Raw genomic sequence first — 60,948 nt, 5'->3', positions numbered from 1 at the left:
CGCGTCTTTCACGTTGTCATTATGGGGTATCGATTGTAGAATATTGAGGAAAATAATGAATTTAATCTATCTATAATAAGGCTGTAGCATAACAAAAGGTGGAAAAAGTGAGGCGCTGTGAATACTTTCCGGAACCACTGTACACAATGCCTGTGAATCCATACAAACCAGCAATGTGACACGTGTTCACATTGCTGTAAAACCCCAAAATTAGTCAGGGGTCACATCATTAGTTTCAGAGGAGTTTGTTAGAACAAATATCTAAACAAACATCATCAAAATGACAATGAAGCTAAAAGATTTTTAACCATAACATTATTGCATTACTCAGGATTCCCTTAAATAGCATCACTTAAATACATGTATCTTGTGAAAAAAGTCTCTAGAATAGGTAAAATAAAGGCATGAGAGCATAGTTTGTACAGGAATGTACATTTGCTTATACACCCATGACTGCTAAGATCACTGAATTTTGGATGCACAAATGGCTTAGATTGCTGCAGGTCTATACAGCTTAAGAGTATAACATCCACGGCATGTATTGTTTATACTAAAAATGCAAATGGTTGCTTATGTTAGGTAACCTTCAGTAATTACTGTATGTTGGCAAACAAGTTGAGCTAGTTTTATGATTAAACTACTGTATATGTTTAGAATTTTGTGTTCTAATTCTTGATCTCACTTTCCAAATTACATTTTGTGTCAAAGTTGATGTGTTGGAAAAAAATCGGTAAGAAAAAAATCGGTGTGAATTTGTGAAGGGCCAAATTGTGGAGTAAAATATGTACAGTATGTGATTACAGTTACTGCACTGGGCCTTCAGAAGACATTCACATACACTATATGGGCAAATGTTTGAGGACACCTGACCTTAAGATTTGTATTTCTATTTGTTGGTACCTCAAATAATGAAGACTACAGCATGTGGCAGGGCTTTGTAAGAGAAAGATCTGCCACATGCTGTAGTCTTCATTATTTGAGGTACCAACAAATAGAAATACAAATCTTAAGGTCAGGTGTCCTCAAACATTTGCCCATATAGTGTATGTGCCTCAAACATTTGCCCATATAGTGACACAGCCTCATGGTTTAAGATCGAGGCTAAAAACACATTTATTTAGTCAAGCCTTTTATCAGCAGGTTTTTCTTAGATAAAGGAGCAGATCTGGAGGATCATGGGTGTAGTGTTCGGTGAACTTCGGTTTTTGTATGCTGTCGTCCCCTCACTCTCACGCCCTCACTTTTAGGTGTGTTGTTGGTGGTGTGGTGGAACATCTCTTATCCCAGAGATCCCTTATGTCTGTTACACCTTCTGGCTCTTCCTTTTAGTTATGCTGCCACAGAGAGTCTTACCAGAGTCCCCAACTGCACCGTGTGCTTAGCTTTTTTACAACAATAAGGATACCTAATTAGCAATATCTTTCTCTTCCCATTACCCCCTTCTCTCTCTCCATCTCTCTGTCGAGTTAAACATGCTCCTGAGGTATCAATGACCACTGTTCTTGCCCCCTCCTCTCCCCGGATCTGCCCACTCCATCCAGGCCTGCCTCTGGATGGTGTTCTCTTCGACTGAAGGTCACTCTGTGCAGCTTGGGATGGTTCACATCAACGGCCTGGTGATCCATGAAATTACAGAGTAACGCAAGAGCTTTGAGGATGGATTTGGACTGTACTTAATGTTAATACTCTGCTACACTGACTCAGGACTCGAGTTTGCATTTGATCACCATTACTGCACACCTCAACATCTCAACTCTAATAAACAGACATTCACTGCCACCCAGATGAGGATGGGTTCCTTCTTGAGTCTGGTTCCTCTCAAGTTTTCTTCCTTATGCCATCTCGGGGAGTTTTTTCTTGCAAGTCACCACCGGCTTGTTCATTAGGCACAAACTTACACTATAAAGAAATCTTGTTTATCCCTTCTTACCACTTTATCTGTGTAAAGCTGATTTGAGATAATGTCTACTGTTAATTAATTACAAATTAATTACAAAATGATCACAAAGGCTTAAATGTCTCATATTTATTAGAACCGCAGGTATAAAAATATCAGTATCACCAAAAGTAGAAATTTGCATTTGATTAGTTATACATACAAAAACACTTCATGATCGTAACCTAAATAACCTTTTTTTTTTATCCATAAAGGCACATTTGGCAAAGCTAATACAACAATTCATTTCAAAAATATATAAATGATACAATTTTTCTACATCTTGTGTTGTTCATTTCTACCAGTAGCTGAGTTGAGATACATAACATTTTACATGATGTAAATAAATGCATTAAATATATAAGTAAAAGGTGAACGAAGACAGAAGAAGCTACTGGCAGGAGAACGATAACTTAACACTCCTTAAAACACTATTAGCATAAAAATCAGATCAATAAAGCCTGGGGGTTAACGTTATGCTGATTGCATTGCTAAACATATTTAAATAAACCCAGTAATTAAATAAAAAAAACCCATGATCCATATAAACAACCCATAAATATGTGTGAATCTGTGGGAGCACTTTTACTATTACATATTTTTTTAAACAGTAACCGATATGTAAACCAAAGACAAGAATCTCAGGTAAGAATAATCATCTAAATACGCTCATTTGGCAAGTTAGCTTATTCATAAAAAAAATTCTTCTTTTTTGGAATCTGAAAAACAGAGATCCTAGAATCCCAAGCCCTTTTTTTGCACTCTTAGTTAAGGGAGACGAAGTTGGCAGGGAAGATACCCACCTGTCCTTTCAGCTCTCCCTCCCACCAATCATACTGCGAGTCGGTCTTTGTGATGACAGTGATTCGATCTCCCACAGCGAAGCTCAGATCACCAGGCTGCTGCCCAGTGAAGGCATGCATGGCCGAGACTACAAGAGCGCCACCAGATGCTTCGTCTGTAAACAGGGTTAAGATGAGGGAGAGGGGGAGGGAGGGAGAGAGGTGAGTAGAGGACAAGCAGAAAATGATTCATGAAATGACTGTTGACCAAACCCACATCCTATTAATTGATTAATTTGTACTTCTGTCAATATCTGTCTTACACATTCTGCATCCATCCCTTTCTCTCTAATTCATATATAATATATAATATATATAATAATATAATATATACATACTATATATTTTTTTCTAGTGTATATATTTTTTTCTAGTGTGTATATATTATATTATTATTCACCCTATTTTCAAACTTTATAGTTATACTTATATTTTTTATTTACTTTATTTTAATTTATTTTATTTTATTTTTATATTCTATTTTCATGTTTACATGTTGGACAATTTCAAAGAGCATTTCACTACATTTCATACTCTGTATGAATGTTTTAATTGACCTGAAACATTTAAAAATGGGGGGGGGGAAAATAAAAGGACCTGCCCTGACTTATAAAAGCATGTAAAAGCATGTTTTTATTTGATGTGCAGCAGCATGTTTGTCAAATTGAGGCGTAAATGAATGCACACTTATGCATATAAATATAACTTAATTCAAGTAAAGCATTTGACAAATCTGCTGCTGCACATCAAATAAAAACATGATTTTACATGTTTTGCGTGCTTTTTGCAGCACAGATAACCTGAAGTGAGATATAAATGAAGGAAAAATAAAGACTTTGTATATCAAGTCAGAATCTTGACAATCTGCATCGATTTTTACTTCGTAAAAAAAAAGTATTTATTTATTTTTTATTTTTAAACGTTTTAAGGTGTCTGCTATATAATGGGCTGCTATGATCCAACAGCACACTAGAGGGCAGTGTGGCATGACATTTACAGCCCTCTAAGGCAGTAGTAAAATGTAAAAAAGAAAAGTAAATAAGAAATTATATTTTTATAAATTGATGACAACTGGGTTTGAAATCAAAAGATGAATTCAAGACCGTCATTTTCTGATATTTACATCCAGATGTGTTAAACAGCTAGATCTAGAAGTAGGATCTATTGAGAAGATCTTTTAAACAAAAAAAGTCAATGTTTAAAATCTTGCATATGTAATATTCCAGATTCTGCACTTTATCTAGCCCACTATTTAAATGTAAGCAAATGTGTGGTATCCAGAATGCAGCTGCACAACTTGGTTTTAACCATCCAAAGTTCTCTCACACAACCTCTTTGCAATGCTCTGTACACTAAAACTGCCTGCATCCAATTTAATACACCAATGCTTGCCTACAAAGCAAAAAAATGGACCAGAACTCTATTACTTTCAACCAGTACTTCACTCCACACTGCACCATCCTCCCTCTGATCCTCCTGACATGTCCCCAACAAAGGTACAAGTAAGACATGCTTTAAGACTTGTTCTGGCACCTAGGAAGTGGAACGATCTTTTAAGTTTATGCCCAAACAGCTGAGCCACCAGCAGTGTTTATAAAAATGTCTAAAGACCTACATCTACCATAAGTCAGAACTCTGTCTGCCAAGGGTTTATAAAATTCTGATTTACTCCCCATTAATAAAAAGAAAAATGTCATTTTAATCATGCATATGGATGGCCAAATGTTTTACACCAAAATTTATATAAGCCAGGATTTTGAAGTGTTCTTGTGGAGATTTGTGGTCATTCAGCTATTAGGTTGTTAAGACAGCCATGTGCTAATGTAAGGTGAGGAGGCCTGGGGTGCAGTCAGCTATTTAAATCAATAGGGTTGAGGTAATAGTTTCATAGCAGACCACTCAAGATCCTCCACTTCAATCAAAGTAAACCATTTCTTCGTAGAGCTCTCTGGGACTGTTCACTGAGACTTGTCATGCTGGAAAAGGGTTTGGTCTCATAGTTCAAGTGAACAGAAAATTTTATTCTACTGCATCCTAAGACATCCGATACAATTGTGTGCCTCCAGCTTTGTGAAAGAACCACATATGGCTGAAAAGGAAGGTTCCCTAATACTTTTCTCCATATAGTGTGTTATTGTTTTGAATAAAAAAAAAACAGCTCATTCACAGAGACACACATAATCAAAGTCTAATAATTTAACAAATTTTTTTTTTCTTTGAAATATTTCCACCACTTTTTCTTCTTCTTCCGGCTGCCTACCTGTCTCCATACCCCCCTGTCCTCTACATCTTCCTCTTTCAAACCAACTATCTGCATGTCTTCTTTCACCACATCCATAAACCTCCTTTTTGGCCTTTCTCTTTTTCTCTTTCCTGGTGGCTCCATCCTCAGCATTCTCCTACCGATAAACCCCATGTCCCTCCTCCGCACATGTCCAAACCATCTCAATCTCGCCTCCCTCACCTTGTCTTCAAAACATCCTACATGCGCTGTCTCTCTAATAAACTCATTTCTAATCCTGTCCATCACCGTCACTCCCTAACGAAAACCTCACCATCTTCAGCTCTGCTCCCTCCAGCTCCATCTCCTGTCTTTTACTCAGTGGCACTGTCTCTAAAATATTCCAACATCGCAGGTCTCAAGACAGTCCTACACACTTTCACCTTTCACTCTTGCAGATAACCTACTATCACAAATCACTCCTGCTATCACTCTTCTCCACCCACTCCACCCTGCCTGCACTCTTTTCTTCACTTCTCTAACACACTCTATATTACTTTGCACTGTTGACCCCAGGTATCTGAACTCCTCCACCTTCTCCACCTCTTCTCCCTGCAACCACACCACTTTACTGCCCTCCCTCTCATTTACAAACATGTACTCTGTCTTACTCCTATTGACTTTCATTCCCCTTCTCTCCAGCACATACCTCCACCTCTCCAGGCTCTTCTCAACCTATTTCCTACTCTCACCACAAAATCATCCGCAAACATCACCTGTCTGACCTCGTCCATCAACCTGTCCATCACCACTGCAAACAGGAACTGGCTCTGAGCCGATTCTTGATGCAGTCCAACCTCCAAGTTGAACCAGTCTGTCGTTCCTACTGCACACTTCACTGCTGTCACACTGTCCTCATACATGTCCTGCACCACCCTCACATACTTCTCTGACACACCTGACTTCCTCATACAATACCACAACTTCTCTCTCGGCACTCTGTTGTATGCTTTCTCTAAATCCACACAATGCAACTCCTTCTGACCTTCTCTATACTTCTCCATCAACATTCTCAAAGCAAATAATGTGTCTGTGGTGCTCTTCCTCGGCATGAAACCATACTGTTGCTAACAGATGGTCAACCTCTTCTCTAAGCATGGCTTCCACTACTCTTTCCCATGACTTCATGGTGTGACTAATCAACTCAATTTCCCTGTATTTACTGCAGATCTGTACATCTCCCTTCATCTTAAAGATCGGTACCAGATAACTGCTCCATTGATCAGGCATCTTCTCACCTTCCTAAACCCTGCTAAACAATCTTGTTAAAAACTCCACTGCCATCTCTCCTAAACATCTGGTCCAACCGACTTTCCACTCTTCATCCTCCTAATTGCTGCTCTCACTTCCTCCTTACTAATCCTATCCACTTCCTGCTTCACCATCCCCACACCATCCAACCTTCTCTCTCTCTCATTTTTCTTGTTCATCAGCTGCTGAAAATACTCCATCCATCTTCTTAACACACTCTCCTCACTAGTCAACACATTTCCATCTTCATTCTTCATTGCTCTTACTTGCAGCACATCCTTCCCAGCTCGGTCCCTCTGCCTGGCCAATCGGTACAAATCCTTTTCACCTTCCTTAGTGTCCCACTTCTCATACAGCTCCTCATATGCCTTTTCCTTGGCCTTCGCCACATCCCTCTTTACCTGCTGCCGCATCTCCTTGTTTACTTATCACTCTGTAAATCCCAATTCTGTTTTGCCAACCTCTTTCTCCTTACGCTGTCCTGCACTTCCTCATTCCACCATCACGTCTTCCTTTCTATTTCCAGATGTTACACCAAGTACCTTTCTAGGTTTCTCCCTTATCACTTCTGCAGTAGCTGCCCAATCATCCTGCACCTCTTCACCACCACCGAGCCCCTGCCTGACCCCTTTCCTGAATCTCACACTACAGTCTTTCTCTTTCAGTTTCCACTATCTTAATCTTCTCTCAGTCCTCACTCTTCTCCTCTTCTTCTTCACCTCCAAAACCATCCTACAGACCACCATCCGATAATGTTTAGCTGCACTGTTCACTGCCAACACCATACAGTCTCCAATATCTTTCAGGTTGCATCTCCTACATAGAACATAGTCCACATGTGTGCACCTTCCTCCACTCTTATACGTAACCCTATGATCCTCCTTCTTCTTAAAATAAGTGTTCACCACTGCCTTTCCATCCTTTTAGCAAAATCTTCCACCATCTGCCCTTGCACATTCCTCTCCTTAAAGACATACCTACCCATCACCTCCTCATCACCTCTGTTCCCTTTACCTACATGCCCATTAAAATCTGCCACAATCAGCAATCTTTTATTCCTAGTTACACCTTCTATCACTTCATCTAACTCACTCCAGAATTTTTCCTTCTCCTCCATCTCACAACCCACTTGTGGAGCATAAGCACTGATGACATTTATCATCACCCCTTCAACTTCCAGCTTCACAGTCATCACCCTATCAGAAACTCTCTTCACCTCCACTACACTCTTACTGTACTCTTCCTTCAGAATCACCCCTACAGCAATTCTCTTTCCATCTACACCATGATAGAACAGTTTAAACCACCAAAAATGTTCCTGGCCTTACTCCCTTTCCACTTGGTCTCCTGAACACACCACATATCTACCTTTCTCTTCTCCATCATATCAGCTCCCTCTCTCCCTTTACCAATCATAGTACCAACATTTAAAGTACCAACCCAAACCTCCACCCTCCTACACTTCTCCTTTTCCTGCCATCTCTGTAGTCATCTTCCTCTTCTCCTTCTCCTTCTTTGGCCAACAGTAGCCCAATTTCCACCAATACCTGGTTGGCTAACGATACCTGTGGTGGTCGTTGGTAACCCGGGCCTCGACCGATCCGGATATTTGATTTGTCACGTTTTACGCTGGATGCCCTTCCTAAAGCAACCCTTATCATTTATCCAGGCTTGGGACTAGCAGTAAGAGTGCACTGGCTTGTGCAACCATAATGGCTGGGTTGAAATATTTACACCACAAAAACCCCAAAAAGACAAACTATTAAAGGTCCTTCATTTTGTCCCATGTAGATGTTTATTTTAAGCAATATCAGAAACTAATGCTTGTGTCAATTTTGCCAACATTAGTTTATAAAAAAAAAAATAATAAAATTGCTGGCAAATTGTTAAAAAATAAGAAACTTCAAACTCGGAGCCGGTATTTAGGAAAAATTAATTGCTTGACATCAGGTTGGAAGATCGCACTCATTAGTAGCAGAGAGGATAAGAGTGGAACAAGTGGGCAAAAAAAGCAGGACACTAGACACAAGGTACAGTAACATCCAGTTTCTCACTAGTTGCTGACACATGTACTGAAATCCCCTGACTTCTAATCCCTCTGGCAATCCAAACCCAAGACATCCTGGTTTTATTTCTTGGTTTGCTATTTTTAACTAACAAAAAATATTATAAACACCTCTAAACGCTTAGAAAATAACCGTCTAATCGAGACGTCAAAACCTTTAACCACAAGTGCAAGACACAACAAGCCACAAATTCTGAAAGCAAAATAATCTTGATTTTTTTTTCCCCCATCTGTCAGGTTGGAGTGTTTTGGCAGAGCGGTGACATTCGAGTTCTGCAGCTTTCTGCTTGCACATGCAAAAAAATCCAAAAAGTGACAGCTCATGAAAAGAAAGGTTGTTAAGATATATCTCATGTCTACACCAATGAGTCTGATTGGAATTAACTAAAGCTAAGAGCAATCACACAACAGTAGCATGTTTTTTTAAACAACCACACATGCCAATCTGGGGCATTCAGTGGTCCAGGAGAAGCATGAGTGTTACAAATGAAAGATTTGAGCAGAGGCCACAAACATCTCTGGTAATTAAAAAAAAAACCGCAGGAAAACAAATAAAAAGCACCAACACTCCATAAAGGTGTTGTGTTTAAATAAACTATTAAACAGTTGTCTCCATTTTTAAATGAATTAAATGTAGAATGTAGCATATGCATTACACAATCCTGATAGAATGATCAAATGATATAAATATACAGGATATACATCATATATTTATATTACAGGGTCAATCTTTTTTAACCACACTGAATATACTGTAAGTGTTGAAAGTAAGTTTCTGTACACGAAACACAGATCACGATGACGCAACAACTAAAGGAAGAACAATGCAACATCCTATGTGCTGCATATCAAAATAAAGTAATTGCTGACCACTTTTTGGATTCAAATAATCAGAAAACATGACACCCAGATCACCTAATTCCAAACATTAATGCGCTTTCATACTCCGAGTCCTCGGTCATTCCCACCAGGCCTGAGTCATTGTCCAGAAGAAGTCTTCTGCACACGTAAAAGGTGTGGGCATTACGGTTTTGTGGCATGCTCTTCTCAATAAGCCTAACTAATTGTGTCTGAATCAGAGATCAAAATAACACACGAATTAACTACAATTAGATCTAAAGCAATTAAGAAAGTAAAGAGGGGGGAAATGACTGAGACAAGTAAATTGTTCTAAGAATAACAAAGGATCGAGGCTGACATTAGAACAAGAGCTGGATAAAATACACCTAATCATTTGCTCATTCATTCACAACATGGTCTAAAGCGAATGAATGACGACCAACAAGGAGAAACCTATCCGAGGAAAACAGCTGTTTTAAGTAACAACACTGTGCTTACATACTGCTCCAGTAAAATTATGCCTCTATTAAAAATACACAAAGTATTTGTTTTTGAATGTACACTATATCATCATCATCTTTCGGCTGCTCCCTTTAGGGGTTCGCCACAGCGGATCATCCGTCTCCATACTACTCTGTCACTACTCTGTAACTCATGTGCCTCTTTTAAACCAACTACAGTACCTGCATGTCTTCCTTCACCACATCCATAAACCTCCTCCTTGGCCTTTCTCTTTTCCTCCTGCCTGGAAAAAACGTCCTACATGTGCGGTCCCTCTAATAAACTAATTTTTAATGCTGTCTATCCTCATCACTTCCAATGAAAATCTTAACATCTTCAACTTGGCCACTTCCAGCTGCACCTCCCGTCTTTTACTTAATATCAAGGCAGCCTGGCTTCCACTACTCTTTCCTAAAACTTCATGGAGTGACTGATCACCTTTATTCCCCTGCAGTTAATGCAGGTCTGCACATCTCCCCTGTTTATATAAAAAAAAAAAAAAAAAAACCCTCCTCACTCCTCAGACATCTTCGCACCTTCCAGAATCTGGTTAAACAATCTTGTTAAAAACTCCACCTCCATCTCTCCTAAACATCTCCATGCTTCTACCGGTATGTCCTCTGGCTCAACTAACTTTCCAATCTTCATCCTCTTAATCGCTGCTCTCACTTCCTCCTGACTAGTCCTATGCACTTCCTGCTTCACCATCTCCACATCATCCAACCTTCTCTCTCTTATTTTCCTCATTCATCAGCTGCTCAAAATACTCCCTCCATCTTCTTTATACACTCTCCTAACTAGTCAACACATTTCCATTTCTTTTATTGCTCTAACTTGCATTACATCCTTTCCAGCTCTGTCCCTCTGCGTGGCCAATCCTTTTCTCCTTCCTTAGTGTCCAACTTCTCATACAGCTTCTCACATGCCTTTTCCTCGGCTTTCGCCACATCCCTCTTTACCTATTGCCGCATCTCCTTGTACTCCTGCTTATTTTTTTATCACTCGGTCGATCCCAATTCTGTTTTGCCAACCTCTTTCTCCTTATGCTGTCCTGCACTTCCTTATTTCACCATCACGTCTCTTTGTCTTCCTTTCTATTTCCAGATGTCATACCAAGTGCCTTTCTAGCTGTCTCTGGTATCACTTCTGCAGTAGTTGCCCAATCATCCAGCACCTCTTCACCACCACTGAGCCCCCGTCTGACCTCTTCCCTGAATCTCACGACACAGTCTTCCTCCTTCAGTTTCCACCACCTAATACTTCTTTCAGTCCTTCAGTCCTCTCCTCCTCTTCTTCTTCACCTCCAAAACCATCCTACAGACCACCATCCAATGCGGTCTAGCTCCACTGTCCCCTGCCAACAGCATACAGTCTCCAATATCTTTCAGGTTGCATCTCCTGCATAAAATATAATCGACCTATGTACACTTTCCTCCACTCTTATACGTCACCCTATGCTCCTCCTTCTTCTTCAGATATGTATTTACCACTGCCATTTTCATTCCTTATCAAATCTTCCACATTCCTCTCCTTAAAACCATACCTACCCATCACCTCCTCATCCTCTCTGTTCCCTTTACCTACATGCCCCAATCACCAATCTTTCATTCCTAGGTACCCTTCTACCACTTCGTCTAACTCACTCCAGAATTTTTCCTTTTCCTCCATCACACAACCCACTTGTGGATCATAAGCAGTGGTGACATTTATCATCATCCCTTCAACTTCCAGCTTCACGTTCATCATTCTATTAGAAACTCTCTTCACTTCCACTACACTCTTACTGTACTCTTCCTTCAGAATCACCCCTACACCATTTCTCTTTTCATCCACACCATGATAGAACAGTTTAAACCCACCTCTAATGTTCCTGGCCTTACTCCCTTCCACTTGGTCTCCTGAACACACAACATATCTACCTTTCTCCGCTCCATCATATCAGCCTTCTCTCTCCCTTTACTAGTCATAGTACCAACATTTAAAGTACAACTTCTAACCTCCAGTCTAATTTGCGGCATTTAGAAGACTAGTGGTCTGACACTGACACGCTCCTCCATTTCTCTTTTCCCTGCTGTCTCTGTAGATGTCTTCTCCCTCTTGCTTCAGTTCTCAAGCATCGTCATGGAATGAGTCAGTGACCATTTGAAAGAGGAGTTATCTAAGTTGATTGTAAGTATAATACTTGTGACTTGGCTGGAGTTTTGTTTTACTTTTCCCTAATAAAATATTGTGTAATGAAATTGGTTCATTCTTTTTTAATAACTCTGTATATAGACACCTGACCAGCTTTATGTGCTTTTTAAACATCCCATTCCACATTTATTCCCCATTTGCTGCTATAATAACCTCCACTCTTCTGGGAAGATGGTCCACTAAATTTTGGATTTATATTCAACCACAAGGGCGTTAGTAAGGTAAGGTCAGGTACTGATGTGGGGTGAGGAGGTCTGGGGTCTAGTCAGTGTTCCAATTCTTTCCAAATGTGCTCACTACGGTTGAGGTCAGAGCTCTATAACAGGCCACACAAGACCTTCCACTCCAACCCATGTAAACCATATCTTTGTGTGAGCTTGCTTTATGCACAGGGGCATGCTGAAACAGGTCTGGGTCTCTTAAAGGGGAAATTAAAGAAGAAAAATTCAGCACTACCGCATCCAAAGACTCCTAATACAAATGTGCCTCCAACAGTTTTGTGTACTTATCAAAAATAAATGCTGATCTATGATAATATTAATCATTACTGCAATTCAATGTTCCAACCTTCTGCCCATCAAAATCTTTAAAGGACAGTTTTGGATTGTTGCAAACACGCAATTTATGACATAGCATCAACCAAATAGCAACAAACCGAATCCTTTTCTGAAATGTAACAAGAGTTTTAAAATTATTTTAGTAAACATTAAGTAAAGTAAAAGTTTCCCATAATGAAAATATGCTAATAATGTACAGAAAATTTAAAACTTCACTTAAGTACAATAACAAAGTATAACGAATACTTTCAAATAACAAAGTAAACTAACTAATTGATAATCAAATAAATTAAAAGAAAGTTATATACTGCGTACTATCCAGCACTAATTAAAACATTGTCAGTGAACAGTGAATATAATACTGCAGCCTTTCAGTGTGCCAATTCTGTGGTTAAGGTTAGTAATATCTCATGACAAATAAGTAAAATTAATTCCCAAAATAATAATTTAGCCAGTTTTCCAGGGTACAATTTTCTACTTAATTCTGATTGTATTAGTCCGGATCACTCTAATTGAGAACACACTGGAAATGCTAATGATATTCACTGTAAATCTCTAATAATCTATACTCAGCTCTTTCTATTAATAAGCCAAGTGGTGAGATGTTGTATAAAATGACACTATATGCAGTATGGTGCTATGATAATGTCTTTAAATATATCTAGAAATATACATATAACCCAAGCTGTTTTAGATAATGTAATATCTGCATGGAATTTGACTTTTAGGATTGCTTCAGGCACTGCTCCTGGCCATGTTCCTTCTGGGTCAGTGGCCAAGATGTTGGACTTCTAAACAGAAGGTTGCAAATTCAATTCACAGCATTGTCAAGGTAACACTGCTGATCATTTGTATAAAAAATATAAAGTCGATCTGTATAAGGGTCATTGCCAAATGCCATAAAATACAAAATCTGTACAATACACATATTCGTTTATGTATGGGTTCAAATTAGTGGATCTAATCCACAGATCAGTATGTTTTTTTTGTAAGGTGATAGGACCCTTTACAAGGCAATGCATCCACACCATTGCTAGTATTGTTTCATTTTGTTTTATATTGTTTACACATTGCTCCACAGTTCTATTTCTGTAAAAAATATTACTGGTTCTGCGACAAGAAAGCAAAAGCCTAAAATGAAGGTTGCAACCTTATCAAGATAATAAAAGCAGTAAGAATACACCACAAAGCATAGTGCACTTGTTTTCTACAGTAGGTCTGCTTTCCATTTAGGCAACATGTCAGCAGTTAAATATTGTGACATTGGTGTTAATGTGGCAGCATGCTGTCACTGTCTCAGCCCTTCACTCACAGACAGCAATCAGCTATTGGCCGGCAATCTGTGTAATTTTCCCCTGCGTTAATGATACTGTCATCTCGCTGTGGGAAAGAATGCAGACAACTGCTGACATGACAAACAGCATGGAGAAGAGATGGGAAAGCAGCCAGGGCCTGGCTCATCCCCTCAGTTTTAATCCTGAAGTTAGTTGAGTGAAGTCTCTTAAAAACTAGCTCAGACAGGGTTGCTTCACATGTGCTTTCTTATTTAATCCTGTAATTAAAACTGTAAACATAGGGCTTTTATAGCCTATTAAAAACAAATGCATGTATATAACCAGCACAAATCATTCAATGTACCATGATAGGGATGACTCAGGAAATGCTTAATTACTGCTTTTCAATAGAATTTATGTGTTTTTACAGATTTGTGGAATGCTCCTCATCAATAATAAAGCTGTTAGTATTTAAATACAAAAGTATTCAACCATCTAGCTTTCATTACACTGCAGTCTTTGCCAGATGTCTTGTATGATTAGGTAGAAGGAATACCTGTTTCCATGTAGTTAAAGAACACAAAAATAAAGTCCAAAACATTGAAACAATGCATCAGTAATTACACACTATTCACGGACACTAACTTGTCTACATTTAAATTTTCCTGCAGGATATCTTTCATCATATACCAAATCTTTCGGACTATAAGCCGCTACTTTTTTCCCACGTTTTGAGCCCCGCGGCTTAAACAACGAAGCGGCTAATTTATGGATTTTTCCTGGGTTTTTCCCGATTTCACAAACTTCAAGCCAAAAACTGAACCCCATAACATTAGACCAATGAAATTTCCGAACAGGAACGAAAAAACGCACCTCACCTGCGTTCTGAGCTGCACGGCTTCAGGAGAAAAACTTCCACCAGTGTTGATTTTTAAGCGCACAACAATGCCAAAAGATAAACAGTAGAAATAGTTGTGAAAGGAAGGAGGAAGACAGTGAACAATGACTTTCTTGGTAGGCTACTGTTTAGATACAAGCCGTTGTAACGCGAGTCTGGGTCATGGGATACTCACTAACTCCAGTTGCAACAGAAATCATATAAGCACAGATTTCCGAAACTCGTCCTTTTTTATTTTTCTTGGCAACAGCGTTACGGGTTAGTCAAAGAAACTTAAAAATGAGCATCAGAAAATAATAAGGACATATTCCTCGGTCTTGCACACATGCAGTAATACCAGAAATGCGGCAGCAGCCTATTCCCAAAATACCGCTCTGCTCTTAAAGGAGCCACAACATATTTCACCCATTACACCATGTAACAGGTTTATGTTCAAAATAAAAATCTTTGTCAAATTCAGTGGGTGCGGTTTATATATGGGTGTGCTTAATATTCCGGAAATTACGGTATAATTAATACACAAATATTACATTTTATTTATTTTCATTAGATTAAGAGATTTCCTACATTTTGTTTTCAGTATCTATAATATTTTAGTATCATCTTAGACCACTCAAAATAGCCTGTTATTTATAATATAAACACAAAAACATTAGTAATACCTCAGGAAAAATTAATGTTAAGAATTATCGCCATTGTTGGTAAAAACAAAGTGGTTATTATAAATAATTCTGCACCTCAAACTTTGCCTAGTTATGTAGAATCATTTTCTAGGCTGAGGAACAGTTTAATAATTTTAGCAAATTACATTATATTCTGAGCTTACCTGAGCTTTCTGGCCCCCAGCTAGAAATACTAGGATACAGCGTTGGCCTGGTTTCTGTAAAAGAAGCTATGGAGAAAGATTCAAATTATTAGAGCTATTTAAATAAAATGCTAAAATCACAAACAAATCAGTTCGTGCTTCATGATCTAATGATTAAACCAGAAGTTGCTGGAGTGATGGCGGTTTTAGTAGTTTTACTCCTGTTTAAGGCTCTTACCTTCAGCCCTTGAAGAGAAGGAGGAAGCTGATCTCTGGGCTGGGGGTGCTGGTCTACTTGGGGCTATACTCTGTAAGAATAAAGGCACCACTAAGGGGTATGTATACTGTATGTTCTATAAAAATCTACATTTAAAGTTAACATGATTTATCCTGGTTTAATTTTTTTACTTAAAAAAAATCCTGAAATATTAACAGTAGGGTGGGTTCTTTTTTTTTTTTTTTTATATATCCACTGTACCCTTAATGTTTTTTTGTAGAATTCTACAACACAATGCATTTCAGATATTTGATTAAGAATTAAGGATACTTTTAGCATTCAAACAACCTGAACAGGAAACATGGTTTTGACAGGAACACTGACCTTCTTATTAGGATTCATATACTTGCTCTGCCAATCATTAGTGTATTTTTCAGTATAGGCCTCCAAAATAGTATACAGGTCATAGGCTTCTGGAGGTGGCTCCACGTCGCCATTGAGAATGGCAGATGCACGAATATCTTGGCCATAGAACCTTTCGGAAAAAGGGACCATTTTGCCAAAGGAACATAAACAGTGCACAGTAGAATGTAAAATAAACACAAATTATTGATAGTAACAGATAAACAGGACACACTTTCTGTTAGTCTCTTTGCGTTCCATTATGTAGGAGCCAACAAGGGAAACTCCAGCGTAGAGACCACGTGACTTGCAGTAGGAGAAGACGGCTGCCGTGCTGCGGAATGCCACGTCCGCCTCCAAATTCCTGTTAAAGACGTTTAGTCAGATGAGTTTGTCTGTATGCATGCACTGCATGAACCATATTAAAAACAACACACGCACACTATTCTCACCTAATGATTTGCTGTGACCAATGCAGTTCAGTGTTTGAGACTATTATGAACATTTTCTTTTACATTCATTTATATTTCAAATGGCAACAATAATATTAGAAAACAATAGGTACATAAAAAGCATGGTTTCATTTACATCATTTTAAAGAACAAAAAAAATCTAAATTTTCCATGCACAGACAAACTCTGGATTTAATAAAGAATTGAATTAAACTACAGTTTTTTTTTTTATGTAAAATGCTACCTCTCACTATATGTAATTCTAACTAAAATGAAAATAATTGTACCTGCTGTGCTTGCTCATGCTTGCTTAAAGCATGACTCACTGTACATTGATAGGAATTTGTCTCATGAGGCATTTATTCGAAAATCAACGCAACATAACCAAAAATTATATAATAATTTGTGCTTTTTGAACATCTCATTCGACATTCAGCCCTACTCACTGTTACAATAACCTGGAGGTTGATCAAAATATGCTATAATGCAAACGTGTCGCTAAAGAAAAATACCTGTTGCAGGGAAGTCCCACAGATTAGCCAAAGTTTTCATATGTAGGCGGTAGGTAATGCTATTTATCAGTCAACAAGATTCAGTGACAGGAAAACCATTGTACTAGATTCTACCATCTACTTTTGCATTTATAGTAATAAATCATTCACAATCCAAAAATATGAAAAAACTAACACCACACAGACCAAGAGTCATAAAGAAAATGATTAAGTTACTGCTGCTAAAGGTGGTTTTGCATATGAGTGCTTGAATCATAAGGGTCAATGTACTGTACTTAGTTTTTTTCACACATCTCCATTTGGGGTTAATATTTTTATTAAATAATAATAATAATAATAATAATAATAAATAACAGGGTATGTCAATATGTCTAGTGGTGTTGTTCATCTAAAGCTGTATTTACCAAATCTTAGGACCTGATGAAGACCAGTTGATTTCTATTAGGCCCTAATACAATTAAAAAATGTATATTATTATTTTTACCTTTAAAATAAACTTAGAATTCATTGTTATCCAAGTACAGTACATTGTTAACTAGTCTTCTTCTTGACTTTTATCTCTCAAAAATCTATTTGACATAGATTGTTTATTATTTATTTTTTAAAAGTGATAATTTTCTCTGTATCTTATAGTTGGCCTCATCCAACTGACTCTCTAAATATATTGTGCTTTAACAATCATTGCTTTTACTATCACATACATATTTAAAAGTAAGGTGCGAGTTCAAATCTATAAGCAAGACCCTTAACTGCACATTCCAAATGAAGTAAATGTTCAACTCCAATTCCAAAAATGTTTTTTTGTTCGTTTTTAATAACCACAGTTCAGTTGCACCCATGGAATTACAAAAGGGTTAGTGTCACTGTTAAACCCACAGTAGCCCAATATCTATTTTATCCTACAACCTCATTTAAAAAAACAGTAGGGACACTGTATAAAATGTGAACAAAATCAAAATTCAATGATTTCTAAATCTCATAAATACATATCCCATTAACAGTAAAACAAAGAAAAATGTTTAAAGTAAAACTATATTCAATTTATAGGAAAAAATAAGGTCATTTTCAATTGCAACAGGTCTCAAAAATGTTGGAACAGGGCCACATTTTCCACTGTGTAGCATCACGTCTTCTGTCCCTATACATCTGAGAACTGAGAAGACCAATTGTGAAAGGATTGGGAGAGGAATGTGTCCCATATGTGTCTGATACAAGATTCTATCAGCTCAACATTTCTGGCAGTCCTTTGCTGTGATTTTCGTTTCATGATGCGGCAAATGTTTTAAAATTGTTGAAGCAGGCAGACCAGTTCAGCACCTGGACTTTTCTACTAGGATGTCATGATATTATAATAGATGCTTACTCAAATATGCAAAGCCTTCCCTGGAAATACATTTTCTGGATCAAAACATTTGTTGCTCTAAAACCTGTATATACAGTATAGCATTGATGCAAGGAGACAGAGTTTAGTGGGCGGTGCATCAGTAATAATTGTCCGTGGGAAACACAGTGCTCCTTGTTTAGTTAAATGGACTAAACAAAGCATGAATTCAATCGATTCATTTTTGTAATCCAGTTACTCGTGTTTCTATGTTTTATTGTGCATAAAATATGGGTGTATGAGATTTGCAAATAAAATTCCATATTTATTTACATTTTACAGTGTCCCAACTTTTCTGTAATTGGGGTTGTCAATGTGAATTGGAATGGCAAAACAGCAGACTCAAGATCTTTAGTGAATTAAATGCTGAAAGAAAAAAAAATCCGCAATGTCTGAATAAATCTGAATAAACCACCTCAGAACATTTATTTAGGCACCTGCTTTACATAAGTTAGAATCTTTCTATTGAAATCTTACAGGAAGTGATTACATTCTATTTCTATCACTCAGATGCTGTCAACATGCTAAATATATTTGGCTTTTACCTGCCAAGTGGACCAACAGCCACAGTGCAGTTCCCTCCAAATGTAAGGTTTCCCCCTTTGCTGAAAGCTTCCACAGCTCGTTGTTGATTAAGGATGATGACAAAATCAGATGCCTAAGGATAAAAACAATTATAAGCACAATCCAGCTATAATCATAATAATAAGAAGAAAAAGAAGAAGAAAAACCAACAACAAGGCATTAAATCACATTGAAAATAGACACTACAAATCCTACCATCCTGCAGCTTCTGCACTACATGGTGCATCATCAACTCCTATTCCATAAAGACTGGTAATCCTATAATGTGCACAGTCATTTATTTTTTCCAGCACCTGTTGGAAAAGCTTTCCTTTCCCAGTTTTGGCTACTACCAAGTTTCTTCATTCTCTATTTTCCCTCACCTTTTTTAATTAAGGTTATGCATACATTTTTGTGTGGAAGACCATGAGTTTAAATCCCAGCACCATAAGGCTGCTATTGCTGGGCCTTGGAGCAAGGACCTTAACCCGCAGTTGCTCAGTAGAATAAATAAGGCAATTGTAAGTCTTTGGATGAGGAGCATCTGCGAAATAAATGTAAATGTCTGTGTGCACTACACCTGTTACCTGAAAGCAACCACTGTGCAAAATGAATCAACAATGTGATTCACACAACTACTGAATTCAAAAGGAGTCATCCAATGGTGAAACTGTAGGCTATAAAACAGAGCCCAAATTTCTCTTCCTGGTCCTGACAAATGATCAAGTGACCTTTGCAGGAGCAAAATGTGGATGATTGCATAGGCCAAAGATAGAAGGATCCGGCCTCTATCCTGAAAAATGATGAAGCCAGATCATGGACTGCAAATAGCTCTCTATTTAAAGTGCACCAATGCCAGTATGTATAAAACTTATGTGAAATCCTTATACAGTCTTTAAAGTCTACCGATAATCAAACCTCTTTTTTTTTTTTTTTTTTTTTTTTTAAACAAGAGTGTAAAAGTTTATAAAACCCTTTTAAGGAAATACAAACTGCAATTAGTTTAACTGCTAATAGCTGAAAACCAATTGTAAAAAATATACAGTCATACGAAACCATCACAGGGAAATCAAATATAGCAAATGGCATACACTAAAAAAACACAATTGAAACACACAATTTTAATATTCTTATGTTTTTGATGTCCATGTTATTTCCTAATAATGAAAAAGATAATAAATATTACCCCAAGACCATAATGGGTCAGATTTTTTTTTACAAACAATAAGCTCTGATGTATTCTTAACATCACCTGAACTTTAGTATTAAGAACATTAAATCACATCAATCTAGAATTTTCTTTACAGTAAATAAATGTTTAGGTAAAGTTCAGATAGCAGTCTTACAGTATTTCACAAATTTCTAACAGGACATAAACATGAGCAGACAAATGTCCTTATACAGTAGTTGAGTGAAGAAAGCATGGGCAACATGCTTAAATCTTGCCCATTATATGCCTAGGGAAGCATAAGCATATGATGCCAGAACTAAACCCTATATTGCCAAACCTGCAGTGATCACTGAATAAAAGTACAGTCATTACTCTTGTTAATAGAATATTCTCTGGTTTAGGACATGGTTCTCTTTCAATGCCTTAAAGAAACTGGACAGAAATTAATTTGATTTATTCATAATTTAAACAGAAACCTACCTCCAACCCAATCTCAAAGCCTCCACCGAGACCAGCAATGCCAATCGCTGTGGGAGCTGACCATCCTTTATCACACAAACAGGAAAAAAGTCATGTGTTATTACCTTGATTTTATTCTTTTGATTGTCATTAATCTGATGTTTTTTCTTAATATTTGCTAAAATTACTTATAAAAATAGTAATAAAACATTCACATGATCAGTGATAAAGAAGATGAGGTTATCAGTTAGGTGGAAAAATGATGACAATGGAATTTCTGATCCCACTCTTTAAACCATAGGTTGGATTAATTTAATATATGAATCTAATCAGCAGTAGTTGTTGTTTTTTTAACTAAGAAAATATGGTTCCCAAAAGTACTGAAAAGACTGTTTTAAATACTTTGATCTTATATATGATCCTCTATGGACACAATGAATGTGCAGTAGTGTATTTTTGAACATTTGCTTTGTTTAAATATTGTATAATTTATAATGGTAACAATTCACTAATTGATTGTCATGTTTCTGCTTTTTGAGTGTCATTTCCAATTACATAGAAATTTTGGACTTGTTGACCTATACACATCAAACTTTACTAATAAGGTGTTTAAAAACAAATTCAACTTACTCCCATCAGCGAGACGAGCAATTACTACCCCACTTCCCCCACGAGCAGTGATCATGAATCCGGCTTTGATGACTGATAAGATTGCCAGGCCATGGGCTTTGGCAATCACATGGGCTTAATTGAACGGAAAGAAAAAAAAAAGAAAAGCAAGGTCAATCCATTAAAAACTGCATCTTATTAGAAATGTCTATGAACTTCACAGCTAATACAAATATCTAGAAAATACACACCAATTTCTCACACAGTTCCCTCAAACTAGATTAGCTAGACAAAGACATGTAAATATGAGAAAATATAAAACTAAAATGATATTGAAGGTCAAGATCAAAAGGTATGTGAAGACAGTAAGACGGATTTCAAACATTGTAATTAATTAAGCACACATCAGATTATTAACTTTACACAATTTGACAAGTGATTATAAAAACATCTTTATAGTTTTATAGTCCAAACAGGTAACACTCTTCAAAATGCTCAACTTGTACTTGACCATTTGCCCACACATTTTTTAAATGACCCAAGGTGACCAGGTCTCTTTTATAATAGATGTGATATTTGAAGAAATCACATTAATAAAACCTCACTTTCAGGATTCAATCAGAATATTTACAATACTCAGACAGTTTAAAGTGATAAATTATCTACTATTGGCCTCTAATAAAAGCTACTCCTACTTTAAGTCAAGAGGCTTTTATTGTCATTTCTACTATACACAGTAGTACACAGTAAAAACGAGACAACGTTCCTCCGGAACCCTGGTGCTACACTAAACAATAACATAAAGCTACAACACAACACAAGCTACATAAAGCGCATCGAATGCAACCTAGTGCAAACAGTACAGACAGACAGACAACACAAGACAAGACACATACTTGCTTGGTTTGCAAGACTTTAGTGCACTATATAATCACCCTCAAGTTTGGTGACCCCTCCTCAACCCATAGATTGTAGCATAAAAAGAAGAACCAATGTTTAATGATAATTTAAATCAAGAATAAAATTAAAAAACGTTTACCTGGAATAAGCTTGTCAGGACCTTGCCTGTTGGAAATCTCAGTGAATTCCCGAAGGATTTTGGCAGCCTTCTTAGCTTCAGACTTTAGGTTGGATGGAATGGGATTGTTCACTATAAACACATAAATTAACAGCATATGTTGAATACGTATAGTTTATTGTAGGCATATATGCAAAAAGCTAACATTTGTACAACCTCATCTTTTGTCAAACAGGACAATAAAAGCTTCATTAAATATATAAGTAGTTGGAGTTACTACCGGTGTAATCTAAGAAACCCTGAATTAACTAATCATTTTCAGTATTGTTTTATTCTTAAAATTCATGTCAGCTGCAAAGATTCGCATCTTGGGGCTATGTTGGTGGAAGCACAAGAACCACAATTAGTGAACATAGAAACTGTGCCAGTTTATAAGCTCCATGCCCTTAGCTGATTACGTCAGTTACTGCTCATCTGTGATAAAGCCTTATTTAAATACAGACTGGAACCAGTGGATATTGAAGAACTAAAATAAATAAATAAATGCAGGAGTTGAAGCGATACTGTTGGTGTCAGTGTAATACAAATCCTGCTATTTGATTTTTGGCCTTTAAAAAATAAAAACTTAATAATTATGGGTGGAGCTATGATGTTAATGTTTTGTTTTGGGAGTGTCCCACAATACAGAATATAACCTCTGGTTTAATGTCACTCCAGATGTGTCTTTACCCACCCTCTTCTTTATGACTAATGGCACAAACTAAACAGAAATGTTTGAGAGAGTTTTCAGCCACATTAATATATCTGCTTACATTATCCTAAGTTAACCTGATTAACAGTAGCAATATGAATTTGTATTGATTTCTTATACATTTCGGACATTACTAATTAAAGACTAAAGAATTAAAGAAGGATTCCATGAACACATTTGACATGCAGTATGCACACAAGATTGCAATATACAATCAGACCTTTCGCAATGAATTACTTTTAATTGGTAGTATTATACACAAAACATTACGATAACATAACATTTTGGGCTTAAACAATTGCTTGTGTAACTCGAATACAAAAATGCAACGGGGCAAACTGTGTTTCCCCACGGACCATTGTTACTGACATACCACCCGCTAAACTCTGGACCGCTCTGGACAGGTAAACACAGAATGAAAGAATGAAAATTGGAGGAACAGGGAGAAAACCAAAGAAAAAAAAGTTTTCAATAAGTTTGGGACCATTTCAAACTACAACATAAAAAATCAAAATAAAAAAAAAAACACAGTACCGTGCGTTAACTCTTTTTTAACATTATTTGAAATTGATTTTTATATAGTTTTTTTTATTATTAATTTTTATTATTATAATTTGTTTAATTTATATTTGTATTTGCATTTTGTTGTAATATGGCAATACAATGCACTGAATAGGTTTAGTTTTCACAGATATTTTATGCAAGAATAAAAAAAAAAATTCTAAAAAGGAAACAAATTGCTTGTTCATTTTAGGAGATCGGTCTTATTTCTTACATATTTAGAATTGCACTTTAATAAAGAAAATGTGCTTCTTATTCGATTACCAGATTAATCGATGGAATAATCGGTAGAATACTCAATTGCTAAAATAATCGATAGCTGCAGCCTAGGGGTGTGACGGCACACACACACAAAAAATAATAATAATAATAAAAAAAAAAAAAAAAAAAAAATTGCACAAATGTACTGATTTAATAAAATAAAAAATAATAATAAAATAAAATTGAATGAAATAGTTTACATGTTAAAGACCATATTTGGGTAATACAGATGTGTATGCAAGTGTGTATGTGTGTTTTACATTTAATATATAATTTTCTAAAAATATGATCTACTTAACTGTTCTACTTATTTCAGCATACTTTAACAAATGTCTTCATTCCTTTTATCCTTTATTCATTTACTTCCTTGATATTAGGAATTGTAAGGATTTTCTCCTTGCTGGACATAAAACGCTAAAGAATTCACGAAGTGGCTAAGGGCTAACGTTAGCAATGTGGATTCGTTAGCGTGTTCATGCACGCGCCAACTCTAGTTTTTTTTAAACCCTTTTTTAAAATGTGTATATTTTATGTTTAATAGTCCACCACTTAATATGTTCCTGCGGGAACGCGGGAAAACTCAGATTTTAATTATGTTCTGCACGCACTGTAAAAAGGATTGCATTCGGTGCACGTGTAATGACCTGTAAGCCCTGTGCCGAGTAACTTTGGTACGAATACGTGTACCGATACACCCCTACTGCAGCCCTAATAAAATGTACTGTATTCCTTCCTCTCTGTGGCTCACTGGAAGCCTGAATGGTGAATGGTGAAAGCCTGAATGAATTGCCAAATCTTAGGGTAGATCAGGGTTATGTTCTTAAAGCTGTGAACCTCAATTTAACTCATCTTTTCCAGAATCTGTCTAAATGTATATCATTTTGTCTTCCATTGCATCCAGTGATAAGACCCACATCTAGTTTGTAATTTCTTGCAAATATGCGCTCGTCCCCGTTTGTTTTCCACCGGCCGAATTCATTTCGCACTGACTCGAACAGTTTTCTGAGCTGAATCACAAAATTTACACCCGAAGATCAAACAGCCAACGAGTACAGATGAAAAGTTATTTTTGGCAACTGGTTCCCTGTCATAGTTTATGCAGGGAGGTGCTTACAAAATGTCACTTTCAATGCAGTCTTTTGAGTTTCGAAATTCCTAAAGCCAGCTCTGAAAACAAGACAATTCTCCATTACAGGTGTGAGACACCTGCATTAATGCTAAAACACTGTGATACCGGCGGTACATGGCAGCCAGCGATTAGGATGTTTTAAAAACAGGGCCCAATCTTTACCTGTTTATTACACAGAACGACTTACAAGGAGATTAACCATGATGAGCAGCAAAGAAAACACCGCACAACACCACCAATTGTTTTAAATGCCTGTCAGAAGAAGACCATTGATGTTGCCCAGTAACAACAAAAGTCATACTAATGGGGCATCATACTACAGTTACAAATATCAATGAAATATATAACAAGTCGAGCTGTAAATTATTAACGACAGTCATGCAGTAAATGATTAACTAATGCTAATCACTGTTTTAGAGCAGTTTCTTTAAGAGTTTTTTTGCTATGTGATTTTCTTTTATGTTTCATGTTTATCAAAGTCATGCCACTCATATTGGCTATTGTTGCAGCATTGTTCTTGCTTGGAAAGCATTTATCATGTAAGATAATGAATGAAAAAAAGAAAAAGAAAATAATAATAATGAACTACAGCAGAGTGGTATAATGTCATTACCACCCGAAAGCTGATTCTCTTCCAATAACAGAAAAAACACTTTTGTATTTTAGACTTCAAGAATGTAACAGGGATTTGCCAACACAACAATATATTACTTAAGAACAACATGACATACTTTTTATGCAATTATAGTTACATTTAATTTTATTGAACGTCAATGGAACTATTTAGTTCCTGCTATTAGTTAAGCTGTTGTTCCCATACCAACTTCTCTTTTTTCTTTCATGTGAAGTTAATATGACAAAAATATGCAGCTTCTCAAGTTACTGAGAAACTACAGAGCTTTCCATCTTCAAGGTTTTCCCATGTCGCAAAGCATAAAGGAACTACTTGACTTATTACAAGACAGTGAGATTGGAAATATTTCCAAAAATGGTCAATGCTAATGAATTCTCACATAAAAATAAAATATTTTGAAAAATTCCATAAATCTTTATAAGGTTTATATTTCCGCCATACATGCCACGATGAATGAGCAGTTACCATGAAAATGATAAAGTATTTATAGCCATGAGAACTTAGCATTCAAGAGTGCTTTGGTATTATACCAAATAATCGGTTTTTAAAATATGCAATCACAGCCCATGAGACAGTCACATTTGTATTTTCAACTGTTACTTAATAAAGAATAACCTAACAAAATGTTACTGTACCTAATAAATTATTACACAACTTGACCTCCTACACTTCCTACATTTAATGTCCTGAACTCCCCGTCCTACAGTATTTACACTTGCAAATAGCTAAAAGGGACAAAAAGAAAAAGCCCTAATATACAGTGCGCATCTGCTCTCAACCCAATCCAGTTCCATCCGCTAAAAAAAATTTTTTTAACATGACCAAACACTTTATGTCAAAAAAAAGTTCTAAAAAATAAAAATAAAAATTACAGGTGTGTCTAAATATGGATAACACCTGATACTGTTTTCAGTGGTTGAACTGTATCACATGAACAAGCAAGTGACTTTTTTATATATATACAGTACAGACCAAAAGTTTGGACACACCTTCTCATTCAAAGAGTTTTCTTTATTTTCATGACTATGAAAATTGTAGATTCACACTGAAGGCATCAAAACTATGAATTAACACATGTGGAATTATATATGGAATTATATACATAACAAAAGTGTGAAACAACTGAAAATGTCATATTCTAGGTTCTTCAAAGTAGCCACCTTTTGCTTTGATTACTGCTTTGCACACTCTTGGCATTCTCTTGATGAACTTCAAGAGGTAGTCACCTGAAATGGTCTTCCAACAGTCTTGAAGGAGTTCCCCGAGAGATGCTTGGCACTTGTTGGCCCTTTTGCCTTCACTCTGCGGTCCAGCTCACCCCTAAACCATCTCGATTGGGTTCAGGTCCGGTGACTGTGGAGGCCAGGTCATCTGGCGCAGCACCCCATCACTCTCCTTCTTGGTCAAATAGCCCATGATGCCTTCAGTGTGACTCTACAATTTTCATAGTCATGAAAATAAAGAAAACTCTTTGAATGAGAAGGTGTGTCCAACCTTTTGGTCTGTACTGTATATACACATATACACATACACATACATACATACATATACATATATATATATATATATATATATGACACCCATATCCAAAGCAACTTGAGCAATTGAGGGTTCAGGGCCTTGCTCAAGGGGCCAGAACCGAGCAGCAATTAATCTTCTGTGCTGGGAATTGAACTCATGACCTTTTGATCAGAACATCTTAATCACTAATCTTCAACTCAGGTTCTTAAAATGTAAAGTTCATACCGTTTTAACTGGCTAAGCTGAGTTAGTGTGATACTTGTTCTGGTATTTTATGAAGATCTTATTACCATATACATACTGACAAAGAGACAGATTTCACTCCTCTTAGACTCTAATGATGTACGTGACCTTTGCTTGTCTCATGAGATTCATATTTCAGGAACGTAAAAACTGCCTGGTATTTGCTGAACTTGTTTTTTGTTGCAGGATAAGTCATGATGGAATCCTGCCTGCACTTTTTATACAAAGCACTTATTTATACTTTTATTGATAGTATTTTAGAAAACATTCTCTCCTCCCCATGCCCCAACCTAAAATTGACAGCTGAAACCAAAAAAAAAAAAAAAAACAGTAGAATTATAGTCTTTGATTGCAGAGGTTTGACGAGCCAGTGCCCATGGTAGCCTCATATTCTTGTTAAAAAAGTAGTGATACTCAATGTGGTCTTCTGCTGTTGTATGGCATCCATTGTAAAATTTTATGTTCTGGGCACAGTCACATGCTTTTCTGCTCAACACTGTGGGAATGAGTGATTATATGAGTCACTTTAAGTCTTTTCACATACAAAACTGTGACAATTTTCTTTTGTTTGTTTTTTGGACCATTCTTTGTAAACTCTATACGCTTTAAAATCCCAGATATGAAACACTCAAAACAGACCATCTTTTACCAGCAACCATGACCATCATAAACAACTTTTTTGAGAAATCATACATTTTCTAAACTATGAAATTTGATAAAAACATTATCTGCAGCTCTTGAACTGTATCTGCATAATCTTTCTTTGCAATTTGATGATAATTGGCTGTTCTGTTTTAAAGACTATAATCACACTCTTGATGCCACCCAAATGAGGATGGGTTCCCCCTTTTTGAGTCTGGTTCCTCTCGAGGTTTCTTCCTCATAACATCTAAGGGAGTTTTTCCTTGCTGCAGTCACCATGGTTTGCTTATCAGGGATTAATACACATTGTTCACCTTAACTGTTAAATTCGTAAAGCTGCTTTAAGACAATGTCCTTTGTGAAAAGAAATAAACTTGACTTGACTTGTTCTGGGTAAGAGCTTAAATGAGGGGGTGCAGGTATTCTTAAAAAAATAAAAAAAATAAAAAAAAAATAAAAAAGTGGTAATGGTAGGCAAGTTGTTAAGATGTTCTAAACAGAAGGTCAAATCCCAGCCTCAACAAGTTGTAATTCTAAGCCCTCAAGTAAGGCCCTTAACCCCAAACTGTTAAGTATGAGATAATTGTAAGATGAAAGTTTCTCTGAATAAGAACATCTGCCAAATGCCATAAATAATAAAAGTGGAAGGTGAGAGCACCTATCAAGCAAGTCCAGAATTTCCTTACCAACCTCTTATTCAAACTCCCAGCTTTTACTATGTAATTACTGATTTGAGAAAATTATACCAGTATGTAATAGTATATAGACTGCATTATAATTACACCCATTTTTATAGGCATTACACTGCATCAGTTGCCTTAGGAAATGCAGGCATGATGTTCTGAAGTCTTTGTCTAGTCATGTTTTGTCAGTTATGCTTATTATACAGTCCACTGCCAGTTAGTTATTATACCAGGCCTTATCTTATAGGTTCTCTAATACAGCGCTATACACAAAACCATTCCATTAGCATGTATATCAACAACTAACTGAATGCCTATACTAAAGTGAGCTTACAGTGGGTACGGAAAGTATTCAGACCACCTTAAATTTTTCACTCTGTTATATTGCAGCCATTTGCTAAAATCATTTAAGTTCATTTCTTTTCCTCGTTAATGTACACATAGCACCCCATTTTGACAGAAAAACACAGAATTGTTGACATTTTTGCAGATTTATTAAAAAAGAAAAACTGAAATATCACATGGTCCTAAGTATTCAGACCCTTTGCTGTGACACTCATATATTTAATTCAGGTGCTATCCATTTCTTCTGATCATCCTTGAGATGGTTCTACACCTTCATTTCAGTCCAGAAAGGTTTGATTATAGTGATCAGACTTGATTAGGAAAGCCACACACCTGTCTATATAAGACCTTACAGATCACAATGCATGTCAGAGCAAATAAGAATCATGAGGTCAAAGGAACTGCCTGAAGAGCTCAGAGACAGAATTGTGGCAAGGCGCAGATCTGGCCAAGGTTACAAAAAAAATTCTGCTGCACTTAAGGTTCCTAAGAGCACAGTGGCCTCCATAATCCTTAAATGGAAGACGTTTGGGACGACTAGAACCCTTCCTAGAGCTGGCCGTCCGGCCAAACTGAGCTATCGGGGGAGAAGAGCTTTGGTGAGAGAGGTAAAGAAGAACCCAAAGATCACTGTGGCTGAGCTCCAGAGATGCAGTCGGGAGATGGGAGAAAGTTGTAGAAAGTCAACCATCACTGCAGCCCTCCACCAATTAGGGCTTTATGGCAGAGTGGCCCGACAGAAGCCTCTCCTTAGTGCAACACACATGAAAGCCTGCATGGAGTTTGCTAAAAAAAACACCTGAAGGACTCCAAGATGGTGAGAAATAAGATTCTCTGTTCTGATGAGACCAAGAGAGAACTTTTTGGCCTTAATTCTAAGCCGTATGTGTGGAGAAAACCAGGCACTGCTCATCACCTGTCCAATACTGTTTACTGTTGTTTACTGGTTAACTGCACACTGCCATAAACATTTTCTGTGTATGTGTATATATAGGTATATATGTATATATATGTATATATACATATATATTTAGATATCTTTATTTATCTGCCTTCTTTTTCTTACTATATTTTTCTTAAATTTTGTTATTATATTTATATTTTTATTCCCCTTTTTACCCTATTTTATTCCCTCATGCCGGACCGTCGTTAAAAGCATTTCACTGCATGTCGTACCCTGTATGTATGTGTATGTGACAAATAAAATTTGATTGATTGATTGGATTGATTGATTGAATACAGTCCCAACAGTAAAGCATGGTGGTGACAGCATCGTGCTGTGGGGGTGTTTTTCAGCTGCAGGGACAGGACGACTGGTTGCAATTGAGGGAAAGATGAATGCGGCCAAGTACAGGGATATCCTGGACGAAAACCTTCTCCAGAGTGCTCTGGACCTCAGACTGGGCTGAAGGTTTACCTTCCAACAAGAGAATGTGCCTAAGCACACAGCTAAAATAATGAAGGAGCGGCTTCACAACAACTCCATGACTGTTCTTGAATGGCCCAGCCAGAGCCCTGACTTAAAACCAATTGAGCATCTCTGGAGAGACCTAAAAATGGCTGTACACCACGTTTATCATCCAACCTGACAGAACTGGAGAGGATCTGCAAGGAGGAATGGCAGAGGGTCCCCAAATCCAGGTGTGAAAAAGGGCATTTTATTTACAGTACCCTCCAAAACTACTGGAACAGAAAGGCCAATTTCTTTTGTTGCTGTTATACACAAACGTTTGGGTTTGAAAGCAAAAGATGAATTTGAGATGCTAGATCTAAATTTCAGCTTTTATTATTCCTGATTTTTACATCTATATATTAACAACATAGAACTTTGCACCATGTGTGGCAGACTACCCAATTTAGGGTGGCAAAAGTACAGTATAAGAAAAGACAGCCTTAAATTGAATAATACTGGCAGATCCCTTTTTCAACTGCATCAATCCTGTGCTCTACTTAAATCTGGAAACTGTTGCATTCTTCTTTCGTAAAGCTTTTTCAGGAATGTACCGTATTTTTCGGACTATAAGCCGCTACTTTTTTCCCCACGTTTTGAACCCCGCGGCTTAAACAACGAAGCGACTTATTTATGAATTTTTCCTGGGTTTTTCCCGGTTTCACAAACTTTAAGCCAAAAAACTGAACCCCATAACATTAGACCAATGAAATTTCTGAACGGAAACGGAAAAAAAACGCACCTCACCTGTGTTCTGAGCTGCACGGCATTTTTTTTTTTTACGCAAGACGATGCAAAAAGATAAACGAGAGAGAAATAGTTGTGAAACGAAGACATTAAACAATGACTTTCTTGGTAGGCTACTGTTTAGATATAAGCCGTTGTAACGCGTTGAGTCTGGGTCATGGGAGAGCTCACTAACTCCAGTTGCAACAGAAATCATATAAGCACAGACAGGTTTCTGGTCTGCTGAATGACTTGACAAGTGGCATCCTCAATAAAGAATAGTAAACCTGAAGCAGACATGCAACCCCAAGCTATGAAACTACCTCTACCCTGCCTGACCGATGAGCTCATATGTTTTGTATCATAAGCAGATACTTTCATGCTTCCATCACATCACTAATTTCCATCACTAGAGGTGATTTGTTTTTGTCTCTTTGGTTTTGTGGCTCTTTGTTATTTCTTTGCAGGTTATAATATGGCCTTCTGATTGTTACGGCTGATTACATTGCATCAGGTGCGTTAAAAACCTGAAAGTCTTCATCTTATAGCAAAAAAACTGGCCCTGCCATTTAAATACTTCCAAAGAAGACTATATAGTAATACAATATCCACACTTGTTAGCTGCACAATCCATTAAATCATAAGTTCACTAAGACTAGAAAAAAACTTTTCTCTCAAGATTCAACAAGATGTGTTGCTGTGTTCTAAGATGTTGTTGTTGTTGGTTTGCTCACTATGGATATAAAGAATGATATTTGAATTATTTTATTCTCCTTGGCCAATCAAGCCAATTAGTTCCTGCTCTTCTGACCTCTCTCATCAGCAAAACTGTTGCATTCTGCATTTTGTTAATGTTTTTACACCATTTTGTGTAAATTCTAGAGACTATTGGGCATGAAAATCTCAAGAGATCAGTTTCTAAAAAAAAGGAAAAAAAATGAAAACTCGCCCGACTGGCACAACAGCCAGGACGCAGTTAAAGCCATGACAGAGTCAAAGAGATCACTCTTTTAGCAATTATATCCATGGATCATATGCACTGTGCTGTTGTCACACTATTGACATTATATAGGTGCTTCTAGTGAAGTGGATCCAAGGTCTGCTAGGATCATGACATAGCAGCTTCACTTTTCCTATCTGTTCTTAGTTTCTATCTTTAGATTGAAACTGTTATACAACATGGAAAAGAAAGTTGCACTCCTAACCTGCACATGATGCCTCCAAAGAGCTATTGCTTTGAATTAAAGCATTTCTTCCAGCTCGCTGGAAATAATATGTTGTATGCTGTTTCATGCATCAGTTCATATCCCCTGTGTCCTCTAAGCTCTGGCGTCAGACCGGACTACCCAATGGGGTTAGATTAACAAATGCAAGCATTGTATAAGGAATAACAATGAGAATACAATTTTTATGATTACTACTGTACCAGTAATTGCTGCTTATGCAAATTTACTTGATATATTAGTCTGTAATTAGTGAATAAGTGACTCACAAAGCAAAACAAAAAAGGGATGTAAAATGCTAATGCTTGCGACAATGCAATTATTTGTTAATTCGAATTTACCTGAGATAATGACACATTACAAATGCAGCTTCCACCCGGTGAAGAAAGAAAGTGCAAATATCTGCTGTAATCAGAGCCAATTAAAAGAAAATTTGACATAGGATTAATTTGAGGAGGAAAATTTGGAGTAATCACAATTGTGAGGGCGAGTTAATGTGTCAGACAAACAACTTTCGTGACGAACCTGCAGGATGATCACTACTAATTATAATCAGAAAAAGAGGAATCACTTTAATTGTGACTCTTTAAAAAAATTTATTGACACATGCATTGCAATTGAAGTAAGTGACCGAATATATTTATTACACACACACACACACACACACACACACACACACACACACACTATACACACTTATTTACTCATACCTAGAAACTATTAAAAACAGGTAGAAAACATTTGTACATTTTGTCTGCCTGCGTACACGGAAAACAGAACCAGGAGACAACCTAAACCCAAAAAAAAAAAAAATACATGAGTTTAGGATCATGCTCATTATCCTGGGAGAGCATTGGTATGCTGCCCATGTTTTATTATGACATCGTAAATTGCTGACCCATGTGTCCAGTACCTTAATCAGGTTAACAGTGCTCTTCTGAAGGCTTCGTCAATGAGTAAATGCTTCTCTATCTTATTTGAAGTGGCAGATTAAACATAAAAGCTGTCTACAGGTCAGATAACTATGAGCTATCTATAAAGATGGTGGCTAAAGAAGAAACAGTTCTCTTTGGGTCCCAACAAAATGGATCATCATCTTTTACATTACTGTGATGCCCAGGAACATTATGTTTTAGAGTAGATTTTTCATTCTGACTCAGATTGCTTTTAATCTTAACCAAAAGACCTATCCTGCACACTTTCTTCATTGTTACTATATTATTAATAACACACTTCTTTCAGTCGTTCGTTGCTCAGTCCAAACTTTTTTAAGACAAAGTAGAGCCATTCAATATCAAATGACCTTTTTCCCCCCCTTAAAATGGTACATTTTCTCAGTTTAAGCATTTAATATGCTTACTATCTACTATTGCTAATAAAACATCATTCATTATTCAAATTATCGCATTATGTTTTTATTTACATTTTACAGTGTCCAAACTTTTTTGAATTGGGGTTGTACTCCACTCTGTATAAATGTTTCAGGTCTTTGTGACACAAGCAAGTCAATAAAATGATCCTAGTAAAACAGTCCAAACTCAAATTATCAAATATCTTATGCAATGGCTTAAAAATTCAGTTTTTTTCCATACAGCCCTTGTACCCTTCCAGTTGCTTTGCTAGAAAAGTCCTATCCGCAGGAAGGCCGAATGGTCTGCAGCAACTAGGGAGTATCAAACCAAGTGTTTATCAGTCACCTAATGCTGGCTCTAATACAGCTTCAAAACAAGGCGACGTGGCAAACTGAACCAACAAATACACCTTGCAAGCCTCTCCTCTATTTATTCAGCAACATTCTTCAAAGAATAACTTGTTGTATTTGTCTTTTGTGTGTGTGTGTGTGTGTGTGTGTGTGTGTGTGTGTGTGTGTGTATATATACAGGGAGTGCAGAATTATTAGGCAAGTTGTATTTTTGAGGATTAATTTTATTTGAGGATTTAATTTGAACAACAACCATGTTCTCAATGAACACAAAAAACTCATTAATATCAAAGCTGAATATTTTTGGAAGTAGTTTTAGTTTTAGCTATTTTAGGGGATATCTGTGTGTGCAGGTGACTATTACTGTGCATAATTATTAGGCAACAACAAAAACAAATTCATACCCATTTCAATTATTTATTTTACCAGTGAAACCAATATAACATCTCAACATTCACAAATATACATTTCTGACATTCAAAAACCAAACAAAAACAAATCAGTGACCAATATAGCCACCTTTCTTTGCAAGGACACTCAAAAGCCTGCCATCCATGGATTCTGTCAGTGTTTTGATCTGTTCACCATCAACATTGCGTGCAGCAGCAACCACAGCCTCCCAGACACTGTTCAGAGAGGTGTACTGTTTTCCTCCTTGTAAATCGCACATTTGATGATGGACCACAGGTTCTCAATGGGGTTCAGATCAGGTGAACAAGGAGGCCATATCATTAGATTTTCTTCTTTTATACCCTTTCTTGCCAGCCACGCTGTGGAGTACTTGGACGTGTGTGATGGAGCATTGTCCTGCATGAAAATCATGTTTTTCTTGAAGGATGCAGACTTCTTCCTGTACCACTGCTTGAAGAAGGTGTCTTCCAGAAACTGGCAGTAGGACTGGGAGTTCAGCTTGACTCCATCCTCAACCCGAAAAGGCCCCACAAGCTCATCTTTGATGATACCAGCCCAAACCAGTACTCCACCTCCACCTTGCTGGCGCCTGAGTCGGACTGGAGCTCTCTGCCCTTTACCAATCCAGCCACGGGCCCATCCATCTGGCCCATCAAGACTCACTCTCATTTCATCAGTCCATAAAACCTTAGAAAAATCAGTCTTGAGATATTTCTTGGCCCAGTCTTGACGCTTCAGCTTGTGTGTCTTGTTCAGTGGTGGTCGACTTTCTGCCTTTCTTACCTTGGCCATGTCTCTGAGTATTGCACACCTTGTGCTTTTGGGCACCCAGTGATGTTGCAGCTCTGAAATATGGCCAAACTGGTGGCAAGTGGCATCTTGGCAGCTGCACGCTTGACTTTTCTCAGTTCACGGGCAGTTATTTTGCGCCTTGGTTTTCCACACGCTTCTTGCGACCCTGTTGACTATTTTGAATGAAACGCTTGATTGTTCGATGATCACGCTCAGAAGCTTGGCTATTTTAAGACTGCTGCATCCTCTGCAATATATCTCACTATTTTTGGCTTTTCTGAGCCTGTCAAGTCCTTCTTTTGACCCATTTTGCCAAAGGAAAGGAAGTTGCCTAATAATTATGCACACCTGATATAGGGTGTTGATGTCATTAGACCACACCCCTTCTCATTACAGAGATGCACATCACCTAATATGCTTAATTGGTAGTAGGCTTTCCAGCCTATACAGCTTGGAGTAAGACAACATGCATAACGAGGATGATGTGGTCAAAATACTCATTTGCCTAATAATTCTGCACTCCCTGTATATATATATATTTTTTTTTTTTTTTTCCCCTTTAGTTGATGATAAAAAAACATGACTAAAATACACAAGGGACTTGCAGTAGGCACCAACACAAGTCAAAGACATGGAAAAAAGTTAATAAATTACACATTGAATGTAATTAACAATTTAAATCCTCCAAATTTGCTTAAGATATATAAAAATAGTGCACAAAGTCAGCTACATAGATGATATGATTTACATGTTATGGTGTCTGTTATGGTCTACCCTCTAATGAACCCTAATGAACACCTATGGGATGAATTGGAAGGCTGACTGCACCCCAGGCCTCCTCTTCATTAGTTGCTGACTTTACTAACACCCTTGTGGCTGACTGAACACAATTCTCCTCAACCATACTTCAAAATCTAGTGGAAACATCTTCCCAGAAGAGTGGAGGTTATTATAACAGCAAATAGCAATTAAAAGTGGAATGTAATGCCCCAAAACACATTGAAATCTTATGGGTAGGTGTCCACAAACCTTTAACCACATAGGTGTGTGTAAACAGACAGAAATATAGATTGAGAATTTTGTTCTAATCTTAAACCTTAGCTTTTAAATGAGTTCAATGAATTCATGCACAAACAACAAACACCTTAAGTAAATAACAGTACATGTTTTTGCTTAATGAGAATGCAAATTAAGCATGCATTTAAAGCTGTGTATATAAACCTCTAATCGAGGTGAATTTTTTTTTATTTATTTTTTTTTATACCAATGGCTTTTTGAGGTGCACTGGCCCCATACATATGCAAGAGCACAAAAAAAGCTGATTTGTCATAATGCTTTAAAGCCACTAAACCAGAAAAACACTTATCTGCCAAATAAATACAATGTTGCTCTATTAATTTAACCCTTTTTGTCAAAGAAGCCAGCATGTAAAAATACTAGTACTGCAGTAAAATGTAACTAGTACTAATTCTACAATAGAATTTAAAAAGAAATGAATAGAAAATGACAAAATAAATTGATAAAGTTATTGGTCTTCGTCAACAGTATCATTTTTACGTTTAATAAGGAGGATCTGTATAAATTATAAACGTAATCCAGCACCTTCCTCTGAGGTTCGTAAACACTGCTTTAAATGCATGGGTGTTTACATCCTGCAAGTATTACAGTTTATTTTATAATCTCTACAAGGTCTGTTTACCTTTGTATTTAAGAACATAAATAACTGTTTACCAATTTGAAAGAATGGTTTTACTTCTATTCATTAATATTTTGCAGTTAATATTCTCACAACCAAAGCTCTCCTTTGTATAAGAAGTTTTTTTTTCTTCTATTTTCCTGTCCTCCATTCTCCAAGTGTCTTCAGAAACTTCTTCATGGAACATCTAAATATGCAAAATAGCGTGACGAGCTAATCAATATGCAAATTCGACTATGACGTCGTCCGCAAAAATCTAGCAACCTTTTCTAAAAGGTGATTTAGGTTTTTTCTCCCTAAGGAGAGTCAACAAATTAAATGTTACAAATTAAATGAGCTAAAACACAAAAAAGCCACCAGAGTGAGGGCTTTTTATTTTAAGTAAACATAACTATATTGTCATTGTGCAATGCTGATACCTAACTTTCCCTTGAGTTTGATGGAACAGACATATCCTATAGGAAGAACAAGCGATTTCAAGCGGAACTAGGGCAATAAAATAAAGAAAGAATAACTTTTTTGTACTTACTTTTTTGCGGATGTAAAGCTTGTCTTGCGAGGTTTTTGTAATTTTTTTGTTCTCCTACCTGGCGCAGGTAAAGCAACTTTAGCGAATGAACTGTATTTACTTCCGATCCACCTGCCAAACCTGCTGCCCTGGTTCTAAAGGACCCAAGTATTATTAAACTCTAGAAATTATATATTTCTCTCTTTCTAAAAATCACCAAAAGCCAAATTACATTTATTTGGCATTTATTGCGGTCGAAAATTTATTACAGTGTTTCATGTTTCCAATTTCGGATCAGGCACAATTTGGACAAAGTAAAAAAAAAAATGGCGTCGGCTGGATAAGGACCCAGAGAGCGTTGCTATGGAAGCAGCACCTGCGCAGAGGTGAGACCTCGCTAACATGGTGCGAAGCTGATATATATATACCATATCATAAATACAGTATACAGTATATATACAGTCTATCATTATTTATTAATAATGGTCATATAAGAAATTATAACATCTAAATTTTAAATGTAAATAGTAATTGTAATAAAATACACAACGTAATAAATACTCAATACTCAAAAAAATACTCAAAAGTATGCAAATGGTTATTAATAGTATATTATACTTTTTAAAATGTTATTAATGCGAAGTAATAATGGCAACCTTATTATTATTTGCTATTATGTGTTGGATTACATCTCTATAAATGTAATAAGAGTAACACAACACAAATACCTTTTAATGACATGAAATCAGATTGAAAATAATATAAAATAAACACGTTTTTAATTAAAAAAAATGTCTCAATTCTATATAAACTTAGAGTTTAGGTATATAAACATAGACTCAGTTCTGTGTAAATTCCATATATAAACATACATTTTAACCTGATTGAACTGCTGAAAGAGATCACCAGAGTTTCTCAGCCATCAAAAAATTATTTTCGGGTTTCTATCAGGAAAACAGCACATTGTTTGGTGATTAACTAGGATTTTGTGTTTGAGCATCGTGATCTAACTCTAAAAAAAAGAGAGAAAATAAAAGAAAAGAAGGAAAGTGATGTTCCTCAAATAGAAAGCATGGCATTTGTGTTTATGATCTTCCTTTTACAGCATTATGTTTCTGACATGTCATGTGGTCCATGATGCTTATTGTTTAGAGACATGTCATTCAATACAAATATTCAATATATATTTAATACAATTTATATATACTGTACTGGGACACTTTTCCATCCATTTATAGTTCTTCACAAAGTTGGAGGCACACAACTACAAAAAAATCTACCCTTCACCTGAACGACGAATGATGATTGTCTGTCTATCTATCTATCTATCTATCTATCTATCTATCTATCTATCTATCTATCTATCTATCTATCTATCTATCTATCTATCTATCTATCTATCTATCTATCTAACTATCCATCTATCTATCTATGGTCAGACAGCATGTCCAAAGTTCTCATTTAAATCAAAAGTATGTCTTTAGAAAAAGATCTGTTGGAGTCTGTCTCAGTTGTGTCGACAACAATACCAATGTTTTCTTTTGAATGATCACTAACTAGGCAATGTTGCACTCAGTTTTGCTTAGAAAAAAAAAGATTAGTTCAATTTGTTTATCAAGTTAATATAGCCTCAAATGACTGGTAAATAAGAAAATGGAAAACTAATAGCATGTTACTTTCTATGGAAAATGATCAGAGATCATTTATGTACTCGAATGAATTTTTGGGTCAGGAATATTCGTCTATTTATTTTTTTATTTAATACCTCACCAAATTAATACTTATTAGAAAGGGAATTAATGGTAACCAACTTATTGGTGACTTGAAAAAAAGATAATCATTAGTTAAAGGTCACTCTTATACAGGGGTGTCAAACTCAGATCTGGCCCAAATCTGGCCCGTGGTGTAAATATATTTGGCCCACGAGATCATATCAAATGTGTATAAGATCTGGCCCACCAGTATATAGCGCATACCCCGCTAATACTACAAATCCTTGAATGCTTTGTTAGTGCGTTGGCGCGTCAGTCGAGACCGCTGAAAAACTCAGCGCTGAATTTCTTTGAAGCCCAGAAATGCAGATTTGAACTGCTCAGTAATCCGTTTGTGGTTGACGTGGAAAGCGCACAAACCAACCTCCAAATGGAGCTGATTGAACTCCAGTGTAGAGACATGCTCAAGTCAAAGTACGACTCTGTTTGTGCTGCACAGTTTCCATGTTTCCTCCCCGACACACTGTTCCAACTCCGTGCTCAAGCTGCTTAAACACTCTCTATGTTCACCAGCACATGTCTGTCTGAGAAACTGTTCTCTTTAATGAAGATGAACAAAACACCACTCAGGAGTCTCACTGATGAACACCTTCACTCAATCCTGAGGATTTCCTTAGCTCAGAGCCTAAACCCAGACATGATGCACTTGTATCTGGATTCAACCAATGTGCATCAGAGTAAATCAGAGTGTAGCAAACTGAGCTTGAATGAATGTTGTCTTTATGCACTTTTTCTTCTCTAGGGCATGGACTGGTAATGTTTGAAAGACTGCCTTTTTTAATTGAAGGAAAATATTATTATTTTTGGTTGTTTTGTTGTTGGCCTGTACAGAGAGAGAGAGAGAGAGAGAGAGAGAGAGAGAGAGAGAAAATAAGAAACGAATAGCACTGATGTGTGTTTTATTTCAAATTTAATTTCTCATGTGTTTACAATATTAAACTTTGGTTGTTCCAGAATCAATGTTTATGCAAAACTAAAGTTTGTTTCCACATGAAAAGGTTCAACATTACATATCTGGAGAGACGAAAAACATGCACAATTGCAGTCAATTTTTCAATAAAAATTTTGAGTTTGGCCCGCGACTTCGTCCCAGTTTTTAATTTTGTCCCACTGTGAATTTGAGTTTGACACCCCTGCTCCAACATAACCTATTTCATTCGGCTGTGTTACATCCATCCAGTAGGGGGCATTATGTGATTCAAGCATGCATTTATTTCGAATTCTTAATGCCATTCAAATAAATGACAAAGGATCTTCTTACAGTACTCTCATTGAATACAGATGTCAGGTTTTTCTTTTAATCTCTTTAATGTCTGAGTTTCCATCAATGTGGTCAACTGAGAACATTGAGAAAAACCCACTGCTTGGTTTTGGCATCTCAAGAAAAACCTGTCTATTCCCCACTGTCCTGTCAAAACAAAGCTCATATTCGTCTATGGTAACGTTATAGCGCAACATAACCTAATTGTGTAAAAACATGACGAAAGCAGAGTCAAAAGGAACCTCGTTATGCGCCTGGGTATGTCTTAAATTTCAGCTCTAATACTTAGAAACAACCATTTAACATTTCCATGCGGGTTTCCTGGTTGTTAAATATGAACTTAAAAAAACAAAAAGTTTGATTGGATTGTAAAATCTAATGTATTTCTTAATGAATTAGGCAAACAGTTCTGGGAATTTGTTATATCTTGATTATATGACCTTTGTTTCCAGTGTTCCTACCATAACAGAAATGTTTTATGTAGTAAAACTATTGTAGAAAAAAGTATTGATCATACAGGCCCCAATCCATCACAAGCATAATCAAAGCATTATGCACACACATTTATACATTTATTCACATCCACAGAGAATGCAGAGTAGCCACCAAACCTGTATGCATGAAGAAAGCCATGCAGAATGAAGAAAGCCATGCAAGCCAGGGAGATCTCTACACTAGCGATTCTCTAGATGTGGGATGGCAGTGTTACCCATAACACTACCATGGCACCTATCTATTCATAATGCCACATCTAATCTACATTAGACATTAGATGGCTTACAACCATGCTTATTAATTTGTAAGCCTTTTCTCTTTATGATGAGCATTCAACCATGAGAAACTGTATTACTTCATTTAAATGATTGCAACTGCTTGAAACAAAAGAAACATCTTTAGTTTATCCCAGCCTGGCAATGGTTTCCAGGACATATCAGTTCACAGAAAGGGATCCACATCTGCTTTGTGCAGAATTTCCCACACGGCTGCATGACACCCCCCCGTTCACATTCTCTCTACACCCATTTCTAATAGGATTCTCTCAGTACCTATCATTCCAGTCTTATACAGATGACGCACAACTCATTCTTTCCTTTCCACCCTCGTACATTCACGTTTCTGCTCAGATCTTTGCATTTTTTGTCATTTCTTTATGACTATGAGTGACTACTTGTATGTGACTTTGAGAAGTGGTAGGTCAGTGTTTAAGGCTATGGGGTTAGTGTTCGGAAGGTCAGGGATTCAAGCCCCAGTTTCGCCAAGCTACCCACTCTTGGGCACTTGAGTAAGGCCCTTAACTCTTCCTGAGTGCTGTATCATGGCTGACCGTGCACTCCAATGCCAGCGTCCTAAAAACACTTTGACCAATGCATCATGAAAATGAAAAAGGGGGCTCAAGTGAGAGGACGGATGAATGTGAGGACATTAATGTGATACACCCTTATTAAATAGTCAGGGTTACAGTGGTTTGTTAGCCAACTTCACCACGTATGGTTTTCTTTGGGTGATGTCTTGGTTTTGCACCAAACATTTCTTCTTTATTTAAGCCCAAAATTCTATAATGGACACAGTGGATAATAACACTTTTGCCACATGGTTATCCAGTGAGTACTTTATTATTGTCACAAAAGATTAGATGAAAAATAAGCAAAGTGTGTCCAAAATGTGTGAGATATTCCTCAGGCTTCTTTAACATTGCAATAGATCTCATTTCTGACGTCATTTTAAGGACCCTGTTCTTAGTAATGTCTCAATTTTCTTTTCACTTATTAATGATGGCATCCACTTGTTCTCTTGTACATCGAATATTTTTGTTAAATTTGCTTTGTTAAATTTAACTGACCCTGGCCTAATCAAGTCAGATAAAACAAAAAACAGACAAAAAAAATATTAGAAGCAAAAACAGCTGATTTTTATTTGGGGTTAATCAGAATCACTGAAGTTAATTGCTTTTGAATGTGAATTCACAATCACAAATCCCACTATAAAAGTTATTGTAATTACTTTTTCTGTTCTATTTGTTATTTGCCTGAATTGTATTGGTCGTTTTATCACATTAAAAATGAAAAAGATCTGACTTTATTTATCTTGGCTTGCTTTCTCTTTTTTATTTTACTTTGTTGTTGTTATTGACACACGTGTCAAATCAATCAAATCAAATCAAATTTTATTCATCACATACACATACATACAGGGTACGACATGCAGTGAAATGCTTTAGACTGTTTATATCTATTGTAGATGCAGATTACAGCATTGCATTGCAATCCTAATCAAGAAAGATATAAAGACATGCATCAATTCTGGCACAAAAGTGGTAGAATTACTTTTCATAGCTGCCTCATATACTGAGTCATTAATTGTCTTCAAGCACTTATGACCCACCATTATGGTATTCTCAGACTGTGACCTATTTCTACCAGAACGAGGACATGGTTTTTGATTGAGACTGCGAAGCATGTCCGTACATCCTTCTGGATAAATGCTGTATGTAGCATAGATCAGTGTTCAAAATTAAGAATTCACCAATTCTCTATTCTGTACAATCTCTGGAAAGTAAGAACTCTTTTTTTTTCTGATGCAGATATATTCTTTATATTAAATATTTATCTCATGCTATTTTGTTTTTCCCTGAAATTTTACCATTTGCCATATGCTCAAATAACTCGGCTAAACTGGCTTTTCCTGTGTGTTGTGGCAGTGACCTAAAAATGAAGTAGTCTTGGTGAGGAAGCACACACAAACATGCATGGCAACACAAGCACACGCTCCAAACATGAATCACGCGTATGACTCATCGAACGAAGTCATGCAGACGTCAGGTTCCTATTTCCTCAAGAAGGCTCCAAAGCCAGAGGTTCACAGAATGCGGTAGCAGCTCTCCCTGCCCCGGTCTGGAAGCTAAGACACAGACGCACTTACTGCTCCCATCTGGGCTTTATACTACTACCTCCCCAGATGCCAATCATACACACCCAGCTATGCAAGAAATGTAACAATTGTCTCCTCCTCCCTCTCTACAACAGTGTTTTTAAGGCCTGGAGAAGACACCTGGCCAAAATGTAAACAAACTGAAGTATTTTATTTTTTCTGCATATTCAAACTTGTTAGATTGCGAAATAACTCGTAAGAGAATCCATAGAGAATCCAGAGTCCTCCACAAACCCGAAAATGTTCTTGATCTTATGCTATCGCTAATGAGATTCAAAAACGAATTTGTAGCATGACATTTCTTATTATAATAAAATAAGGTTAGATATAATTATTTAATTAATTAACTTTAAAGCAATGTACTGCCATCCTGTATATATAATTGCCATATTTTTCTTAATATCTATTATTAGCACCCATTTCCCAGCATGTAAGGTATATACAGTGTGACCATATAGCCTGATACCACAAATAATTGTGGAATTTTTTTACATTAAAAAAAAAAAAAAAAAGAGAGTAAATATTCAGTGTTTTGAATATTTAATATTTAAGAGTCAGGCTAGTTTCTACTTTACTGTTTAGATGTAAGCAAGTGTGTTATATTGACCGTGTTAACTGCTTTGTATAAATCGTTTTTTTTTGCCTCATGCCTAATCGCTTCTACTGACGCACATGTTCAGCTGACACTGCAATAGAGTCCATGCCAACTATATATAGTATAGTATAATAAGAAACTCTGAAATTCATGTAAACATTTAAAAGATAAAAAGTTTTCTTAAACTTAAATTATTGTCAGTGATATCATTTTGTAATAAGGATTGCTGTATTGAATAAAAAAAATGCAAATTCAAGTACATTTACTGATGCTATGGGACATTTGCATGAATCTAATACATCATGATGCTATTTTAAGTTGCTATTTAAATGTAATTAGACCAAATACCAAATGAAACAGTCATTTACACTGCCCTGTTATTATCAGCTATTTGTAACGCTTACATACTGTAGGTATGTTGTTGGGTTGTTTAAACCTTCAAAATGCAGCCTTGGCATTAAAAATGAACAGACTTTGAATGCTTGGTTTAATTTTGTTGTGTTCAAATACTGTTTAAATTTTATTTACAGATTTTTCTACATATATTTCTATATTTTTTTAAGCTGCTCATTATAAGCTCCTGTGAAATGCATTATACAGTATACTGAAAAGTTTATTTTTTCATCAAGGAGTTCTTGTTCCTGTAGGTCAGGACAGTCCATGTTCAAGTTTCTACTCCTCCCCCGATTAGTCACACCTGGTTTGTTTAATTAGAAAAGTAATTAATGTACCGTGTGGCATGATGGCCTTTCATGCCACGCAGTGCATTACCTTTTAACCACCTCTATGGTGTGTCCCAAAGCACAAACCACAGGCAAGTGAATATAATTCTTCAGTACTTCTGTCAGCACAGTGGGACAGATAATACATTTGTGTCCTTTATAACACTGGATTGTCCTTTAAGCGGTGGGATAGCCAGGAATTAAATACGGGGATGGATCAGGAAATTTACCAAATAAAATCACTGAGTGATCTGCACAGTTATATATAAGTGTGATTAACCTTTTTGGGATGCCAGACATTACAAGCAGTATCTACCATCAACAATTATATTAATAAGATTAATAAATAATGTTTATGACATTTCCGCTGTAACTGATCAAAAGAACGTTAGTAATACACCTTCTACCTTTTTTTTAGTTTTTCTATTTCAGTTTTTCACCAGCTGTCACTCCCATGTCACTCCCATACTCCTCTTCAGTCAGAGAGCAAATAGTCAATCAGATCTATTTTCATATCACTGTGCTGCAGTAGTGGACAAAGAAAGTATAAAAGCACATTAAAATGGCAACTCCGGGTTAGTTAATTCTGTTTTGCACCATAATAAACATTAAAATCCACAATAAATGTATAAAAATAAAAACTATTAGAACTATGTTCTAAAATAAAATATTGTTGGGCATGTACTGTATAAAATCAGTTGAACTATATTTGTGTATAATCATCACCCATGACTAAGCACATGCCAATATTTTAAGGAAGGTTCAAACATGACAAACCCACTTAACTACACCTCTGTTTTGAGATCATGGTGTAGGGTGTAGTCCAAAACATTTAATGAAGCACTCTGGGGTACAAGCCACCATCCTTAAATCTATTCTTGTTGCTTTTGCATTTATGAAGGGAAATGAATATTGTGTTGTATATCTCAAACTCAGCTGATTGAAAGACAATTGAAGACAATCTCATTTTCATAATAGGTATATTTTTTAATCTCCGAAGCCATATCATAAACCAGAATACAATACAATTGTATTCTGTTAAAGCAGGTGAGATAGGCTAGTGTAGCGCGTTGTCCAAATTTTCACAAAATCACTTCTATAATCATGTTTTCAACTTTTCAACACCAGTAGTCTTCATGTAAATCGTGTGGCTTCATGCCATTCTTGCACCTCTTGAGTAGTGCCACCTCTGCATATCAACACAAACCCAGAGACCACTCTACAACACTCAATCTCAAACTATCACGAATTACCACACAGTTCTACCACTGACCAAAATATTAAGCCAAATTAGAGGATCTTTAAGATGGAAGTGGGTTTTAATTTTCACAAGTAAAGATGATTAGTGTATTTAATCCATTTTTGGAGATTGGAAACTGGGGAATGTACAGATTCATTAAGTGCTTGTCAGCAGAATTCATCTTGAATTTTGAACATTGAATATTTCATAGAAAGACCATTATGTTGAAGAGAATGAGTGTGTGAATGTTTCTGTCTGTCCATAATTCTCTGATGTATTCTTGCCTTGCATTCTATGGGCCAAAGATATGACATAGAATCACCACTAATGCACAATATGATAAAGTCATGAACACCTTGTAGAATTTGCTAAGTGGTATAGGTGCAATGAATCTTTTTACATAGAATAAGGATAATGATATTTACCACATTCATTTACCACATGTAAAAAGATTTTTCTCTGGGTTTGGTCACATGATACATTCAACACACATCTAGGAGAGCAGCAACACAATTACCATCCTAATGTACAAATATATGCATCTAATTTACAAATATTATACATCATAAGACAAATATTTAGGTTCATTCATTTTTCACTGTGAAGTTAATTTTATTATGATCTCTGTTACACTCTGTGTACTACACTGTGAATATTTCCATCTTTCATAAACCGAAATGGAATGGATCTACGTATTCTTTGACCTTGTTTGACACCATTAACCCTTAAACAGGTCCCTAAAAGCTGTTGGAGTTTTTGATGCTTGCTACGTTGCTATAAAGCTACATGTTATAAAGCTTTGAACATTCTCAGATCATGTGCTTGTTTGAAGTCTTTAGTTGAGGTAATCAGCTTATGGAGTTCTTCAAATGCTTCATGTCACTTTGGGGAGAATACATGTTTTCTACAAGGTTGTTAACTAGTGTGAGAAAACGCAGAGATGAAGCAAAAGTTAAGGCTAGAATGCAATTTTTATGGAATGTTGTATCTAGATAAAGACCCATGAAATAATTAAATGTTAAACATGAACTTTTTGTGCTGTGCTTTTTTTATTTTATTTTACTTTTTTATTAATTGGCCTCACTAATAATAATAATTAAAATAATGATACCATTGTGGTAACTGTGCTTAATATACTCTATGGGTTGATTATAAACAAATTGTACTGAACAATCCATTTAATATGAACAATGTATAAAATAAGTAAACGAATATTGACATGCAAATAGGATATGAAAGGTTTTTTGTGATTTCACCACATCACATTGTACCAAGATTCTCAATAATTGTCACCTTTAAATATTACCTGGTTAAAAACATGTCTAAACCTAAATTTTACCCCAGACAAATTGTGACTTACAGTATGAAGCAAAGTTTCTACTGATCCCCTTGTCAAACATTTTTGATATCATCGTTGCTAAAAAGAGTCACTCCGAATACAGTATATGCTCTGTTTATGTGTGCAGGATTCTTGTGTTTTTTGTAATACTTTAACATTTATAAATTAAATAACTTACGCACACCCTTCTCTAGCACTGCTTTGAAAATAAAAGGAAAGGTAGGGCTGTCTGAAATAGGTATGTATAAATGATGCGTCATTCCACCTCTGAGTCAAATATGATAAACTCTTTGTAGTACAAAACTGTAGCATAATTTTGTCACTAGTCATTACCCCATTTTATTAAACAAACATGATAGTCACAGTGCATTCCTAAAAGTTTTTTCGAAAACTCTGATGGAAATCTTTGGAAACTGTTGAAGTATTTACTCAGCTTTGCTCACTAGCACTACCCACTGGGGGAAAATATCCACTGAACAACTCTGAAGGGACTTTTCATGAAAATATCATTATTGCATATGTAATAGTGTGCATTATTAAAAAGTTTTAGCCAACATTAAAGGCCTTGGGGTAATTTTGGAGCATTATATTGACTTAAAGGTTGTAAGTACAAATCCCAGCAATTCAAAACAACAGGATCTTGAGCCCTAAAAGGAGAAATCGTCTCTAGGGTCATCTCTAATCGTATGTTACCTAGGTTCCCCGAGGGAACGAGACGCTGTGCCAACAAAGCTTTGGTAAGGCCTCTGCATAACCACGCTCTGAACCACATGTGAAATCAGTCAAATGGAAACGCGTGACGTTATGACGGGGTGACGTCACGACCGGGAAGCTTTAAAAGTGAAGAAAGCGTTCACAGGGATGCAGGGAGTGGGGCACTGAGACACAGCGTCTTGTTCCCTCGGGGAACCAGGGTTACATATGTGACCTAGAGACATTCCGCGTCAGTAACTCAAGCTGGGTCAACAACGGTTTAGAAACAGTACAATACCGCCAGACTGACCAATTCCTGCCTACTGTGGATGGGCACAGCTAGGTCAAAGGACAGAGGGGCCAGGAGTGGTACTAATGTCAAGGCTATATGACCTGACAAAGCTTAGTACGGTAGACCAGCCCATAGCATTGCAAATGTCCCGGAGAGACAATCCAGAGGAGAAGGCCTTAGAGGCCGCCATGCTCCGGGTTGAGTCAGCTCCGTAGGCTGTAGCAGATCGGCCGTAGCAGATGAACAGCTGGTCCGACTTCCTCCACAGGGCAGTTCTGTGGACATATGTGTTAAGCTTTCTCCTGGAGCACGACTGGTCGTGGGGCAGCTGAGGGCCCCTTGGGGACATAACCTGGCCTGAGGTAGAGAAAGGCACTGGCCATGCCTCGTTAAACTCCAGACAGGAGGGGGTCATAGAAAGGGCATGAAGGTCCCCAACTCTCTTCAAAGAGGAGATGGCTAGTAGAAAGACAGTCTTGACTGTCAGAAATCTCAAGGTCACCTTGGTCGAGGGTTTGGGAGGAGGCTTAGACAGGGCTTCCAGAACTACATTCAGGTCCCACAAAGGCACTCTAGGTTCCACCTGAGGCCTCAGCCCCCGGAAGCTGTGGAGGAAACCTGTCATTAGCAGGCTCTTCCCTAGCATCTTTTCAGCAAGCGGAGCATGATAAGACGCAATAGCAGACATGTAGGATTCCTGAAGGATTTCCAGCAATGGACCAGTTCAGTTAACTGGATCTAACTGCTGGGCTTCACACCATATAGTAAACAGGTGCCATTTTGTGGCATACAGCCTCCTCATGCAGGGAGCTCTAGATTTGGAGAATGGTCTCTATCACCTCGACTGAGAGACCACAGCCACAGCCTCCACAGCCCCCTGCCTGAGACAGAAGATACCACCTGAGAGGAATCTTCCAGGGTGAGTGATCGAGAAGGTTTACCAGGTTGACGAACCATGGTCGGCACGGAGCTACCAGAAGAAAATAGACTCCTAAGCTAAGAAAAACATGTTTTCTATATCTCATGCAGAGAAGCTCAACCATGCATTCATGACCACCAGACTGGAATATTGTAATTAATTACTAGGTGGGTGTCCTGCATCATTAAAAAACAAGCTACAGAATGCATTGTCCAGAATGCAGCAGCCAGAGTTCTCACAAGGTCGAAATAAATATGATGATATAACCACAATCTTATTATCCCCAGACTGGTTTCGAATCGATTACAAACTTTTGTTACTTACCTACAAAGCCCTAAATGGTTTTGCCCCCATGTATCTATCCAGTCTTTTAACACACTACAATCCGTCATGCTCCTTGAGATCCCAAAACTCTGGACATCATGTAGTTCCTAGAATAGCCAAGTCCACTTAAGGTGGTAGAGCATTCTGACATTTAGCTCCTAAACTTTGGAATAGTCTTCATGACAGTGTTCGAGGCTCAGACACACTCTCCCAATATAGGTGCAAAATAAAACCGTATCTTTTAAGCAAGTCCTACACATAACACATATCACATATCATAAACTTGTGCTCCAGAACATCTGATCAAAAGCACATTATCAACTTGTGCTTGTTAATATTAACAGAGAGGCACTTGCTGGAGACTGCTGTTCCCTTAAACACTCTGTCTCTGTAAGAGAGATCTGACACAGTCAGACATAAGTGTCTCTCCGCAGCCATCAGGGCTGCCATAAACCGGCCAATGGCCCTAGCGGGGTCTTAGGTGACAATGCCAGATTGCTGGCCAGCGTCTCTTTGAGCTGGGGAATCGTCCTGTTGCCGCACTTTTTTAGTCCCACTTAGAGCAGAGAGAGACATTGGAACTGAAGAGGTGGGCCGAATAAGGGCAGCCCCAGGACCTGGAATTTATTTATCTAATTTATTTAGAGGATGCTGCTTCTAATTCTCAGATAGCCAAGTGTTGTTAAGCTTGGAAACGTAAGTTACAACCTCCAAGAGCTCCTCTAACTGGACTGGCTGCGGAGGCATTTCCACGGGTTCGTCCAATATGGCCTCCACTCATCCCGCTCCTCAGAGGCAAAAAGGTTGAGCACCGCCAAAGAGCGAGCTTACGAGCCCTGGGAAAAGGCCCTGGATCTGGTGGTGGGTGTGGAAGGAGCAAGGTACAAGCCTATCACTATTCCCTCTGCCAGGTCCAATTGCGAACCCCATGACCACAAACACCATTTTGCCTTGGTGAAAACGGGGTCAGAACCTCGCGGAACACTAGCAAAAGCCCCTGCTCGAGGAGCGCTTTACGGGAGCGGAGCGTACACAGGGACAAACGTCTACAGTGCGAGCTCAGTCGAGAGCTCGTATACAAATTACACACAGACTGTATCCCCCCGTGATGAAGCGAGGGCAAGGAGGAACAAACAGTCTTAAAGACCGCTTGCCTTTGATTTGTTTTCCAGTTTAATTTATTTATTTTTTGTTTTACCGACATACTTTTACCACCAGTGATGTCTCGTTGGACTGATTACACACACGGTTCAAACCGTGCTCATGCAGAGGCATTCCCAAAGCGTTGTTGACGCAATTCAAGTTCCTCTAGTGGAATGATGCATTTTTCTCATTTTTATAACAAAGATATTATGTTCTATATATGTTGTTGACTTTTATTTAGCTGAAATATCTTTTGTTGACATATTGTTTTATTTTCACATAGTTAATGGTTTATTTTAGTAAATTCCCTGCAGTGACTTTCTACCACCTGGTGATAGTGGTGCTGGTGGTGTCAGTGTTCAATTCATTTCTTTACAAAAGAAATGATGCTGCAGCACTTAAAGCCTTTAACCCATGTAGCTCTCTCATCTCCTGGGGGATGTTGTACCAGCTCAGTGCTTAAGGCTCTGGGTTACTGATCAGTTCACTTGTGACAAGTACAAAGTACTTTGCATTTTTTACCTTTCTCATCTATAGACTCTTCTTAAATGTTTAGCATTCCAAAGCGTCAGGCTAATATATCTTTCAGTGCCATATTCCTTAATTTTTATGTAGAGTGCTAACTAGCTATAGCTTATGCTGTAACTGAATTGCAGCATTGTGTTAGATTGGTTTCTGGAACTTTTGGTACAGACTTTGTTGACTCCACTACTTTGACATTGGATCTCTTATTAATATGACACTAAATTTAGATTCAAATTGTAAATGATAAAAGAAGCTGTTGGTTTAAGGTTTTCAGGAGCTAACAGAAAACAACTTGGCATCATAACTGATGGCTAACTGAAACAATAGCTGTAGATCTTTATCTGCACCCTACCTTGTGGTTGGGTTGCAATAAAATAAAAAGAAACAAGTTGAGGCAACTCTGCAATGATTCTGCACTTTCACAAACATGTGGAACGTACATTAAATAAATTAATATATCATTTCAATTGGCACATTCACCTGATTCTTTTAAAAAATGAGAGCCCCAGACATAAGAAAGTAGAAAAATGTAACTGTAAAGCATGTTTCTTTCTTTGAATTTTTTTAAACGGTTATCTTTCAATCACTGTGATACACTATATTGCTATTATACACTGTAATATCCTGTCGGGGTTGTATTTTTGCAATATTAAGATTTCCTTTTGAACTAAAAAGACCAAACATGTCTCAGCATGGCAATGCCCCTGTGCAAAACTTGAGGTCCATGTAGAAATAGTTTTCCAAGGTTGGTGTGGAAGAACTTGAGTGGTCTGCATTACGTCCTGACCTCAACACCCTTAAGAGAAATTCAAACATCCCAGGTCAGGTGTCCACAAACCTTTGGCCATATACAATAGAGTATACATGGTAAATATACCACACACACTGATTTTACCTTTTTAATTTGATTTGGCTTCCACCCAAGTTGATAGGCAGGCCAGCTAAACCACACTGTTGGCAGCTAAATATAGTGGGAGTTTCCAATGTTGGAGGGAATAAGATTGCCTCTGTTGACAGATATTCTCCACTAAGACATGCACATCTGTACATACCTTCAAATTACTGTGTAACACCGCAGACACAGTGCCGAATTGCTACATAAACTGCATTTAGGTTTACCTTAAAATCGAGTGTATGCAATATTTATTTTACATACAGTACATAAGAGCTGTTGGCAGTGAAGGGATTTGACAACATTAGACACATTCACTTCGCCTCCATTCATAAATAAAACATATTAGCTACATTTTACATTCATTCATCATTAGCTACCTTCACACACGATAATCGTTTAGTGTGTATTTTCATGAATACATACCTGCTAATAAATCCGACTGGTGGACTGAGTCCGATAATGTCCTTAATTGCATGTTTATTCCAAGCATTTCTCAAAGCTGTCTTCTGATTGATGAATTTCTGTAAACTTGTTAGTTTGAGTGCTACTGTGGCATGCCTGGGCATATTAGACAGTATAAAGTGTGTGGGTTCTGTGGGCTAGGGGCCTAACGTTCTGCCAAAAGCCAACTATCTATTCATAAGAGGATAAAGGTGAACACTATGCTAGAGGTAAAGACTTATTCAAACAAATCAGAAAGTGAGGAATGTGAATTGGTTTGCTTATGACTACTGTTTGAATGCTCTTAAAGGGATATTTAACAGTCTTTTGTACGGCTGACATGACTTTGTGGACAAATATCAAGAATATGAGAACAATCTTGAGTATTTAAGACATTAATTTTAAATAAGAAATGCAAACAAGTGCTAAGCTTGTGCCAGTGGTCATTTATCGTACATGTTCAAAGTCAGACTCTGTTATCATGACTGGCCAGTTTGACCTCCACAGTTGGTAAAGGAATATGGTCTTTAACACCTAGACTGAAAAACACATTTTTATCAAAAACATTACACTATAACTTTATATAACAAACCATTTTATTTGAAGATAGATTTTCTCATATTTACAATATATACATATTGCACTCTAGCTGGGATGTGTATGTGTCTGACACAGCAACTGACAATACCTTGAATATATAAATAGAGTATATTTGACATTCATATTAAGGAGAATGCACACTTTAATACAACCTTCGTCCCTAATCTCTGCCAAAAGAAATGTCTCACAAATACAATTTATAATTCAATGACTGATTTAACAGGTTGTGATTTTGTGTAGTGGAGGTGTTCAAGAGTAGAAGCTGGGTGTCATTAAATGATACTCTGTCCACAACTACTGAAAAAAACCACAGTAAACCACAATAGCATTTGCATAATGATAAATGTTATAAAAGTATTTGCAGTCCAGAGATTTTGGCAGTGGGATTATTTTAAGCGTGTAATAACACCATCTTCACTTGCACCATTCGAGTTATCAGAAAGTTCAGTGATAACATTAATTTGTCAGTCAGTAAGACTTCCATGGTACTGTATGTAGAACTCTACGGAGGACTTTGATTAAAAAAATAATTGATGGCAAATTCTGCTTTATAATGACATGTTTCTTAGGTGTTTTTTCCTTCTGTTCTTTTCCAAGGCACTTTTTCGCTGGTCCTCCTTATTTCTTAAGTCCATTGAAATCTGAAAAGAGATTTGAAAGGCCAGTTTTTATTACCTGCTCAGACACATTATAGATTTTTTAAAGAAAGTGTAATACTTACTGCAAGAAAATACCACTTTGGATCAAAACTGTATATTTACATGAGCTATTACTGGATTTAGTTTTGTTATTTGATCCTGGTATGGTCACTTTACTCCAGCTTTATGAAATTATTTATATGTAGAGATTGTTCATGAGCCCAGTTTAGTCTGCTTTAAGAATGCAGCAGTTAATAAGTAGTATACTGGTCATCTATGTGCCTGATAAGACAATAAATGGCTGTTAAATATGTCTGTTTGTGCTCTGAGAAAACATTTGCCGCTATGAATCTGGAAATGTGACACAAAAATGAACAAGAGTGTCCAGATAATACCAAATGCTTAATCGAGTTAAAAACTTACCTGCAAAATCTATCCCTCAGAACACTGTTGACTCTCCGCTAACCTTCTGAGTAGCCGTGCACATCTTCTATAATCTGTGTACAGATGAAACAGTGTAAGCATGAATGCATTATGTGCAAGCTTGTATTGTGTGATTGTCTATATACTGAATCCCTATATTTACATATACATGCTATAGATGTTTTACATCAAAAACACATTTTGAAAAATACTAAGTAAAATAAAAGGTAAAAAAAATTCTAATTATAAAGATCATAAAACAAATAACAAAAATAAAAGCACATTTTTTAAGCAGTATTTTATTAATTTTAAAATGACCAAGTAATCTTAATATTTTAAATTATTTACATATTAAGACATATAAAGCAAGTTCATTGAGAAAAACACAATATGCTATACTATACTGTAGCTGGATTTCTGTTCAGCAACATCAAACATGTACGATACACATCTTCATAAATGTGATACAACGCTGGTGGTGGCACTTACAGGCAGGTATTGTGCAGTCCCTGGTGTTATGATATAATCTATAGAATCGTTTGCTGCATTTTGGGCTGAAGTAAAGAGGCCCTGAAACAGACAGAAACATCCAGACACACGTAAAGCTAATATACTGGCAGCACAGACACCAATTTTAAAGTTAAACTTCAAGCACAGCAATATGCATGTTTATTCTAAATACTGGACTGTTGCTCACCTGTTAAATGCTTTAGGAACTTTTCTTTCTGTCGCAGGTCTCTAGGAAAGACGTCTGTCCAAAAGATAAAATATATATAATATTCTGTTATGATTATTACTAGTCATCAAAACACATACATTTTTTTTTATATAAAATGTATGTTTACATACTGTATATCAAATGTAGGTTTTGGGAATGCCATTGACCAGGTTGGACTTGAAGTCAACCATAAAACCATTGCTATCAAAGGGAGATCAGGTGAATTCTAAGGTGTTTGTGATGTAAATAATAAAGGGGTTTAAAATTTGTTTCAATTATATAAATGATTTAAACAACATTCTGGTTTTGTCATTGTTGACATTTTTCCAATAGAGGGGATGTCTAGATTAGCATAGTGTGCATGTTATTTGGAATAACTGTTTACCTGTCTATTAACTAAATCTTCCAGTTAGCCTATCAGGTGGCAGCATCTTAGAACACACAACAATCCAAACCGTGAAGTGCATGAGCTAAAACAACAGAAAACTGCATCAGGTTGGCACTCTTGTCAGCCAAGAACAAAAATGTTATCAGTATTGATGCTTTTGACTGACAGGAGTGGAACCCGATCTGAGAACCTACTGTTGCATATCCCGCTCAAAGTTTGAAGTGTTTTGTGTTTTCTCATCAACGTGGATGTTAAGAGTGATTATTCGAATTACATCAGCCTCATCTTTTGGCATTACCTCCCTGTCAGCTCAAACCAGCTTTGGCATTCTCCTCTGACCTTTCTCATCAGCAAGGCATTTCCACTCACAGAACTGTCCTTTGTCTAGCAACCATACCACATTCAGAATTTACATTTCCCCCATTCCTATTTAATATAAACATTAACTAAAGCCCATTGTGTGATTTTATGCACTGTACTGTTGCTATGTGATTGACTGGATAGGTGTACTTTATAAATAAGCATGTGTACAAGTGCTCCCAAAAAATGGTCAGTGAAGATACAGACCAATTAAAAAAAAAGAAACCTGTAATAAATAATGTCTGTAAATATATCATTATAACTATATAATTTATGTATATATTATATCAACAGAAATCTGTTAATATGCTACAAGGTTTGCATCTAAGTAGATGTTAGCATCATGCAATTAGTTTGGGCTATAATAAAACTTCTATAAACACTCAATAATCAAGCAAAGTCATTACTGTGCCTACTGGTTAAAGAGTTTTGAAGAATCGTATTCAGGGGTTAAAATATATGCTATGATTATAAACAGTGGAATTTTTCCACACTTGCAGATGCCACGGTGGGAAAAGTTTTAGGGCGTTCAGTAGACACATTTGTGGCAAATTCAGTAAAACGTCCCGTCATATTGGATACTGTCTATAATAATAATAATAAATAATAAAGGCAATAATCGGTTACAAGCAGTGGGGTTCTCAAATCTTCGCATCCAAGGATCCCTTTAACTGTGAAATAAATTCTAGAAACTTCTTCACCAGAGTTTTTTAGGAACAAAATACTTTTTAAAAAACTTGGGAACATGTTTTTTAGTTGAGGTTTAGATAAAACCTATGTTCAAATAAGCAATTAAGATGACCAGATAGATTAATTATTAATATCTATGAATCAATATAAAATAATTGATGAATTATGATAAAATTCTGATTGGGTTGGGTTGATACACCACTGAAACAAACAAAAAAAACCATAATAATAATAATAATAATAATAATAATAATAATAATAATAATAATAATGATGATGATAATGATGATGATAAAATTTCTCCCTGGTTCTCACTGTGATCCAGAGCTGAGAAGTGTCCTACAGATGTGTCCTATAAAAGTATTGTTAAAAATGCTTTACCCAGTAACTGTTCATGCTGATTGGATTTGTTCACTTCGTTCCCTTCCTGTGAGTCTATGAGAAGTCGGTCCGGACGGGGAGCGGAGAATGCGCCGGATGCGCTGTAGAGCGCGCGCGCTGCTCGGACGCGTCCGGTGCGCTGGCCGTGAGTAGCCGCAGCAGGACGGTGGTGGTGCGCGCGGACGCGGAGCCGCTCGGGCCGCCGTAGCCGCCGCTCACGATCAGCAGCGCGAGCGCGGCGAGGGCCGGCGCGCGCAGGACGCTCATGCTGAAACGCAGCCTCGGGAGCGCAATGCCTCTGTCGCCGGAGCGGCGCGTGAACCCCTGGCCTGGATGGAGAAAGAAACAGCAGCAGCGATAACAACAACCGCAAAGCGCACGCGGTGAACTGGAAGTTCTCGGACGCCCCGGAGTTTTCGGCACGATTCCACGCGAGTGCGCCAAGCTTGCAGCGTCCCATCACGCTCAGGCGTATTTAGCACATCGCGCGCGCATCGGCTTGTGACGATAGCTAATTCGAAAGTTTATTTTGCAATGACACGCTGCAATCTGAAGGAATGACTCGAAGGAATTTAGCTAAAGTTACGCCCCAACCATGACTTTCCTCTGCACCTACTTGGCATGAAGTGCTGACGTGCCAAAGAGGTGGCTGGCTGCAAAAGCAGGATTTGTACGAATTTGATCTCAAATAAAAAAAAAAAATTATAAACCAGTGTATCGACACGCCTCAAGAAAAGTGCAAAGTAGTGAAATTGAGTAAGCAAGGGGGAAAAAAGCGTAGGCGCATTTTACGCACAAACCTGAAAGCCTAATGATTACCTGTTTTGCGACTGTTGCGGTGGTTTGGTGTTTTCCCGGTGTGTTCGCAGATTCTCTGATAAAGCGCGAGCTGCTAGGTTTCCTTTCTCTACACAGTCCCAGGTTAGAGATCTAGTGCACCATGGCAGATTAAGATCCCAGTCTCTTTATAGGCTGCGTTTCGAAGGCGTCTGTGGTCATTCGTTAAGTTGTGTAGTGACAGTGAAAGCCGGTGACTTTTTTCCTTTCCTTTTTTCTTTTGCCTCCTTCTCCTTCGTCGCGTCTCTCGTTGATGTCTGGGTCAAATTCATCCGGCATGAGTTTTTTATCCTGTTGCTGCAGACGTAAGGACTCGTCCCATGCGGATTGTCCCGGCATGTCGGAGCGCTTCTCCAAAAACGCATTTTTAGTGCTTTTTTGTTGTTGTTGTTGCTTTTTTTATTTATTCCGGTCACCGTCTCATAACTGCTGCACAAGTCTCCTTGTGGTTCAGGTAAAGTGTTTTCCCCTTTTTTTTTGCACTTACTAACAAACTTTTCATTCCTTTAAATGGGAATCTCTGCATGCATTTCCAAGCATGCACTGTGGTTGCATAGTCTTTTAGTCACCCCCCCTATCTTTCTCTTTTTCTTTCTTTCAATTTTTGATTTCTATATATTTCACTTGGTCCATCACCCGGGAAGGCAAAAGCGCAAACGCAATTAGGCCCAATTATAGTCTCTAAAATGCCTGTATGTGCATGCGGAGTGTCGGGAGCAGGAAGTCGCTCGTGCCCCTACAAAATTTTGTGTTGAGTTTATTGCACAAGGCATGAGGTGAATACACTGGCAGGCCTTCTCTATCCCAATATTACCACTCCCTGTAGAAAAAGTTAACTTATAGTTCACTCTCCTCCCTGATTTTTTTTTAAACGGTCACGGGGAGGTATCACGTTACCATCATAGTTCTTTTAGGTAATCCTAATCAGGATTATAAAGCTTTGGTACTATTATTATACCTAGGTGGAGTGCTGCGGATTTACCAAGGGACGACGCAGAGCGTTATAGACTTGTAAAGCTTGTATTGTAGGATAAACAGTGGCTCAACAGTGCCACACAGTGAGTCTGTGTAGGGGATCAACAATTTGGCAACAACTTTACTATCGTAGAAAACTGTACTGTTACGTTCACATTACAGTGTGTGCCAGGTTGGGATTACATTAGTTTAGGTTCAGAGCAGAAGAGAAAGGGCCTTGCTTTAAAGTCCAGTAATGGCATCTTGGCAGGACTGACTTGAACCTGCAACCTTCTCATCAGGAACCCAGGAACTATAGCACTATAATAACCCTTAAATGATGTTGACCCTAGGCACATCATTCAGTGCAAAATAATTAACATGCCAGAATTGGAATTGTATTCTTGTGCTTTAGTGCTAATAAGCATTTATGCCATTTCAGAAAGTACTTCCAGAAACTGTTTTGGGAAAAACAACAGGACTGACTTTATGAAGTCAAGAAGCTTTGATTTATGGACAATCTAAACCACCTTAAATTGTCTATTGTTTACTGTTTCACTGTTTACTGCCATAAGCATCTTTATTTATTCTTATATCTTATTTTATATAGTTTTTATACTTTATTTATCAGTCTTCTTTTTCTTTGTATTATTTTTCTCCCCATCCTATTCCCTCATGCCGGACCGTCGTAATAAGCATTTCACTGCATGTCGTACCCTGTATGTATGTGTATGTGACAAATAAAATTTTATTTGATTTGATTTGATTGTTGATGATGATGATAATGATGATGATGATGATGATGATGATGATGATTATGTTTACTCCTGATCCCCCCAAAAATGGCAAGAGTTAAACAAATAGATAAAGTAACTTATTATGGGAGAGATTTTTTATTTCATGTCTTTAAGTGTTTAAGACTTGTAGGTAAACTTGTGGACAGCTTTTTACAGAAAGAAGAGTCTTGAATACTGAAAACTGTCAATAAATCTAACGTGTTGAATTTTGCATAAAAAATTCACACGTGAATTTCCGTTTCTATTTTTCCCCAAACAGGTCATTCAGCAAAAGTAAACAAGCAAAAACTAAGCAGTGTGTGTGTGTGTGTGTGTGTGTGTGTGTGTGTGTGTGTGTGTGAGTGCTTTGATTTGTTTTGTGTGTGTGTAGGTTTTTTTTGTTAAGTTTCTGGCTATTAGTTGACATACATGATTTACTGAAGTGTGACAATAGATGGCATGTCAAATGTGCAATAAAAAAAACATTATGTATGCAGCCATGTTCCAGGTGCAATTGCAAGGAATAATTTGGCAATGATTTTATTTTAAACATATTTTAAAAATATCTTCTGATAATGCTGAACACATTGCATAAAAGGTTGAGAAAGCCTGAGACCTAATACACATGCTATTTAATCCTGACAGATCTCCAAAAAGAAATCAGTACCAGATTGATGTACTGCAACTTGCCTGATGTGTTTGTGCCTTTGGACAGACGAGAACCAAGTAGTCATTTTTACCCAGTACATTATAACAGTGATGACAGATTCCATTCCAGAAATTCCATACTATGTGCCAGTATTGCCCTCTATTTAATCCATTTCAGTGCTTATATGTGTTACAATGAATTGAATTGAATTGAAATGAAATGAGTTGAATTACAGGAATGTTCTTCATTATTGAAGATAGAGTGAATCGGTAATGCAAGTCGGCTAAATCTATCGTACTTAGTTCATGCTAGTCACAACTTATTTAAAAACATTTATCAACCAGCATTCATTACAAATCTCATTTTTCAACAATCCAGCTGAACCAATTATCACTAAAAAATATATCTTTGAAATAATGTGTGTATTTTTATTAGGCTACTGGCTTGGTTGTGTTTATTCATGTTAAAAAAAATCATAACCACCCTTTTCTGTTAGTTTATCAATAATGTAAAGTAAATAACAACATTAATAATCTAATGATAATTAGTGAAATACTGTATTCTTTATAGGAATGTATCTCAAGGTCCTTGTGGCAAAGTGATGGTGATTTTTAAACACAGTGGTATCAGAGGTGATAACGATTATAAGATTGGGAATGTATTCTTCTTTAAATCCATTTACTTTCCCATTGAAACTTATATTGTTCATATAAACATCCTTCAAGTAACCTCCATGTTACTACCTCTATTTTGTCATAATGTCCCAGTCCCTTATTTTTCATTGATGTTAAAATTCTTCCACTGTGCAAAGTGAAGTTCGAGTTAGCGTTTCTTGTAAAATAATGTCTTCCTGCCACCCTTATTTTTTCACCTGTGCTCTAATAGGGGTGATGCTTTATAAGCTTGATGCTTTACAAGTCTGTCGCGAGTCAAGTTCTG

At 37.1% G+C, this 60,948-nt stretch overlaps 2 protein-coding genes across 2 annotated transcripts; both read right to left on the bottom strand.

Moving 5' to 3' along the window:
• Window positions 1–2,011: 2,011 nt before the first annotated feature.
• On the bottom strand, window positions 2,012–37,801 carry sh3yl1 (SH3 and SYLF domain containing 1). The gene is made up of 10 exons (XM_046856530.1): window positions 37,528–37,801; window positions 22,250–22,360; window positions 21,232–21,345; window positions 20,623–20,687; window positions 18,953–19,065; window positions 16,298–16,426; window positions 16,045–16,195; window positions 15,682–15,751; window positions 15,465–15,530; window positions 2,012–2,894 (listed from the first exon to the last, which is right to left on the bottom strand). Coding segments are annotated over exons 1-10 (1,014 nt in total). The 5' UTR covers window positions 37,529–37,801; the 3' UTR covers window positions 2,012–2,700.
• Window positions 37,802–53,177: 15,376 nt separating this feature from the next.
• On the bottom strand, window positions 53,178–60,094 carry alkal2b (ALK and LTK ligand 2b). Its single transcript, XM_046855773.1, has 7 exons — window positions 60,051–60,094; window positions 57,613–57,756; window positions 56,794–57,122; window positions 54,954–55,007; window positions 54,746–54,826; window positions 54,257–54,330; window positions 53,178–53,836 (listed from the first exon to the last, which is right to left on the bottom strand). Exons 1-6 carry the CDS (start codon window positions 60,092–60,094, stop codon window positions 54,266–54,268), a joined length of 717 nt encoding a protein of 238 aa, XP_046711729.1. The 3' UTR covers window positions 53,178–53,836; window positions 54,257–54,265.
• Between the last annotated feature and the right edge of the window lie 854 nt (window positions 60,095–60,948).

This window comes from Silurus meridionalis, chromosome 8, assembly GCF_014805685.1.
Source record: "Silurus meridionalis isolate SWU-2019-XX chromosome 8, ASM1480568v1, whole genome shotgun sequence".
Lineage (NCBI taxonomy): Eukaryota > Metazoa > Chordata > Actinopteri > Siluriformes > Siluridae > Silurus > Silurus meridionalis.
The sequence above is the reverse complement of the archived record's forward strand: the minus strand, read 5'-3'. Positions and strand labels throughout refer to the sequence as shown.

Excerpts from the sequence above, each read along its gene's own strand:
- sh3yl1 (XM_046856530.1), bottom strand. Across the intron at positions 16,196-16,297 it reads CGCAAAGAGACTAACAGAAA|GTTCTATGGCCAAGATATTC; the intron begins GTGTGTCCTGTT and ends TTTTTCCGAAAG. Across the intron at positions 15,531-15,681 it reads CTTCTCTTCAAGGGCTGAAG|CTTCTTTTACAGAAACCAGG; the intron begins GTAAGAGCCTTA and ends CTTTCTCCATAG.
- alkal2b (XM_046855773.1), bottom strand. The coding sequence starts at position 60,094 with ATGACTACTTGGTTCTCGTCTGTCCAAAGGCACAAACACATCAG. Across the intron at positions 57,123-57,612 it reads CCGCAACAGTCGCAAAACAG|GCCAGGGGTTCACGCGCCGC; the intron begins GTAATCATTAGG and ends TTCTCCATCCAG. Across the intron at positions 54,331-54,745 it reads GGACTGCACAATACCTGCCT|ATTATAGAAGATGTGCACGG; the intron begins GTAAGTGCCACC and ends ATCTGTACACAG.